Source organism: Bidens hawaiensis, unplaced genomic scaffold (assembly GCF_021521415.1).
Source record: "Bidens hawaiensis isolate Kalapana, Puna unplaced genomic scaffold, B.hawaiensis_p1.1 tig00050098_1, whole genome shotgun sequence".
NCBI lineage: Eukaryota > Viridiplantae > Streptophyta > Magnoliopsida > Asterales > Asteraceae > Bidens > Bidens hawaiensis.
This window is the reverse complement of record NW_027498990.1, coordinates 21170-92520: the sequence shown is the minus strand read 5'-3', so window position 1 is coordinate 92520 and position 71351 is coordinate 21170. Positions and strand designations below refer to the sequence as shown.

General features: G+C 38.2%; 2 protein-coding genes and 2 pseudogenes across 2 annotated transcripts; 1 reads left to right on the top strand and 3 right to left on the bottom strand.

Annotated features, from left to right (window-relative positions):
• The first annotated feature begins 27671 nt into the window (after positions 1-27671).
• Positions 27672-30694, top strand: LOC143598415 (inactive protein kinase SELMODRAFT_444075-like; annotated as a pseudogene).
• A 2418-nt stretch (positions 30695-33112) lies between these two features.
• On the bottom strand, positions 33113-33658 carry LOC143598420 (PRA1 family protein F2 pseudogene; annotated as a pseudogene).
• An 8348-nt stretch (positions 33659-42006) lies between these two features.
• On the bottom strand, positions 42007-44314 carry LOC143598419 (protein FLX-like 3). Its single transcript, XM_077076639.1, has 4 exons — positions 43777-44314; positions 43547-43692; positions 42464-42543; positions 42007-42330 (listed from the first exon to the last, which is right to left on the bottom strand). Exons 1-4 carry the CDS (start codon positions 44304-44306, stop codon positions 42247-42249), a joined length of 840 nt encoding a protein of 279 aa, XP_076932754.1. The 5' UTR covers positions 44307-44314; the 3' UTR covers positions 42007-42246.
• A 6479-nt stretch (positions 44315-50793) lies between these two features.
• On the bottom strand, positions 50794-56003 carry LOC143598418 (3-epi-6-deoxocathasterone 23-monooxygenase CYP90D1-like). Its single transcript, XM_077076638.1, has 7 exons — positions 55750-56003; positions 54912-55236; positions 52881-53282; positions 52234-52323; positions 51946-52131; positions 51701-51831; positions 50794-51099 (listed from the first exon to the last, which is right to left on the bottom strand). Exons 1-7 carry the CDS (start codon positions 56001-56003, stop codon positions 51012-51014), a joined length of 1476 nt encoding a protein of 491 aa, XP_076932753.1. The 3' UTR covers positions 50794-51011.
• Between the last annotated feature and the right edge of the window lie 15348 nt (positions 56004-71351).

Genomic DNA, 71351 nt, shown 5'->3' with positions numbered 1-71351 from the left:
GAAATTTCTTGGTGTAATGGTCACTAAGGATGGTTTCAAGGTGAACCCTGAAAAGGTGGAAGCCATCCTTGACATGCCTTCACCATCCACCATGAAAGAGGTTCAGAAGCTGAATGGTAGATTGGTGTCAATCAACAGGTTCCTAGCGAACCACGCCAGCAAATCTACTCCATTCGTTAACACTTTGAGGAATTGCTTGAAGAAGAGCCAATTCAAGTGGACGCCTGAGGCTGAGCAAGCTTTCAGTGAGATAAAAGAATGTCTCATAAAGCTGCCCGCGCTCACAGCTCCACTTCCTGGCGAAACCCTTACATTGTACTTGTCAGCTGGAGACCGCGCCATCGGCGCAGTATTATTGGTGGATCGCAAGGGGATCCAAACGCCAATATATTATGTGAGTCGGGTGCTGACAGACCCTGAGACGCGCTATTCCATCATGGAAAAGTTAGTTTTGTCACTAACACACGCGTCGCGCAAGCTTCACAGATACTTCAATGGTCATCCGATTGAAGTTCTGACAGGTTACAACATCCAGCAAGTCTTGCGACGCCCCGCGCTCTCCGGAAGGCTGACAAAGTGGGCGCTGGAATTGGGTGAACACACGATCACTTATAAGCCCCGTCCAGCAATAAAGGGTCAAGTTTTGGCGGATTTCATCACGGAAATCCCAGAGGGAAAGATTGAAGAAGCTCAGCGCGAGGTAGACCCTCCGCGAGCAAATGATGAAGAAGATGTTTGGAGGCTATTCACTGATGGAGCCTCCAACAGCGAAGGGTCCGGCGCAGGTCTCAAACTGGTGGACCCTGATAATCATGAATATACTTATGCTATTAGGTTGGACTTCAAGAGTACCAACAATGAGGCTGAGTATGAAGCCCTGCTGGCTGGTCTGCGCATTGCGCGCAAGTTTGGAGTTAAAAGGCTAGAGGCACATGTTGATTCTTACTTGGTAGCTGCACAGGTCAATGGCCTTTATGATGCCAAGGAGAACACCATGCCTCTATATCTAGAGCAGGCAAAAAAGCTCGTTGAGCAGTTTGACTTCTTCAAAATCATACACATCTCGCGCAGCGAAAACAAGTCCGCTGACGCGTTGAGTAAGATGGCATCAACTAATTTTGATCACTTTGGCAAAGATGTCAGGGTGGAAGTGATGAGCAACCCGTCAGTGCAAACGCAATCGGTCCTTGTAATTCATACAACCCCTTCATCCTGGATAACTCCAATAATGGAATTCCTGAAGGAGGGGACGTTACCGGACGATCGCGCACAGGCGAGAAAGATAAGACACAAGGCGCAGAACTATGAACTACTTGATGGTACATTATATCGACGCTCTTATCTTGGACCGCTCATGAAATGCCTGGATGCTGAAGAAGCAAGCTATGTGATTAGGGAGATTCACGAAGGAATCTGCGGCATACACGCTGGCCCGCGCATGGTGGTTGCCAAGGCAATGAGCTCGGGCTACTATTGGCCAGGCATGTACTTGGATGCGCTAAAAGAAATACAAAAATGCAAGGCATGTCAGAGCTACGCGCCAAACACCATGCGCCAAAGAACAACTTGATTCCGGTGACCTCTGCATGGCCTTTCCACAAATGGGCCATTGATATCGTGGGGCCCCTGCCGCAAGCGCAAGGGCGAGTGAAATTTTTGGTAGTGGCGATAGACTATTTCACAAAATGGGTTGAGGCCAAGCCACTAGCAAAAATCACAGCTGAGGCGATGAAGCAATTTATCTGGAGCCACATCATTTGCCGTTTTGGCCTTCCTATGGAAATTGTGAGCGACAATGGCAAACAATTCACTGACAGGAAGATATCCAGCTGGCTCAAAGAATTGCACATCAACCAAATCTTCACTTCGGTCTACCACCCTCAGGGGAATGGCCAAGTGGAGCGCGCGAATCAAAGTTTGTTAAATGGGCTGAAGAAAAGGTTGGAGGGAGAATCCCATTCTTGGGTCGAAGAGTTACCTAATGTCCTGTGGGCGCACAGGACATTAAGCAAAACTAGCAATGGCGAATCCCCATTCAGCCTAACCTATGGGACAGAGGCTATGATCCCAGCAGAAATTGGATGCCCATCCCATAGGGTACTCATGATGAGCAAGACTGATAACGAGCGCGAAAGAAGATTGGACCTTAACTTGCTTGAAGGGCGCAGAGAAGCGGCTATCATCAATGAAGCCAGATACAAGAAAAAGCTGGAAAAATATTATAATCAGCGCGTTAAAGAGTGCCACTTCAAGAAAAATGATTTTGTCCTTCGAAACAATGAAGCTAGCCGCGCAATACCCCCAGGAAAAATGTCCCCCAATTAGGAGGGACCTTATCAAATTTCAGAAGATTTGGGGAAAGGCGCGTACACTTTAAAAGATTTGAATGGAAAAAAGATACCGCGCGCGTGGAACGCGGCACAACTTAGAAAATGCTTCATGTAAAAGTTCAAATATGTAATCAAGGCTTTTAAGCCATCATGAATGATGATTCGCGCTATCTTTCAATATTTGTTCTATTACCTTTGCATACATGTTTCACACTTCCTTTATTAATTTGGAGCAATATGACAACACTATATTGACTTCAAAACGAAATAAAACGAAGTAAAACATACATGCGCGAGCCTTAGATCAAACGCGTTAACGAGTCTTAACTCTAAAACGTCAGGGCCTTAGCCCAAACCTACGAGCCTTAGCTCAAACACGTTAATGAGTCTTAACTCTAAAAACGTCAGGGCCTTAGCCCAAAACAAAGAGCCTTAGCTCAAAACACTCACAAACATCCATCTTACATCCCGCGCAGCCTGATCATAAAAATCCTTAAACACAACTAAGGCAAAGTACATGCCATATCATAGTTGTTAAGGTCTCAGGTCGAGGTTGCGCGCGGAATCATAGTGGATATCTGAGTAACACATGCTGACATGTAATGGCTAAAACTCATACTTCCATATTAAAACCGCGCGACCTCGACGCGCAAAAAAGGAATTGAGAAAAGATATCGCGCATGTCAGCATAAACAAGATACTGCGAAACCACTTACAAAATAGGACTATGGTTAAGTGAATAATTTCCTTACAACCTTGTTCTTATTTTAACGTGCAAGCATATCTTATATCTATACAAGCAAATATGAAGAGATGAATGGAAATGCGCAAGATGTGAAAAAGGGAAAACAAGTTTCATTCCATAGCATTGAAATTTACTAGTATGATGGGTTACAAATTACAAGTATAAAAAATAAAAAAAAAACTAGAAAGATGAAGGGCTTCTTAGGTCTCCACGTCGACGTCAGCCACTTCATCACCATCATCATCTCCCTCAGCATCCGGCGCGGCCCGCTCCTCATCTCCGAACTGACCATAGTCAAGTTCTTCCTCCTCAATGGAGTCTTCTATCACGACGGTGTCAGGAGCAGATTCTTTCGCCGCGCCAGAGCCGCTGGCAGGGGCAACATCCCCCGCGCCACCATCATCGCCACCAGCCCTCTCGCACTCATCGAGCAACTTCTTTAGCGCGCCGAGGTCGGGCTGGTCAGCAAGCGCAGCAATCTGCAAATCAATAGAAAAGTATTGAGTACAAAACACTTGAAAAATTAATCAAGTAAAACTCATTAAGGTCAAGGTACCTGCATAAGGATGGGGATGGGAGTATTCATATACTTCTCCCCCACCGCGGCCATGTCCGTACCCATCCGTAAACCCTTCAGCTCGACCCACCAAGCGAGCGGCAGCATTGCAGTCCATCACAAGGGCCTGAAACTCGGCGGAATATTTCATCGCCAAAGCGCAACGAGTCATGCCCTGTGACACCAGCCATTGGCGATCCTGCGCGAGGCCAGCAACAGACGTCTCGAGGGCAGGAACCTGTGAGTTTAACAACTCAACAGTTTCCTTGGTCTTTTTTAGCTCCTCTTTTTCAGACGCTGCTGCCGCCAATATTTTTTCTTTCTCCGCCTGCGCAGCATCAAGTGCTTCCTGGCTGGACGCTGCCGTCGCCAAGGCCTCATCTCTATCGGCCTGCGCGGCCGCCAACTCCTTCTTTAGGCGTGCGACCTCACTCTCCAGTGATGATTTCTCAGTGATACTCTGGACGATAGCTTGGTCACGCGCCTCAGCCTGCTGTTCCAAGACACGCACTCTCCGCGCGTACTTGGCAACTTCGGCCTCCGCCACCTGCTGCTTCTCCCGCGCAGCCTGGAGCTCATGCCCGCGCTTAATAAAGGCGGTGTTGGCACTTGCTCTATTTTCGCTGAGCTCCGCCTGGAGTTTCTCAGCTCGTGCGCGAGCATCAGAAAGGTTCCAGGCAGCCACCTTAGCCTCTTGCTGGGCTGCCACAAGAGCATCGCGTACTTTAATATAATCGCGATGAAGCTCTTGGGAGGCAGCAAAGAAAGCTGACCCAGCGAAAATGTGATCGTTGAGCAAGTCAGCGCGGGTGCGCTCCTCCTGATACCTCCTTTCAGTAGGAGGCACGGCATGAGCCCAGAAGTCCTCGCATACGCCCATGGATTGGAAGGAACTGTCTTCATTAATATTCCATCTCGGGCGGTAAACGTGGTCACCTTCCTGCAAAACACAAGAAATGTTCTAAGTCATAAAACATACTTATATGGAGGTACGCGCAGCGGAGCAACAAATTAAAACATACCTACGGGGATGAAGCAGAAAAGTCAGCGCCAGCCCCACCAGAAGTCTGCGCTGCGAAGTCTTGTGGCATCGCAGGGCTGGCGCGGTCTCCCAAGGAGTCTTCAGCTTGAGCCCCCTCATCCTCCTCATCTTCTTCAATAGGCCTCTTCTCCTGCGACCTGGAGGGCTCCAAACCAGCCTCGCGGAGAGGGCTGCGCGTAGGAGGAGGCGAGGGAGGTCTCGACGCCGCCAGTTCAGCGCGCAATACGGCTTCCTGCTCCTTTGTAATCCCAATAAGGGGAGACTCAGCACTAGCAGGAGCAAGACCAGAACCAGCGGCGCCGGCAACGGCGCCAGGAGTGTCGCCAGCAACTTGTACGCCAGCTACAACTCCTATGAACAAATCATCAAGGAAAATTGGTTTACGACTGGATCCAAAAGAAAAAATTCAGGAGACAAATGTGCAAAACATACCTTGGCGCAATTTTGTTCGCGCGTCGAACATCGCCATAAAGTTCATTCTACCCTTCTCAGAGGGTAGAACGGGGGACTTCGAAGCAGACCCCGGCGCAGCCTCAGCACCTTGTGGCGCCTGCGGCTGATCTGCAACCGTCGCCGGTCCTGCAAACATTCAGAGGAGCAAATGTTTAATAATAATTCAATCAGATGAAGATAAGCAAACTATACATGTCGCAGGCGCGGCACTGCTTCTCTCTTCAGCCGCGCGAACGGAGGAGGTGACGCCACCATACCTCAAGTGGACAGGAGGTCTGCCCACTTTTACAGGCAGGGAGGCTAAAGAACCCATGGTGGTAAACACCTGGGTTTCCTTAGGTCCCTTCGTTTGAGCATGGGGATGAGCGACAGGGGTGTCATCTTTCTTTTGTCTCTTACTGCCCCCTGCGCCTGATTTCCCCTTAGCTTTGTGCTTTAGTAGGGGCGCCTCCTCTTCTTCCTCCTCCGCAAGCTCCAGCTCGTAGTTCTCCAGCGCATCTACAATACATGTAACACAAGTGTTAGCAAAATTTGGTATTCTCAAGGAATAAACATAAGTGTGAAGGCTTACCAGGCGCGTCGCCATCAAAGTCAAATTCCAGATCCACTGGGATGAACATGTCATCGAAGCGATCTGGGAAACCAACCTCCCCAGCGCCAAGCGCGACGGAGCCACCCTCCACTTGATCATCATAAGCGGCGTGGATATAATCCTTGGTGACTGCGCAAAAACAAGTCAACTGATATCAGAAAAAGAATTATGTTCGCGCAGAAAAAGAAATAAAGCAATGAAATAAACTTACACAACCCGTCGACTTGGATAACGGGCTCAAGCGCGCTGTCGGCCCATAGCTTACTCATGCCGACCCCCACCAGCGCCTCCTCGCAAATTTTCTTCGCGGGGGATGGTTCATCGGTCAGTTTCTTAACCCAGGCGCCAGTTGGGTTCTTGAGGACACCCACATCCGCAGGCGCAGAAGAAATGGAGCGCATGGTCATACGGATGGGTATCACACCAGCCCTAATGTAGAAGAACCTCTCAGACCAGTCATGAAGGCTCTTGAATGAAACAGTGGAGCACTTAACCTTTTGACTGCGAGGAATAAAGGAGATCCAAGAATCTTGGATCTTGGGCTTGTAAAAGAATTGAAAGCGCCGAGGGGTGGCCTCCTCGCGCTGTGATTTGCACATGAACTCGAAATGAGTCATGCGCACAAGTCCAAACGGATGGACTTGGGATATATGAATCCCGAAAAACCGTAACACCGCGCCTACAAACCTCGTCATCGGAAGACGAAGGTTGCAGTGGGTGAAAAAATGGGTGTACAGCGAAATATAGCCGGGAGGCGGGTCCGCCGCCGTCTGCCCGGCCACAGGCAACATGCAGCCAAACAGGGTGGGAAAACCCTGAGAGGCGATGAGGCTGTCGAGATCGACCTGCCTCAATTTGCAGGGGATTTCATTCCACCTTTTGGTGGCCTTGGTCCTCCCTACTTCCTCCGATGTGGTCTCAACAACCCTCTTCCCCTTCCCCTTTTGCTTCAATGTCGACATTACCACAGATTTCACACGGCGTCTTCGAGAGGCAATAGAGGTGATTGAGGGGCTAGACGAGTCTGAACTATCAGACATACAACTGCAGCAGCAGATAATCGAAGTTTCGAAACGGTGAAAACACTCAATTCAGAATATGAAAGACAGAAATTCGAAAATTAGTAACAATGAAGATGAAGATAAAAAATTTCCTAAGGACCTGCTTTTATAGGCCCAGGAGAGAGAAAAAGTGGTAACTGATGGGATTTCACGCGCCCCCACTCGCAGGTGTAAGCCAACGAGGGCGCGGCACGTGTCCCAAACACTGTTGAGGGGACATAAAAACGTAACGGACCTGCCACGGAGCAGAGACGCGCCCCCACTCGCAAGTGCAAACCAATGAGAGCGCGACACGTGTCCCAGACAGCTGTGCGAGGGGACATGAAAGGCAACTGTAGCACCTCGAGCACACGAAACGTCTGACACGTTTACGGCGCACGACACCACCAACCAACCACGTGTTTGGACCCTTCATTTCAACCAAATGGATAGAACTTCGCGCAACGATGAAAACAACCAAGAAAACGACAAAACCACTTTAAAAGACCAAATCAGTAAGTCTAATATCTATCTTACCGCGCTCGCGCGAGATAAGACACACATTAGACTGGGGGGGCTTGAAGAGGTATGTACCCGCCTCAACACCGAGCAAGGCGGGTCAACCCACAAGATAAACACATTATGAAGGCACAAAGCCAAAACCTATGCGCATGGCGCATACAAAACATGCTCAGGCATCATATGCCCAGGCACACATATGCTCGCGCATCACATATGCGCGCGGCGCATATCACATGCTCGTGCGTATCACATCTGCCCAGGCACACATATGCTCGCGCATCACATATGCGCGCGGCGCACCAGCGCGCGGCGCATATCACATGCTCGTGCATATCACATATGCGCATGAAATATCTGCGCGTGAGAATAAAGAGAAGACCTCGCGCATCCTCAGGATGGGCGCATATCACACATGCACATAATCGACCTCGCCCTTATCCAAATCAGGATTAGGGCAACCTTGATTGTGCACATCAGACAACCTTCCAGAAGGCATCTTTTTAAGGAATAAGAATATGCTGATGATGACAGCTGCCAAATGAAAGGTCGACAACTCAGCATGACACATGTGCTACCACGTGATTACAACCAACGAGAAAGCGCCAGGTGTCCCAGAGGACACGTGGCGCAGTGCGATTGGAGGAGGCCAACGAGGTTGAGCCTAATCAGTGGAAACCCTAGCACTATAAATACAGCATCAACTCCACTTTGATGGGGACATTCATACTCAATCATTGACAGTTACAGACACATTGATTCACATTGAAGCATATTCAATCACACAATCATACAGAGTAACATACAGTATTCAGCTATTAAGCAATACTCTCCCAATTCCCTTACTCACACATTATTATCTTCTCCTACACATACTTATTCTCACGCCGGAGGGTTACCCCAAAGAGGACCCCTCTGTCCCTTTCTGAGGGGTAAGTAACGGCGCTGTTCATTTTGTAGGTGGAAGAACACTGATCCAGAAGAACCATCGGTGAAATAGTATAATCACACCCGAGGAAAGTAGATCTGCTACTAGTGAGTAAATCCACGTTTCTTCAACGGCATTAAGTGTTTTTTAACGAAGGACCATTGAAAAAAAAATAACTAAAAGGTTGGACTGTTGGTAGTGGTTTTTAAAGTTAGGATTATTATCGACCAATACACAAAATATGGGATTATTTATTTTCAATTTATCGTGATTTTATTAGTTAGAAAAAAAATTGAATAATTTTATTAAAACAGTATTGAAACTTAGTTAAATTAACACTTCACTCTTAAAAAAAAGAAAGAAAGAAAAGATATGTAATGATTTGTAAGTAACATGGTAAATAGCAATATTTTGGGATTGGTTTTGGGGTGGTGACTGGTGAGTAGTGACAATGACCTACCTTATTACCTTGTTTAGTGATTGGTATCAATATCAATAGAACCCAAATTAAAACATGAGTGACTCGTATACAAACAGACTGAACCCAGGCTGACCCTCATGCAGCAATTGATCATCTGGGATTGAACCCCCCCTGCCACCTGTTAGCTAGGGTTCAAGGCAAAAGAAAAAGGTGGCCTGAATCAATGATAAAAAAGAGACATCATAACTCGTGTCTTCTAGTGGTTCATATGCCATTTTCTCCTTGTCCTTCTATCTATATATATAAGGTATCTTAACTAGAAAAAATTATTGAAAGTTTTAAACAATGGGCTTAGTTTTATATATTTCAAAAGAGGCAAATATATATATAACTTCACATATCAACAAAAGTATAAAACCGTTCATTAGCTACTCGATATTCAGTGGTAGACGCACTTCATAAGCAGGGGTAGCGTAGCATCCGCTACCCGCTACCATCCGCTACCCCTCAACTTTTCGTCGACAGTGTATTTTTTTTCTTTTTGGGTCGTTTTCATATTTCGCTACCTCTGAAAACTTTTTACATTACCCCTATATGTTTAGAGGTCAACCAATTTAAAAGTTCAAATTAAATAAAGCTCAAAGCAAATAAAAACAACAAATCTTTTTTTTTTCTTTTGTTTGAACGAGAAACATTAAACATAAACAGACTCAAGCATAAACAAGCTCTACGAAATATCATATTTTAAAAGTTCAAATAAAAAAAAAGCCCAAACAAAGCTTATAGCCCAAAGCAAATAGAACCATTAACTTTTTTTTTTCCTTTTGCTTGAATGAGAAATATCAAACAAAAACTAAACATAATCATCATTTTGAGGTTGAAAATTTTAAAACAGTTTTGGTCCTTTGGATATGCAAATTGAAGACTTGGAAATAGATTTAGTGAGGTTTTAACTATTTTGTTAAAAAATATGTTTGGATTAAATCTTGAGATTCGTTTTCTATGTTTGACATATCTAAGATAGTGACATTTTCGGAAATGTATCTGAATAATTTTAGTAATGAAAAAATATGGTGTATTTCGGTGATCGTATGACCTTTTATCACACTTTAAAGAAAGATGATACATTTTTAAATTTGGGTGAATGTGTGACCTTGCTCGTGTAATGGTGGAAACCAGAAAGCACGTCATGTTTTCTTTTGTTTATCAAATATTAAAGCTAGCGTTGGTTTTACCGGTTGCAACCGCAACCGTTGAAATATGTTTTTCTAAAATGAAACTTATCAATACGGGTTTGCGTAAGTGAATGTGTGATAAGTATTTGAACAATGCTTTAATTTGTGCAGCGAAAGAGAAACGTTAGTTAAAGTAAAAAAACATGGTGTAATGGCTCAATTTCAAGCTTTAAAAAATGTATAGGAGAAATTTGCACCTCATATATCGTGCTTTCTATTTTTGTTTCGTTTACATTGTATTGAATACAGTAAAAAAAAATTTAAACGTTACCCCTGAGATTTATGTCTAGATCCATCACCGTCGATATTAACATTACTACATTAGACGAGCTTAAACAAACTTAATATTACATTAGAGCTCATTTAATACACGATTAGAATGATTAGAATCGCAATATAAACAACTTTGTCATTATCCTCTACCTATACATATGGTATAATTACAACAAATATAACTAAATAACATAACATGCAAAGTTAATTTTTTAATGTATAAAGTAGTTATATATGCATAGTAAAATACTTAATTAATAAGAAGAAACTTGAGCTTATAAAATTACTCATGAGCCGAAGACCGAACTCTAGCTCGAAACAAGCAGAATTCAAGCTCTTCGAAGTTATATGAACCAATCAAGAGTTTGGGTTCGACTCATTTGCATCATTATAAAAAAAATAAAAAATAATAATAAAAACCTAAGATAGATGTGCTTTGAAAACTAAGAGACAATGAAGTTTGTAACAAGTTGCTAGTCTCTAAAATATTTTACATGAAAAGAACCTAATAAGTAAAGGGAATAGTTTCAGCTTATGCCTTTTTAAAACTTTAGAATTAAACTATATATTATATCAAATGCACCAAAATTGCTTTTAACTTACAGATACGAATAACTGTCTAAATTTGTTTATTTAAAACTATTATTGTTATTATCATTTTAAAACTTGTAATTATGTAATAGAAAGTAACTAATAACTAAAGCAAATTTATTTAAATTTCTTTTGGTATAATGGTTGTATTGGAATTGAAATACTTGAAAATTTGGGATGTGAGACAAAATTTGTATATGGTATTTGTCATTGATTTCATAATATTATTGTTGCAACATGCATAGCCCTACCAAGTACCAACACATGAAGAAATGAGTGAATGAAAAATAAAACACAAGCAATGCCAGAAACCACCAGACCTGCAACATCCATGGACCATAAGCTTTTGTAATATTAAAATTCAAATTCAGTATGATAATTACATCATAGGATCATGAGATGTTAAAATGTATGATAAAAATTGATTTATTTATTTACTAATTTTTATTTTAATAGTGAGATATATATCAACCTTCTCTGTTTTTAGAAATAACAAATGGATCATGAGAAAATTAAAAAAATACAATAAAACAGAGAAAACTACTATTAGTCAGTTGGCTTTTAAATGTATTTTATTTCATTTCCTTATATTATAAGGTAAAAGAAAAACTATATAGTTCACAAAGTTACATATGCAACTTGTACACTACGTATATGTAGCTCGTATGAAATACAGATATATAACTTTGTAAGCTATATATTCTTTTATCTTTTTTACATTTCTAGACTTATAATTAATAGATAATTGAAAAAAATGACTGATATGCAATAGTAGTTTTTTCTGTCTTCTCGTAACTTTGTATGTGTGTGTATATGAAGTGAGGGAAAAATGGAATACATACAAAGTGTAATGTAAACAAGTATTTATCGTACGAAACATACGAAGTGAACGAAAAATGGACACGATGGCTTTTTTCGTAATTATTCCAAATAAAGTAATTATACTAAAAAGTGTAATGTAATTATTATTGTTATACTTACTTTGTTGTAGTGTAATAATAGTTACTTTATAACAAAATGAAGTATTACTTTACTTGTAAAGTGTAGCATAATTAGAAAAAATGCCACCATGTAGGTTTTTCTTTTTTTCTTTTTTTTGCAACTAGACCCTTGAGGTTTCTCATTTGCTGTCAATGTTATCCAAATCACTAACTCCGTTAGAAAAGTCTGTTAAGTTGATGGGCATTTTAGTAAACTTAGCTTAAGTACAAACGTCGAGATGGAACCGCACATAAATGATTACATTTTTAAAAACGCAAAGTAGAGAAAGAATACAAACATTCAAGTGGTCCAAAAATAAGAAGACAATAACGTGACATAACATATCCAAATGAAAGTTTGCAGAGGTTGATGGACATGAAGTAGACAATTGAGACGATGGTTGTGGGGTTTATGGCTTTCATAAGTTATGAGATCCCATTATTGTTTCATTTTATCTACTTTTGGTTTATTTACTAATTTCAATTGTACATAATATTTGACTAGTTATGCAAGTTTTAAGGAAACATAACACTTCTAACTTTTGATGTTTAAATAGCATGTATATGCTTATGATAATCTCATCATAAAACTTGTTAACATGATTCAAGTAACTATATCATACAAAAACGAAAAAAAAAAAAGCTGCTTGTGAGTCATTTGAGGTCGGCTCTTTAAAAGATATTTTATGTTATATACAAATTATGACTATAAATATATAAAAATATTTATAAATAACTAATAAGTAATAAACAACCAGAGTTTGTACTTGAAAAACACACACTGGACGAGCTTGAGTTAGAAAAACGAGTCGAGCTCGAGTTTTAAAAATCTAGTTAGAAACGAACCGAGTTCGATCTTAGGTGACAGAGGCGGGATCAAAGAGCCCCGAAATCGTATACGCGGCACGAATGAGAGTTAAGGAGGAAGATATTGTTTGAAGAAAGGTTAAATAAATAAATAAATAAAAATTCTCTTCTAAATGCTTTAATCTTTATATATATTGCATGGAAATTGAAAAAGAAGACTAAAGGGAAGGATGCACTAAAGAGTGCTCTATTTAGTTATATATTTGTCTGAGTTGACCAACATCTGATTTGAAGCTTGAGACTTCTTAACATGCCATGGCCAACCAACCAAACACACATATTAACATTAAAAATTTGAGGCCATCTATACATATGGCCTTATATTTAATCACAAATCATTTCAAACAGTCGTATGAACAAATATGGAGCATCCATTTTAACCTTTTAAGGTTTGATCATGACCGTCTATAGTCAGAACCGTCGTTCAGATATTGGTTAAACGACCATTCAAACCATTAACTTTCAAAGTTTGTTTCTTAATGGTTAGAACGTCCATCTGAATATCGTTCAAACGGTCATTCTACCTAATAATCTTCAAACTTTAACTATTTTGAATTTATGATCAAAACGGTCGTCTGAGTGCTTTATGAACGACCATTTGATGATGTGAAATCAAATAAGAATAATGTAGCTATAACATGGCCCTATAGTAGTGTAAGTTGATTGCCCACGACATGGCATCGTTGTACATTCATCTATGAAAAAAGAATCACTATTTTAGATTCTTATCTCATTTGTTGTATTATTATCAATGTTGTGTAAGGAGGTCCATAAGGCCGAGTATTCCTCGAGTATTCGTTACAAGGTACGGTGCCGAGACGAGTTTCTTTAACTCCGTCTAGTTACTAAGAATCGATCAAATGTGGTCAACCTCAGCCAGAGTCACATATAGTCGGTTAACTTGGACCTATTTTGACTTAAAAAATAAAACATAATTCGTATTTCTATAATATTAAAGAATGAATATCATTTTTTAATTACTAATTAGCAATTTATAGAATAACATAGTATTCAAAAATGAATTCTTCTTTCTTATATTGATATTCGCTTATTTTGTTATAGATATCAGTAAATTTATGATATTTAACACATATAAAATATTCAAAAACTAATTTTCTTTATATTTACTATGTCCGAGTACTTCCCGAGTACTCCGAGTACACCCAAATCCTCAGTCGGCCGCTTAAGGCCTGCCTAGCGACTTTTGCAACATTGATTATTATTATTATTAACCAGCAAAACAGTGGCGGATCTAGAAGAGAATTTCAGGGGTAACCTATTTTTTTTACCGTGCATTCACTTAATGCAGGTACATAAATAAAGTTAAACAAATACATAATAGATTTTTCCTTTCCGGCTTTGTAAAGTTTGAAGTCAAGTCATTACATCGTCATCTATTACTTTATCAAATGTTTTTCTTTCGACCACACTAACTAGACCATTGTTCGTATAATCATCACTCATTTAATTGCGTAAATCCATCTTGAAAAATTGCAATTTAGAAATACATCGTATCAAACCTTTTTTGTCTTAATTCATTCAATGTTCTGTTTAAAACTTAGCTGTTCATAATAATTCTTGACCATTTTAAGATGTTTTGAGAGACCATTTATGAGACATAAAATATCTTCTATCAAGTGCATATAAAAAACAAATTCAAGTTATTAAAAACTAGAAAGAATAGCTTTGCATTATATTTTTAAATATCTAAAAGTTAACTAAATTACTTAATTATATATGCTAGCATATGAATAAACATTCATACATAATTAAATTCACATATTTCAATAATAAAAAGTACGTAACAATAAAAAACCAAAACCAATACAAATAAAAGAAACCGGAAACCTAGAAAGAATGTCAAAAGGACTTTTGGAAATTGTATAGTGAATTCAAGATATGATATGATATATAATAAAATAAAATAATGAAAAAAATGTTTTCTTTTCATAAGTAGGTTATAGGTGGGTCAAGCCTTTATGTTTTAAAAGCCCACTTTAACCCATTTTCATATATAGAGTACGTCCTCTTCAATGTTTCAATAACAGTTTGCCGGCCACTCTATGGTCGGAAAATTTTTAAACATTTTTTTTCCTCTTTTAACTTCAAGGCTAAGGCTTTTGAGAGGTATCCTAATATTTGTTCAGGGGTAACCTATCTTTAAATTGGAGGGAAAAAACAAAAATCTAACACATCCTTAAGAAAGTTGAGGGGTAACCCGGGCAACCCCTGGCTTCCATATAGATCCGCCCTTGCAGCAAAACCAATATTCATTATCTCATGCATGTAAGGTGTTGTTTGTTTTTGAAGACAAAAACTGTCTGCAATCTGATTTCATCTGATTTCATGTCTGCAAATGAAGATGTGGTCTGAAGGTCTGCAATCTGAAAATATAATACTGTTTGTTTTATAAACTGGGTATCGTCTGCATAAGCTGAATATTAGCTACATATCATACATATCACAGTAAGTCATTTAACATCTGTAGATTAGTAAAATAGTTGGTGGTGGGCGGCGGTGGTGGCGGACGATGGGTGGTGGTTGTGATGGACAGTGATGGTGGGGGGGTGGTGGACGGTGTTGGTGGCGAATGGTGGGTGGTGGTGGCGGACGGTGGGTGGTGGTGGTGATGGACGGTGATGGTGGTGGGTTGTCGACGGTGGTGGTGGTGGCGGACGATGGTTAATAGTAGTGGACGACGGTTGTGGCCGACGGGTGGGTGGTGGTGGTGGTGATGGACGGTGGTGGTGGGTGGTGGATGGTGTTGGTGGCGGATGGTAGGTGGTGGTGGTGGTGGCGGACGGTGGGTGGCGGGTAGTGGACGATGGTTGTGGCCAACGGGTGGGTGGTGGTGGTGGTGATGGACGGTGGTGGTGGGTGGTGGATGGTGGCGGTGGTGGTGGTAGTGGACGGTGGGTGGTGGCGGTGATGGACGGTGGTGGTGGCGGACGATGGGTGGTGGTGGACGGTGGTGGTGGCGGCAACGGATGATGGGTGGTGGTGTTAGATATTGGGTGTTGGTAGGATGTTAAGAAGTGTGAAAAAGTTAAACAATAGCTTTTTTTTAAGACCATAAAAGTAGTTTGTAGATCTTATTTAAAAAAAAACAAACAATTTTCAGAAGCTTATGTCTGCACGCCCGCAGAGATAAGCCTCCTGCAAATGTTTTAAGAAAAAACAAACACCACCTTGACATTATAAAACTGTGAAGATGAAAGAAGGTGGGGGCATTAGGGCATACGGTTTGAGCGTTCGGTGAATGTGCAATTAATTTCATTAAATATGATATATACTTAACAATACAGACATCTTGGACCACCTGTCATGGCCCCTTGTTTCACGCTTTATTAAACCTTATTATATTTATTTATCCTGCAAAAAAAATCCCAAAACAATCTAAAAACGCTTTACATAACACATATTTAAAGAAATTAAAAGGGCATGTACAAAAAATTTATGATTTAAAACATATCGCTAAATGAGATGAGATGGTTTTTCAAAGAAAAAAAGTTAAAGTGGTAGATGTTATCGCGAAGATTAAAGCTAGTTTATTTTTTTGGATTAGAAATAGATCTAAATTCAAATGCATAGAATGGAAGGACTGATACGATTCCCCTCTTATATTGTTGTAATTTCTGGTTTTCCATGCGGTTCTTGATTTAAGGACTGGCATGTGGTTTGTTTTGTATAATGAAGTTTATTTTTCAAAAAAAAATTTAAAACATATATCTTCTCTAATATAATTTAATTGAAGTATTAATGTGTGTGTTAAATTTCCACTTGTGGCCTAGTAGTAGGATGTTTGGTTCTCTAGTGGAGACTCAAGTTCGATCATCACATATGCCACTTTTGATGGATTATGGCAATAAGGGGTTTGAACTATGCATTGCGAGGTTGTCAGAGAGTTAATGAGTTATGCTTTTGTGGCTGCACAACGACTGTCAAGTGACAGTCAGCGATATGTTTTTCTTGGGGAACGCCCAAGCCAAACTTCGAAGCCAGCATGAGCCTGGTTAAGACAACATAATCTAGTCGGAGTGAGGTGTTAGTGCACGGATTTGGTGTCCGCAGTTGTTCGAATAGGATAGAGGTTGTTTAGTCTTTATATTAATGTATAAAGGCACATTCGCTAAGGATGTTTAGCGAATGGGCCTCATTCGTTAAAGACTAGACATATTCGTTAATGTAAGAGCTCATTCGTTACTACCGTGTAACGAATGGAGGCTCATTCGTTAAAGTAATGCCCATTCGCTAAGGATGTTTAGCGAATGGGAGGTCATTCGCTATGGGAAGCCTCATTCGTTAGTGATGTTAACGAATGAGAAGGACTGCCTATAAATAGGCCTTCCCTAGTGAATGTGCATAGAGATCTGTGCCATATTTATCCCTTGTAACGTTATGCTGCCGGATTCTCTCCAGGCTTAATGTATTGATCTCCATTAACGTATTGAATGAACACGACTTAACGTATCGATTTGCGACTAGTTCCTAGGCTTGTAAACGTCCGTATAACGTTTCTACAATACTTGAAAGAGCTTGGGGTTAGGATCTAGAACTTATGATTACGACGATACATGATGTTTAGGTATGATTAATGTTGTTATACGTTATGAATGATGTGAGAGAATGAATTGGCAGAGTGACGAGAGAGAATTGATAAACAAACTTGAAAAACTTACATTAATGAATAATTTACAGCATATATATAGGGGGTGACCACATTCGTTAACATAACAGTTAACGAATGTGTCATTCGTTACATTAACCACACGAATGAACTATTCATTCGTTAATACATTTTTAACATATAACGAGTAGCCCTCATTCGTTATCTCATTCGTTAATCTGGGTTAACGAATGAGCTTACAGATTAGACGAATGTGTTACATTCGTTACGGGGTAACGAATGTAACATTACATTAGAGCGAATGGCCCATTTAGCCATATTTACATTAAGACCCCTAAACTTTAGATTAATTACATTAATGCCCTAATAAAGACTGAGACGTACAAAACGTGTATCAACAAACTCCCCCTCGTCTCGAGCTCTTTATCATACTTTAGCGTTGAAAAATATTTGTCTTCCAATCAACGCAGCTATGAATCTTGTATGCGTAGCAAACACGAACAACCCTCTGAAACGGCATTGCAAGATCATAATCCTTTACATTAGCGAATCTGATCTGATTTGTGAATAACGCGTCGTTGTCAGACTCAGATAGATTGACCAGCCACATCGAATCAAATACACGTAACGTCTTCGTGCGTGAACCCTGGCCATAAACAATAACCGCTTCGCCTGTACGATTATCATAATACCAATAATTAAATGAAGTGAATAGACTCTGAGGGAATATCTTCATCGGAACCCTCTTCATCGTCTTCGGCGGCTTCACTATTAAGATTAACTTCCTCCATTCCGTGCGTGCATCTATTTCGTCAATATATTTGTGTGTCGGCACCTGAGGCTGGAAGAATTTGAAACCAAAACGGGTTTCATGCAATAACTGCCTGTAGAACCAGCTAGCCCATTTATCGTCTCCACGGTTAACAAACGGACAATTAGCTAAGGTTCGTACATCCCATCGAGGCATAGATAAAATATCGTGTGGGCGTCTGAAATAATAAATACTATGCTCCCACTTCACGATATATACCTTAAGATCTGAATCGTACTGCCAGGCCACCATATCACCTTTAACGTCTTTAGCAGGCTTGTACTTCTTCATCTGGTATGCAAATTCCCGAGCTTTCTCAACTTTCACATCTTCTCGGTCATGATATCTGAAAGTCTTGATCATCTTATTCATCTTTTCAACATTATGCTCAAACATAGTATCAAAAGCACGTTTCATCTTCTTCTCTGTAGTGGACACATGACTCGATTCTGTAGCTTTTAACTTATCTTTTTCTTCCTGTAATCGATGCTCTGCTGCAATGAAATGCTCAGTTGTAAAGAACGGAATACCCGAGTCATTGTTATTATCTGTGTAAAACTCCAGATATTCTTCAGCAGTAACATATTCTATTTCCACTTCTTCAAAATCAGGTACATTCCCTTGAGGAATACCTGTATCAGTACTATCTTCCATTTCCACATTCACATTCTTACCCAATTCCTCAATCTCATCATCATTTAAATCCAGAAGCAAGGCAATTTGTTCTTTTGTTAAATAATGATCAACAAATTCACCTTCTTCGATCTCATCAGCATTCACCATACTGTAAACAATCCCATCCATTCCTACAAACAGAAGCATGTTAGCCGGAATAACGTATATTGGCTTGGCTCTCGTGTAATCTTTATATGGAACAATCTATAGATTACTATCTTCTGACCCACCACCAACTCTCGCATCAGTCTTATTACCCACCGACGGTGTGGAACTTCCGTCCGGTTGTTGATCTACGCCACCCCCTGCACCATCCTGATCGTCTTCATTATTCTTCAACTTCTTTAATTCATCTTCTTTGCATGTTAGTTGAAGAATAATGTCCTATTGTTTGTCTAACCTCTCCCCCTGAGCAGCAACTAGGGCTCGAAGTTCCTTATTATCACGCTGAGCCGATAGAAGATGCCGAAACAAATTTCGTTGTGCCAGCTCATTTGCAGCTCGATCTGCTTGCATTTGAGTGTGTTGTAAATGCAACAGATTCATCATGTGAAACCATTGAGCGTGAGGAGCCATGTGATAGAAATTAGGATGTACTGGTTGCACAGGACCTTGAGGACGACTGAATGTCATAAAAGAGTGCTTAGGCCTTGGCAACGGTGTAGGAGTAACAGATGTTGTTGACTGTGGTGAAAAGAGCTTGGGGTTAGGATCTAGAACTTATGATTACGACGATACATGATGTTTAGGTATGATTAATGTTGTTATACGTTATGAATGATGTGAGAGAATGAACTGGCAGAGTGACGAGAGAGAATTGATAAACAAACTTGAAAAACTTACATTAATGAATAATTTACAGCATATATACGGTGGGTGACCACATTCGTTAACATAACAGTTAACGAATGTGTCATTCGTTACATTAACCACACGAATGAACTCTTCATTCGTTAATACATTTTTAACATATAACGAGTAGCCCTCATTCGTTATCTCATTCGTTAATCCGGGTTAACGAATGAGCTTACAGATTAGACGAATGTGTTACATTCGTTACGGGGTAACGAATGTAACATTACATTAGAGCGAATGGCCCATTTAGCCATATTTACATTAAGACCCCTAAACTTTAGATTAATTACATTAATGCCCTAATAAAGACTGAGACGTACAAAATGTGTATCAACATGAGGCAACGTAGCTTTCCAAATTTGAAGAATGCGATTACCTAACACACAAGAAAGTTATCATTCTAAAAAAAATTGTGTATTTCTTTAAAGGTACATGTAACGCATATTCCATGTTTTGTCCTAATAGTTTGATAAAGGTTAGTGTTGTGTGGTATTTTGACTTGTAATTACACTACTAGCGTAATTACAAAAATGCCACCACATCACTTTTTTCCTTCGCTTATCACAATTTGTAAGATGAGAACCAGTTTTTACATTAAAGAAAATAAATTTTAATGTGGGGTCGATGGATTGTAGATTGTGTGGTGTAGTGGAAAAAACGAGTGATCATATATTCATCTCACAGTCTCGTGCTATTTTACGACGTTAATTTACCAATTTATTAGTAATTAGTGACTTAATGTTACATCCCTCTATTTTCCCTTTCTCGGTGCAAGAACTTCTCAAGTTCTATAGCACAAGTAATTTGTACCACCAAAATGCCAAGGTCTTACAATCGTGCTGGTGTATAGACAACAACTCAGTAAGTTTATCTAAAACGATAGACTAATATAAAATATAAAGTCTTTAGGCTATCTTTAGATCTAAAGTCATTCTCCGTCTCATAATGTGTCTCCAAAAGATAATTTGTAACACAAAATAATAAAATAAAAATAAACATTACCACCCCTTTAAATAAAATAATTTGTAAGTAACTTGCATATTATATAATTCAAGTTTCTGAAATTGTTCAAAAACCAATAATAATAATAAAAAAGAAAAACTTTTTGAAAATTGTAAGACAATAATAAAATGTTTTCGGACGTTCGAAAGGTACGTGGGACAAGATCCGACCCCTCGCCGAAACCACCACACCTGACAACCGCGACCGTGTCAGACAACCGCCGTAATAATTTATTACCGCCACTGTTAACGTCAACTTAACGGAGGTCTCACCAAATATAGAGTTAGTTGACCGTTTACGTGACGGTGAAGAGTAATGGTGATTGGTCCATGCACATTAGATTTCAAATCTTGCAAGGGGGACTACCGAGGTAGATTTTTGTAAGTTAAAGGGGTATGGTACAGTTCTACCCTTTATGAACTAGGTGTGCAAACGAGTCGAGCCCGAGCTAGACTAAGCTCGAGCTCGGTTTGTTTAACTTACACAGAGCATGAGCTTGAGCTCGGCTCGTTTCGAGCTCTATTTTCAAAGCTCAAGCTCAGCTCGTGAGTAGATTTTCAAGCTCGAGCTCGGCTCGTTTATTATATTTATCAATTATTTTTTATATAATTATAATTATTTTTATGTATTTTTTTCTATTATAATTTTATGTATAAAATAGTATATTATTTATTATTAAATACATAATAATTAATAATTATTAAATACATATATTTTAAAAATTTATATAAATGGCAGACTCGTTTAGGCTCGCGAGCCGGCTCGAGCTCAATAAGTGAAGCTCGGACTCGTTTATTAAACGAGCTTACTTTTAGGCTCGGGTTCGGTCTCGATTAAGTTCGGCTCGATAGAGCTTTTTAACGAGCCGATCTCGAGTAGCTCACGAGCATCTCGGCTCGTTTGCACCCCTTGCCTTTATCTTTCTAATAAGTGGACTAGTGGGCCGCCTTGGTTAATTATAAAGGTTGACAGGCCAACTCGTTTAACTTTTTTTTTCCTTTTTTTAGAACGGCAACTTTCTTGTATTTAGACTACCGCACTTTTCAAATTTGGAGAGCCCCGATGCCCCACTCTGGCCAGACTATGTTGTCTTAACCGGGCCCACGCTGACTTCAGAGTTTGGCTTGGGCGTTCCACCGGGAAACCATACCGCAAGTTGCCACTTGATAGTCATTGTGCTACCACAAGAGCAGAACTCTCTGGCGTAACACACGGTGGGACGAAAACCCGGGTGGGCTCAGGATTCGAACTGACAACCTTTGCACAAGGTCTAGCTCAAATCTATCATTGCCAATATCCACCCAAATATGACACAAGTGGGATTCGAACTTGAGCCTCTACTGGATAAACCAAGTCTCCTACCACTAGGCCACAAGTCTCCAACTCGTTTAACTAAACAAGCTAGATAAGTTAATCTGAACATGTTTAGTTTTATAAACATGCTAAATATGTCAACTCAGAGTATGATTATTTTCATGTCCTGACTGGGATATGTAGAAATTGCCACCCCTAGTTTTAATATAGTGTGCAAGTTTGTAGCAATTACTGTCATCGTCAATAGAGTAAAATACTATAACTTGCATAATATATTATAATTGGTGGTGATATTTTCAGCGCCGGATATGGTTGACATAATAAACTTATTAGTTTTAGTATTTTTGAACGTTGGATATGTTTTAGTTATTTGACCAACACTTATTAGTTGACAGAACATAAGGGACTAGAAAAACTATATTATGAGTTGACGCATCTCATAGTTTCAAGTTTTGCCTCAAGAAAATACATAATTTGTGTCTTTGAATAGCGATAGCCAGATAATAGTTCATCTGGTTGCTTAACCATAACATAAGCATCCATTCTCGTACTTGGCCATACCTCACCATGCAAGGAGTATGACTGATAAGACAAACTAGTTTAAGGTACTTAAAAACCATAAAACATTTTAAAACACACATAAACGAGGTGGAGCTTGTAAACCACTTTAAGCTCAAATTATTTAAGAACGAGATACAATGTATATGTATAAAAGAAAAGGTTTTCAAATACCTCGGACTATCCCTTCTTATAAAGACAAATACATAAACGAAATCACACATACGTATGCCATCAATGGGAGATAATGTGTTGCCATGGCTCAGTTGTGTATTATAATCGAGTTTTGACACATTGCTTAACATGAGTTTGGAAGGCATATGCTTACGACATCAATCTAATTGCAACGTAAGTAACTATTACAGATCTTCGGTAAGAATGGCACAAATGTGGTCCTAGCATAATTTCTATAGTGGTCCATGTCGTATATTTTCCTTGCAGGCGTTCACGTGTTTGGTTGTGCTACTTGCAGCGTAAGATAAGAAGCGTACGGAGAAACATACTTTCTCGATCTCATTAAAGAAATACATGCCAAAGGTTCTTAGCATATATCAAAATAAAACCAAACTGTTAGGTTCCAAGGCCACCCCAAAAAATCCTTGCCTTCTATGACTCTATGTGTCTCGACCCCAAATTCAAGCACGTTATTATTACTATAAAAGCTTGATTATTACTAAAACAACTCGAACCTACATGAATACACCTCCATTTGAAAACACACACACACACAACTCCATTACTTGTAGTAGTTTAAAACTTGAGTCGCTTTTAAATTCATTTTGTGATTTTAGTATCATCAAGATACTTTGAGAAATCGAAGTTTATTTGGAGATTGAATGATAAATCATGATATATTGGACCAACAAACATGTGTGAAGTACACGCTCGGTCAACGGTAATATTATTTTGATGTCAAGGAACAAATAAGATTATAAAAGGTGAAGCTCCTAAACCATAGAGGGTCAAGGCGGGCACCGCCCCTGATAGAGGTCAGGGGGGTTAGCCCCGGTGGGCTCAAGGGACAACGCATCATTGCTGGGCCAAAAGTACACATTAATTTATCTTCATAAATGACTATAAATCAGTAACAAGTTTTTAATGATCGGTAGCAACAAAGTTACTATCAATTGTGTTCCTATCAAATGATAACTTTAAAGCGGTTGTGAACATCATTAGTTATTCCTAATTGTCATGCCCTTTCACCACGACTTGTAAAATATTCAACAAAATCATTATGATGGTCGAATTCTCTATAATGACTCGTCAGGTTCGATTTAAGAACAACTATTTCAACTTCAAATTTTCAAATAGAAGAACATTTAGTTCTTTGAAATACACTTTTTTTCTTATCAAGAAAATTAATATTGATAAAATATAAATAGTTTCAAACACGTTCAAATTAGCCATATTTCACTTTCACATTTCACCACTATTCTCTCAAGCTCCTCAACGAGACAAATTAAAATGATACACAAAGCACAAACTTTTAACATCTTCCTTTATCTATGGTGTTCCTTGTCTCATTCTAAGTTTCACCTATTTTACTTTATTTTGTCTCACAAACCTACATTTTAGAAGTGAAGCAACCAACAATCTAAAAAACAATTTGAATAGCATTTATAATACATATACTTTTTATTTGTTGTTGGATTCGCGTGAAGGAAGGTCTACTCTTCGAACAACGGACATTCTTGTGTTTAGTTGGGGGGTGGGGGAGCTGCTACGTTTCTGAAAAGGGTTTAGCAGGTCATACATAGTAACTCAACGACGCCGAAGAACGATAACTTTGTTTTCAGTAGGATTGGTTTTGCTATTCAAAAAGGGGTAGCGGTTGCCCGCTTACCTGTCTCTCTATTGTAATTGGATCCTTTTATTTGTCAATAACTCATCATCATCGTACTCGGTATATCCCACAAATAGCAAAGCTATGGTACCGTAGGAATAGAGAGACTGCTTACGGTGAGACCCCCGGCTCGATAGTAGTTTTACATCAAGCCTTGGACATAAGACACATAACACTCAACCATCAGCACACCGGCCAATTAGTGCATGTACCCTTGTCTTTCGGCTATCAACTCCACCACATGATGCCTGATTAATCTTTCGTCACTTTTAACATTATTTTCACGAGATTAGTAAAATAACGTCAAAATTAATACAATTTCACTTTAGCACACCCGAGGGTTCACACATATATACACATTATATGCGTACCGCAAGCAGGGCGCTTATTTGTCAATAACTATTATTTAAAAAAATACAAAAGTTGTAGGAAATCAAATATATTTGCTAGCTCTTAACCACCTTATAAGCTGTTTGGTAGTCTCTTAAATCTTGATAATTCTATTAAGATGCCACATCTGAATCGATCACAAGTAGAATGCATGGTTCACTAAAAACACACCTCTTAGTGGTTCATGGAGTCTCTTGATGGTTAAGTTTCAAAGACATGCTGAATGATTCAGATGCTACCTTAATCAATCAGACATATTAATGATTCAACACAAGATTGCCATAATTCTACCGCAAATGAGGCAATAAAGACATACCATATAACGCGTTTAATTCATATAAATACCACACTATGCATTTAGGGGTGAACCTTAAAGGCATACATTCATTTAATTAATGAGTTCGAAGGCAGACTTCGTACTCCTTGTTTGTTAGGCTAGTAAGAGTAGACCTCCCTTGTCTGCTATAAAGCTTGTTTGGATATATGTTGTCGAGTTTAAATATAAACTTAATTATCATGTATAAAACATTCTCAAGCTTAAAATATATTTTACTAGTTAAGTTTGACCATAATGCTCGAAACGAGTCTATACTAGATTCAAACTCTATTAACTTAAACAAGTAAAATTATAAATACTCAACGTGACAATACTCTCGACTTGACACTACCCATTCACCAGATGTGTCATCCTAAACTTTACGGGTGTAAATGAAAATATTAAACTTTCGATGACAACATGTCTTAAAATAGTTAAAAAAAGGAAAATTGGATTTTAATAATCCCAACTTATTGCAGTTGGCCGATAATAATCCCAACTTTAAAAATAGTTGTCAATGGTCCTAACTTTCACACTATTTGTTTTCATTAGACCTCCGTTAAAAAAATTTAACGACGTTAAGTTTTTTTCAAATTTTATATTGATATTTTAGGGTTTTTGATCAGAATGAGAATATGAATCAACTTATGTAAAACTTAACTCGAAATGGCGCTTTAAACAGTTTAATTTTTGTTAATTAAAAGTTTAAACATCGGAATTGAAGCATCATTTAGTCATTTGGACCCACCATTTGATGGTAAGTTTTACATCATCGACTCGTATCCTCATTCCGAACAAAAGCCCTAAAATATCAGTTTGAAATTTGGAAAAAACTTAACGTCGTTAAGTTTTTTTTAACGGAGGTCCAATGAAAACAAATAGTGTGAAAGTTGGGATCAGTGACAGCTATTTTCAAAGTTGGGATTATTATCGGCCAACTGCATTAAGTTGGGATTATTAAAATCCAATTTTCCTAAAAAAAATTATTAAGTATTTTTTTCATGTTTCTCGATAAGAGTTGGTGTTACTGAAAACGAAGAACAGTGTCAGTACTGTAAAATGTATTCAAACCCGAGGGCATTTTCGTCAAACCAAATCTCCCAGCAGACGCAATAAAAACCGTGAAGATGACACAGACACATTAACTCACACTCACATCTCTCACTCACACCTTCACACATCGAATCGAAGATAATAATAATAATAACATCATCATCTCCATTTATTTTATTTTCAGTTTCCAGAATTTAAATCTCCGTTACAAACGGTACAATAACATTCATTTTTTCTTTTTAAATTTCTAGTGATTTTTGATAACTTGAAGCATCAACATGATTGATTCACAAATTTCGTTATTGCATGCTTCCGTAAATCATAATGTACTAGCACCGAATACGGGTACTCGGCTTTTCATGTTTTCCGTACATGTACCATTCAGTTTCTGTATTTTCAGTGGTACAGGTACCGAAAACATGAAAAAAACAGTACGTTATTCAGTATATAGTATTTTTAAACGGAAACCTAACCGAACTAAACCGTTCATATTTTCATATAATTTTTTATTCTGTTTGAATCACAGGTTGTGGAGTTCGGGTCAAAACGCGTGTCGAACAAATTGTGATGCTGCATGTATGAAATATATTTGAAATAATTTGTATAATTTATTGGCTCAATGAGAAGAGAAGAGAGAATGAAGAAGGTGGAGACGGGTTCGGCTGCGGCTGAGAAGATAGTTGTTGCGGTTAAGGCGGCTAAAGAGATTCCGAAGACTGCTTTGGTTTGGGCTTTGACTCATGTGGTTCAACCAGGGCATTGCATTACATTGCTTGTGGTCTTGCCTGCAGAAACTTCTGGTAAAAGTTTGAGTCTATGTGTAGGGGTTTAACTATAAAGTGAAAAAACTCCTGCAGTGTCACTGCCATGTAGGCAGGGTGGGGGGTGCTCGCTAACTTTTGACTAAAAACACGTATTGGTTTAACTGAAAACAAAATTATTATTATTATTATTATTAAAGATGTGGTCCCACCTTTTGAGCTAGTTTGTTCAAAAAGCTCGAATAAAACTAGGTTCAAAAACTTGATATTCAACAACCTGAGCTGAGTGGGCTTATTTTTGTAACGAGCCAAACTCGTCGCAAGTTCACTAACTTTTGACTAAAAATGCGTATTGGTTTAACTAAAAACAAAATTATTATTGTTGTTTTTTAATTTATAAAAATGTGATTGGTTGGATTAAAGATGTGGTCCCACCTTTTGAGCCGGCCTGTTTAAAAAGCTCGTGGCTTGCTCGATAAAAGCTCGAATAAAACTAGCTAAAAAAACTTGATTTGCAACAACCTGAGCCGAGTTGGCGCATTTTTGTAATCGAGCTAAACTCATCCCAAGCTCGTCTCGGGCCGTGGCTCGGCTTGCTTAACTTCAAAATTAAGCTTGAGCCTAGCTGAGCTGCTTCGTTTAATTTCAAGCTCGAGCTCGAACCCACCCTGGCTTGACTCATGAATAGCCCTTGAGCGGTTGCCGCCCTATGGGGCTTCTTCTTCTTGGCACCCCTCCACAACAATAGGTCTAACATAGCATGTGTAATGTGTTTTGTGTGCGCATGTATAGAGAGGGGCCGAGGGCATTCATTTCAGTACCTATAATATGTAGAGAATCGTTATAATAACCGCATAATGCATTTGTACCTACTGCTTTGAATGTTATACACATAACAATTAGGCAACCACTATGTATAAGTACATTATGTGGTTCTCAAACAATACATTTTTCGCTAATGTAGGTAAAAAAATATGGAGGTTTCCAAGATTTAATAGGGACTGCGCTAGCGGACACGGGAGATTTAATATAGGAACAAGTAATGACCACAAGGTCGAGATTACGGATTCCTGCTCGCAAATGATCCTTCAGCTGCAAGATGCTTATAATCCTAACAAGGTTTGTTCGTCTCTCAATCCAAAGCGTTACTCATTGTTCAATATTCAATTATCTAATGCAAATATCTCAGATAAATGTGAAGATAAAAATTGTTTCTGGATCACCGTGTGGAGCAGTAGCCGCAGAGGGCCAAGAAAATCCAAGCTACTTGGGTTATACTAGACAAGTGCGTCGAGCTAAATTCTTAAAGCGTTTATAAAATTTACTTTTTTTTATTTTTATTTTGTTGCTTACAAATCTTTTTGCAGGAAGCTAAAACATGAACAAAAGCAATGTATGGAAGACTTACAATGCAACATTGTAATAATGAAAAAATCGCAGCCCAAAGTCCTTCGTCTGAATTTAGTCGGTTCACCCAACACGAAACTCGAAGTTGAGCGTCCGTTACCTTCAACTAACCAACCGTCTGAAAAACAAACAAAAAATGGTCGTGGGCCCGTTGTCACTCCAACAAGTAGTCCTGAGGTGTTTACTGCAACTGAAGCCGGAACGTCTTCAGTTTCAAGTTCTGACCTGGGGACTTCACCATTTTTCGTCCCGGTAACTACCGGTTCGTTAAAAAAGGATAAATCATTAGCTGAAGAAGAGAGTCGGGATCTTATCGAGTCAAGTTCGGACTCTGAGAGTGAGCAATTGTCATCATCTTGTTCTAGCTTAAGGTTTCAACCATACATGGTGGAAATTAATAATATTATCACATCCGGTTATCAATCATCATCATCACTAGCTCAGGCTTCTACATCACAAGACATATTTAGAAGATTATCGAAAATCGATAGAGACAGTGAGCATGGAAGCCAAAGAAGTGAAGTAGAATACAATGTTAATGTTAATGTTAGAGAAGTTATATCTTTATCAAGAAATCTACCTTCGGGCCCGCCTCCGTTATGCTAGATATGTCAGCATAAGGCGCCGATATTTAGAAAACCACCAAGATGGTTCAGTTACGCTGAGCTGGAGCTCGCTACTGGAGGGTTCTGTGAAGCTAATTTCTTGGCTGAAGGTGGATACGGTTCGGTGCATAGAGGGGTGCTTCCTGATGGTCAGGCGGTTGCAGTGAAGCAGCATAAGGTAGCAAGCTCTCAAGGGGATCAAGAGTTTTGTTCAGAAGTTGAAGTGTTGAGCTGTGCTCAGCATCGGAACGTTGTTATGTTGATTGGATTTTGTATTGAAGACGGAAGGAGGCTGCTTGTCTATGAATATATATGCAACGGGTCGCTAGATTCTCATCTTTATGGTAAGTTTTAAACTATATGAAGTTGCATTATTATTTGGTAATTGTGAAACTAATCTTTATGAAAAATGCAGGGCGTCATCGAGATGCGTTAGATTGGGCAGCAAGACAAAAGATTGCAGTTGGAGCTGCCCGAGGCTTAAGATATCTGCATGAAGAATGCAGAGTAGGCTGCATTGTCTATCGAGACATGCGACCAAACAACATCCTTATCACCCATGATTTTGAACCTTTGGTACATTCTTGTTTTAAGTACATAATCATATTTAGATGATCAAGAGGCTTTACAATAATATGCATTACATTTATACACACACACACACACACATATATATATATTTATATTTCAGAACTCTAAAAAAGTTAAGAACTTCTAGGAACTCGTAACAACTAAACATTTTTTTAATTTTTTTCATAAATTAACATTGTTTGAGACTACTTTTATCATATTTTATATATAAATTTTTTTATTACATATATAAATCACAAGTTTACATATATGTAAAATTTATGTAATAACAAATTTACATCTATAAAAAAAATTTTAGATATATGTAAAAACTAATTTTCATAATTGTAATCGTAACTATATTTATAAAATGTGATAAAAGTGCACTCAAATAATATTAACATATAAAAAGTTTTATAAAAAACGTTGGTTATTAAGAGTTTCTTCAAGTTCTTAAATAATTCAAAAGTTCTGTAATGATACTCATTCTATATATATGTGTGTATATATATATATATATATATATATATATATTATTTTCTTGAAGGTTGGGGACTTTGGTCTAGCAAGGTGGCAACCCGATGGCGACACTGGAGAAGAAACACGAGTTATAGGAACGTTTGGGTTAGTCTTTAATGTGATTCTGTCTCTTCTGGTTCGATCGCACCATCTCCATAATAATATAACACGAACAATAATATTTTGTTTTGCGGTTTTAGATACCTGGCTCCTGAGTATGCACAAAGTGGTCAGATCACTGAGAAAGCTGACGTATACTCATTCGGAGTTGTTCTATTGGAGCTTGTTACAGGTCGGAAAGCAGTAGATCTTTCCCGACCTAAAGGCCAACAATGTCTCGCAGAATGGGTTAGTTGAGGCCCGTGTGCAATTACAGACGTTATTAACACATTTTATATTAATTTTTGTTTCTCAAATATTTAACAGGGACGCCCATTGTTGGAAGACGAAGCCATTGATGAGTTGATCGACCCACGGTTGGGTAACTCATATTCAGAAGAAGAGGTTTATGGCATGCTGCAAGCTGCTTCTCTATGCATTAAACGAGACCCACAGTTACGCCCTCGCATGTCACAGGTACATCTTGGTTTTAATATTATTAGTTGATCAAAGCCGAAAGTCAAAATTTGATGATGATTTTGTTGTAAGGTGTTACGGATACTTGAAGGGGACATGGTTATGGATTCGGGTAGCGATGTTGGGAACAGGAGTGGTAGGATTTACTTGGATCATCAACTGAGTCCAATGCGGGAGACATTTGACAGGTTTAGCAGCAAACTTTCACTTGACTCTACAAGGCCTTATCGACAAAGATAAAAAGGCGTACGACTTCATGTGATAATCCATGATAAGTTAGGTTTTTTTTTTTTTTTTTTTTTTTTTTGTAATTTATCTCGAATGAAGAAAAACGGCTGTCGGTCAATTCCGACCCCTTCTGAACGCATTCATTCGAAAAACTAAGGGTCACCACTATGAAAATTGGATTTGCAGCAATTCAAAGCCCAGACACTTTGGGACTGAAAGGTTGAAAGGGAACCGATATAGAGCAGGCAGGGTTTCGTTTTGGTCTTAAATTTGACCATGACCCTGGCTTAACTTTGTGACTATCAATTTAAGTTCAACTATTAATATGAAAGATTGTCGTTTTATTAAAGTAAAAGAAAAATATCTGGTTTTCGACCGGTCTAAAAAATGAATTTGATGGACACTAGAGCAAGGGTGCGGTTTGGTTTATAGTTTCATCTTCATCGTCTAAATTCGAATATTAGATACATTAACAACTCATTCTTTTATAATGTAAAGCCGAACGCCTTGCTTTTATTATACGCAGTTAAAAGTCACTTTGGATTTTCTTGGGCTGCAATCCTGCATTGTTGTATCTGCATATTGCTGATATGTAACGTGTCTCGCACTCTCGCTATATACACATACCATAGCAATCACTCACATATTCACGCACAATCGAAAGGTTATATGGACCGCATACAAATGCATTAAGGTTTTATATATACAAATCGTTGTTTAAGATGGTCTACAAAAGCTATATGATCCATTTAACTTTACTGCAACCAGCTAAGGTGAGATTATTGGGCTGCAACTAATATTTACCGGGGATAATTCTCAAAATACTCCATTTGACGAGAAAGATTTTTAAAATAGTTCATTTGATAAGAGAGATTCTCAAAATAGTCATACTTTTTTGTAGATTCCAAAAATGTCCATTCAAAACCGTCGACGAAGACAATTCTTGAACCAAATCCATCTTCGCCAATTTGAGCCAAATCTGTGTTCAGACAACTTTTAAACCAAACCGCCGGCTCCAATAATTTTTGAAACAAATTCATTGTTTTTGAAAAACGTGTTTTTTAAAATCCGACAAAGTTGAAATTTTGTTTTTCTTTTAATATTTTATAATTATAATTAATTTTATTCGTATTTAGTTTTTTCTTTTATAACTTTTAAAATATAAAGTTTTATAAAATTTCGAATACACCATTGAGACGAACTTTTAAAAATGTGCCAATATAAATTTTACTCAAAACCGATTCGAGTTAAATTTATGTCAAAACGTTCAATAAAAACTAGACCCGACTCAGTTTTGAATAAAATTTATGTTGGCACGTAGATAAAAATAAACACGTCTCAACGGTATATTTAAAATTTTATAAAACTTTATATTTTAAAAGTTGCAGAAAAACTAAACATGAGAAAATTAATTATAATAATAAAATATTAAAAACACAAATAAGTTTGTTTGAAAAAGTTTCATTGACAACGCCAAATTTTGGTTCAAAATGGTCTAGGACCCATTATTTAATTTAGTTAGCATATTTTCATTGGTTGTTGAAATCCGTTGACTCGTTTACAAATGCGTCGCCTCAGATAGATTTCGCATGAACTTTTTGGGACTATTCAACAAATGAGGATTATAAAGAGAATATTTTGAGAATCTTGCTCATCAAATGGATTATTTTAGGAATTTTCCCTGTTTGTTGTATACATTATCTACACAACATTGACAGGCTATACGGATCAATATACAAATAAATAACGTTTTATGTGAGTTGACATACGGATTGTTCTATCAAAGTCCAATTTTAGTTTGATATACAAACTGAATCTCATATACACGCAGTCGTAGATCCTATCGAAAACTCAAACAAGCAGCAAACCGTTTTCTCACTCAATAATCAACACAGTAAAAAGTAAAAATTCACAAACACAGATGACAGACCACCAAATGATCATATACAGAAGAGTAAACTGTGGTTTTTGTCCCTGTGATTTTTCCAAATCTACGGTTTTAGTCAAATAGTTTCAAATTTACGATTTTCATCACTATGGTTTCATTTCACTTGACATTAAAATCGACCATACTAACGTCGTCAAGTCTGATCGTTAAACCCATCAGTGTGCCCATCAGGTGAGGGGCAATTTTGTCCTTTTTTTTCTAAATACACCCCAGCCCCTCCCGTGAGGGGGGATTGCGAATTAGGGTTGGGGTTTATTTGTGGAGCAAAATGACAAAACTGCCCCTTAGGTGAGAGGCACGCTGATGAGTTTAACGACCAGACTTAACGGGGTTAGTGCTGTTGGGTTAATTGCAAGTGAAATGAAACCATAGGGACGAAAATCGCAAGTTTGAAACTATTGGACTAGAAACGCAGATTTAGACAAACCCCAGGAACGAAAACCGCAGTTCACTCTATACAGAAAGAATAAACACACTACCATCTACGACGAAGAAGCAACCGAATAACCACCACCCGCTTCAACATCCTCATAATCATCCACACGCCTCAACGCAGCATGCACCACAACCACCACCACCCCAACCAAAACCGCCACCACCACATTCATTATAGCATCAGTCAACAACAACAAAACAATCGTCACAACGAACAAAACAGTTAAAACCACACCGTCCTCAATAACCCGATGGAAAACAACCAACGGCTCGTCTCTAAGGAAGTACAGAAACAACCATGCAGCCATCAACACAATCAACACGATCAATGAGACCGGATGCCATAACAAACTTAGAAACAGAAGAAATAAGATAACGATTGCGTAGTTCAACTGGAAGTAGTTGATGTTTGTTTTAATACGTTGAAGTGATTCGGAGAAGGCATGAGGGAGGCTGAGGGAGTTGAGGTTGAACATTTGTTTCCATGGACGTCTAGTGTTGAGTCCGGTTTTTATGAGTTGTTTTGCGCGGGAGAGGTATTCGAGATTTTGGCCTCCGGTGGACGAGGTCGGGATCGTGCCGTACGTTGTCATTGTGGCCGGTGGTTTGAGAGGATTGTGAGGTTTTGGAGTGCAAAATGGGGCAGAAGATTGTGATGTGAAAGTGTTCAAGTTGGCATGTTATGTGATGTACCTAATTTGGATGTGTTAGTTATATTAGCTGTTATTGCTTGGACGGCTGTTTTTTATATAATAATAATAATAATAATAACAACTAGCTAACAAAATTTGCCGCAACTATGTGAGTTTGGTTTGTATCGGTTAAATTTGATACAACGTTAATAGTAAATCAAAAAAATAAATTTGTAAACGCCCAAAACGATATTAGCACAAGTATGACTTATAATTAAAGTGACACAAATTCATTTGGTATGGTTAGGTTCATCAAGGCACGACACAAAAACCATAAAATAAAATAGCAAACACCAAGTCTGCACGAATTTGATTGATACCGGTACAAAGAAAACATATAAATCAACATTTATTCGGATGGCAAATCTATGTGAATTCGACCGATATCGGTTATGCACGATATTTACACCCAAAAATATTTGACCAACTAACATATTGAACAAAAAGAAAAAATACATATTTATAAAAAAAAGCATATTAAAATCCCCAAAAAACTAACAAAATAATATAAATGAATTGTTGCATCAACATCTACTCTTAATAGCAACAGCAATAAACTATTACTATTAAATAAACTTTGCACAAAGCATGTTTAAATAAACTTTGCCACCATACAAATCTCAATTTTGACTACATTGCACCTCCAATAGTCCGATGACTTGTTTGTGAGGAGCTCGCTTGTGAAGCCGACACACAACTTAAATAATAAGCTCGAATTTTCCTTTCGTAAATTTTAGTTTTTCACTTACGATATATACATTTACATAACACGAGAATATCTCAACTTCAAAAGATAAATAACGATTGCAGAAAAAAAATATACAAGATGTCAGACTCGACCAGACAAAGCTCAACTACCCTTGGGACGAACCCATCGAAAGGAAACCTGGATGCACTAAATCCACACGACATGGGACTGGTGAACATGGATGGCAACCAATGCGGGTCACAATATGTTACAAGTGGCTCATACAATCAATTGTCACATGTGGTTGGCTTAAAACTTAATATGGGAAGAGCCAATGATGAGCTGCCAATATATATTTAAAGAGAACGTGCTTGGACGTCTATATAATTGTCCCTAGTGGCCCATCTTAAGCTAAAGCATTATTATTAACCACTATTTGATTAGGTTGACAAGGACCTAATTAATATCATTTAGACAAAAATACAAAAAGGAAACCTCATTTTATGTTTCATATTGAAAAGAACAGAAATGCAACCCCTACCGACGAATCAACGATAACCCCTACCAGTCACGTAGTATTTTACACCAGAGAATCGGTTTAAATATATATATCTGATAAAACTGAGTAATTTATTAGCTTAATTCTTTCACGCGTGCACTTAAACCATATATGCTGTAAAATATCCACCCAAATGAGCGGATCCAACGGAATATTAGTAAAATGTGGACACCTAGAGATCTTAAAAGGGTTTAAACAACCATCAATAGACGGTATTAAACTGTTACATTAGCTCCTATTTTGGTGGACATTTTTAGAAGAGAAGGTCAAACGGGTACATTGATGCAATCAAGCAAAACAGACATTTTAGGGATTTTACCAAAAAAGAAACAATGAATGAGAATGTAGAGAGAGAGAGAGAGAGAGAGAGAGAAGAGAGGTACGCCAATGTATAATTGTCAGGGCCGGTTTATAGGGTAGCCGGGCCTTAGCTGCCGCTAAGAGGCCGGAATTTCTAAAATTATATACATAATACCTATATGCATAAAGTTTTTACATTTGGAGCATTCTCAACCTATCTCCAATCTTCATCTCTATAACTACACTAAAAAAACACTACATTTCTCTATCCTGTTTAATTAAATAATATTTTTTATACTTTTATCATTACATTTTCTCTCTCCACCCTATAATTTAAAAAAAAATCACTACATTTTCCTCAAATTTACAAAAAATTACTACATTTTCTCCCTCCATCTGATCATTTACACTAACAACCACGCAAAACCCCACCCTCTAATTTACAAACTCCCCTCACAAGATTTTGAGGGATAGGGTCATGAGAATGCTCTTAGAGATGACTAATGAATCAATTTGTATGTATATAGACCTTTTTTTATAACTATAAAGCCAACTCTTTACAATAGATCATTATTTGGCCCTATTAGCGATCAGGCCCATAAAAGACTGATTAGGGTAAGCAATAAGGCTACAGTAGAGTGGTAGACAAGCGGTGAAGTTAGAACACAGATGATTTGGAGCAAAAATATTATATATAAGGAAAGTATTTTAGTACTCATCTAGGCACCCGAAATCTTGGAGACGGCCCTGATCATTGTGTTTATGGATGTCAATTTTTCCACTCCATAATCAAATATATATAAAAAAAGGGCCTTTTTTTGGTACTTGTCTAATCAATGCTTCAACCCCCTACGCGTCAAGAAACGGACAACCCTCACAATTTATAAAGTGACAAGCGTGTTGCCAGTGTCACAACGAAAAAGCGAGAAAAAAAAATGTTAGTTTGAATGATCTGATGTTATAGACTGATATTTAACTGTTAGATAAGATGTTTGATCAAGATTTTGAACCAAACTATACAGTAATATAGTATATAACTAATGTTAACAATTTGAAGATGATATCAGCATATGAAATATAGCAAATAATATATATATAAAAAACTAAATGAACTATCATGAATTCATGATAGAATACATTTTGTCACACAATAATTATTTATGTAAAAAACATTAAAAAAAGGAAAGCCAGATCACACCGAGTGTAAAATTTACCAAGGACTTCACTTTTCAAAAGAATATGATTTGAGGTCAAAATAAACAAAGCCGATTTATCTTTTTGGTTCTAACAATGTGAAACTTGGTTGACATTATGTTACATTATGAACCTAATTTCGTCATTTCGACCTGCATACTTAGTGAACGAGTCGAACAGATAACAGCAAAATTGGGTGTCATTACGGGTCAAACGGTAAAAGACCACCCTAATCACTTTATGAAAAAGATTAAAGCAAAAAAAAAAAGAAAAAAAAGAATAGCACTAAATGTTTATAGACGATTCAAAATTTATGGGCAAAAGGGGTAGTGGTTCAACCAAATCTACCTGTAGTGACCCGTAACCCAACTCACCTACATCTACTATATTCCTCAAAATAAGAAGGGACGAGGAAAACATACCGATTAATATTTACCTTTTCCAGTGCATAATCCTACTAGAAAACCTGCAAATGCCAACAAGTTGTCATTAATATTACATGAGCTGAAACCAAACCTTAACATGTTCTTTGTGCTCATTCAACAAATGCAAATAACAATTACCCTCAAGACAATATGTTCTATCAGCAGAAAAACCAGCATTAAATTCCATCGGTTGTTAGGAAAGTCAAACCTGATTGACGGTTTGATTTCGCTGCGCACGAGAAGCCATATAGAAAATTAGCAGAGGATGGTCTTTCAATCCCAACATGATTCTAGTAAGAAAACAAAAACTGTTGCAAATATAACGGCAAATAATAGAGATCGCAAGACATGCTGATCTAAAACAGGTCATATTCAATACGGGTCGAACGGGCTTGAGCTGAGTTACACCTTTCATCCTTTTTTTCTCTTTTCAAAATACGGTATAAAATTTTACTGTGTTAATTTTGATGCAAAGGCTATTATTACTATAACAATTGACATATTTGAAAATAAAAGCAAATCAGGAGATTTTATGCGTTAGAAAGACTTTTGGTGACTCTCAACCAGTTTGGCATGTTTCTTGTTAGCTTAACAATATGATTTGGCCCGTTTGAGATAAGACACTGCCCATGCTAGCCCGTTCATAAGTAAATAGATGGAAGATGCCATATCTAATAGCAAATTAGATTTTCTTTATATTATTAATATAATGCTTACAATTAAATAAATAATTTATTACAATAATAAGATACTAGACTTTTAAACGACTTAGGGATACAAGTCATAAAACACAACCAAAATTAACACATTCAAAACATCACTAGCAAATTTAAACAGTGATCAAATAGGGGTGCAGAAGAATTTATATACAGAGGAACAAATATTTAATTTTTTTTAGGGGGGGGGGCGGTATCATTTATGGTTAAAAAATGTCAAAATTCGGGATGCAGGGATCTTGATCCCGATTGAGATTGCACTTAAATAGCAAATAAGATTAAAGCAGAGGAGTGATTTGCAGTGTATATTATGATACGTGTGTGGCCAGAAGGTAGTTACATGAGTGAATCGATTGAGAATATATTACACTGGACACGAGATAGACACAAACATGATGTATGGTTTAAAAGGGAAACCAATAAGCAATAGTGGGGCAAATTGTCATCCGATATATTACTTGAAAGCAATAAACGGTCAAACATATCGATATTGCCCACAATATTTTAATGCATAAAACATTTAAATCATTATTTAATATATATAAATTAATATAAACAGACAATAAACTTTGTAATAACTTTTGGCACATTTTTCTTTTACTTCTAAAAAACCAATATTCTGGCTAACCAGTGCCAACCACGTGTTCATAACAGGTCAAACATGTAAGCAAAGTAAAATAAAATTAAAAAAACAGGTCAAAGTGTATTTTAGTTTTCTCCTACTGGTTTCTTTGGTTAATTGTAATGGCCAGGATTTAGGACCTTACCTATATTGGTACTAAGTATAGGTCATACTTGCACTTGCCAAACCATAAAGAAATGCATTTCCGGCATCTAGAACAATGTTCATCTGCAACACAACAAACAGAAAACATATATTATGAGAAAAATAGCTTGAACAAAAGTGTTAGTTAAAAGAACATAGCAACATATGATAAATGCTCCTACGTCTAATGTCTCACCAAAACTACAAATACACATGAAAATGAGAAAAATAAAAAAAATAAATAAAATATGAGCCTAATTTTGAAATTTGGCAGATTATCTATATCTCCATATCCATAACCAATAATCCATCTTAGTGAAAATGGTATTTAAAAGTGGCTAATTTATACTTGCTGGCGTCTTTCCACAGTAATTGACAAGAATAAGAACCTTCAGATGCAGTCTCCAAAACTTGTTACAGTGAATGCAGATAAAAACCATACCCAGAGCCTTAAGGTATATACATCTTCATCCATAGCAAAGTGGAGAATGATTTGCCAACAGGATTTAAAAGTTGCTTGACTTGATGCATGCATCACACAAACACCCCGGTCAACATAGTGTATTGTCCACTTTGTGTGCAAGTAATAACACAAACTCATGGTGTTCCAAACATGTAACCAAAGTTAGAGAGTTCACTCTATATCCTATCATCTCTCTTTGTATTTTGGTGATGTGATATTTGCCCCAGGAGAATACACTGTCCCAATGATAACAACTCTTAGTACAAGTATAACTTAATTAGCCGAAACCCTAATCCACCATCACCACATTGATAGAGGGACCCTATTCATAGATTATTTTGCTCACATAACTAAGTTCATGAAATTGAACAATTTAGCAAATCGACCTACTTCAATTCGATTATTTCAATGATCGATTTCAATAAAAGGCGTCTAGTATTGTTTGATCTAAAGTTGGGGTCTCCCTGGAAGTATCTCTATCCTTTGGGAAAGAGGCACGAGTTTCCTACCCCACCACCCGTCGTCAGACCCTACCAATAGCTTTGTAATGGGTGGGATTTTACTAGATATGGTTTGTCGTTGCTAGTACCGATTGATCTCTTTGGTCTTTTAGTTCTAAACCTATCCAAGACTTCTCGTTTAGTTCCGTGCTTCCATGCATGCCATCAACCATCAAAGAAACCATATCCAAAGGGCCATGCTCCATTATTGGATTGTCAGTACTATTCCCATGTGAATCCCTAGATGTACTTGTGTTCGTGTTAATGTCTTGTTCACACTCCAAATTCATAATCACGGTTGTTCGCGTTCCAAATCTGTCGTGCTCCTACCGGTTTCTATTACTACTCCATACCATATCCCTTAGAAGGTTTCCTCAAACTTGTCTCCATGTGTCACCCTTAACTGCGCCATGAAATCTCGAATACAAATTGCCCTTCTTGTTGTTCATTCATTACCTTTATGATGTGCACTCACTGTTCAAGATCTTCTTCTTGAGTGCATGCACCATGAAACTACCATGCCTATTGCTTGTCAACTATAACATATGATACTAACTCATAGTGAGTGTCATGTTCATGTCCCTGGTTTTGGGCATGGTTCTAGTTTCCAAGAATCAAAGTCCAATAGGGTTACACTTCTAGATGCAATGCAATGCATCACAAGTTAGAAGGGGGAGGCTTCTTTCGCTGGCTAAAATGAGATTGACGACCTTAAAGACTTACAATTCGAACATGATTAGCAAATGTGCTTCCAACAAGAAGATTGTTAGACATGCCAATCATAGTTAATAAGTTAGACTTAATTCAAGCTCCTAATCCAGTTTAGCTAGTTCTCTATTAGTAGCCTTCTATCTTACACCAACAGAAGCCATTGCATCCAAGACACATGCAACTCCTAAGATCTCATTCATGATTACAAAGAACTAAATCCAAAGCAATAAACCTACTATAGAACGGCCCAAGAAGCATGTTATGCTTTGTTGTCATGGAAAGAATCTCCTTTCATACCGCTCATATCCAATGCCCCATGTCATGCACAAGTGTTGACGTCGTTAAGTCTCCTCAAGGTGAACTTTTTGTCAAATTGCAGTATTGGCCTACTTGCCATCAAAAAGAAAACCTTAAACCGATTCCAGCATGTAATTCGCTTATAATCCTAAAATTTGTCTCATAACACGTGGAACCCGAAAGCATGCCCATCCTATATGCATATTTGCATCCCCACCACTTCTCTCTTTGCCAATATCAGCATATGATCTCTCTAGGTACAACACAACTAAAGAGTAGATGAACTTTCAAATTGAACAAGGTATGGAGGTGAATATTGGCTTAAATAGACATACTTCACAGTAAACTATGAGTTGAAATTTCATTTCCACATTGGAGAAGCCCCAACTCCAAGAGAGATGCAAAGCCAAAATGGACAAAGATAACGGAATTGGATAAAGAAAAACACGGTTATATTAATTCGCAAGCAAAAAAGAGAGCTATAGGTGGTTCTATAATGAAGCAAGAACCTAGTATAAACATTAATCTAAGTATATAAAGTTCAATATGTATACGTAGCTCAAGATATATTTACGAATAATCAAGAATCAATTTTACCCACGAAACTGAGACAGAGTACTTGTCTATCATAAAGTACATACCAGAACTTAGCCCCACGCAAACGCCACGTCAGCCTTCCTTCAATCTAGCCACCAGCCAATGCAAATTGAGCAGCTCGCCATGTATTAGATGGTGGCAAGGATGTTTGACTGCTGAACTATATTACAGCATTATTAATGAAGAAATAAGCAGAAGCACAAAACAAGATACACGAAACTGCAAAAGGTTTGTCTGAACTGCTGCAGACAGATCAACAGAGGTGCCAAACTCTTCATTAACAATCTTTAACAACGTGATGGAACCCGCGGATTTTCGTCTTCCTAAAGCTTTCCACATGAGAACTTGCTAATAGTTTCTTCACTGCAAACTGATGAACAGTATATTAATACTGCTGCCAATAAATGTAGATCCTTACTCTCGTTTCAACTGAGATATGCCTACCGACAGTATATAACTTATGACAGGGCTCATCAGCTATTCCTAGTATCACTAAATCTGTCAGAAATACTGAATCCATCAACTTATTAAAGAAATGTTCCTAAAACTTAAAATGTACCCAGCCACTGAATTATATGAGACATATCAGTAATAATGATCTCAGAGCACGTCATGTCATCCTAGTCCTCAGGCACACATGCATGTCATGTGCTTCTCGGTAACTGAATTTCATATTTCTAGACTAGTATCCTAATAATATATACATTATCTTCTGAACCAGTATCCTAGACGTCTACTTTTACAACCTATGATACTAAACTTTATAACTTAACATTCACTATGTTCTTCAGAACCTGTAATAAATACATGCCTTGAGTCAATAGAATCTTCAAATCATTTTCTATAACTTTAATCCTTTGATTGACAGCTTTCAGTCTTCATGTTCCAATACGGGGAAAATAGTAGATAAGATACGTAGCAACGAAGAATCATTGCTCTAGTAAAACTTACGGATGTGATCATATGAGTTAAAAGAATGTGCGGTCACAAAAAAAAAAAGAATCAAGAAGATGAAACCAAATGGTGTAAGCAAACAATAAAAGCATTTAAAATCTGGTCAATTAACACTAAGTGATAATCATGCCACACAAGAGGATCATTGTCTCCATAAGTTAAGTATAGCAACCCAATACTCCGAATGCACTTAGTAAAACAGCTTATAGCTAAAAGTTCAAATAAAGGGATTACTTGATGAAACGCAAACATAAAAGAACCATACACTTCTACCAACTCAATATGCTTTTTGCAATTGGGAACATACGCCGTCCACATATCAACGACGGGTTGCACGAGATTTCTCGGGCCCTGCCCATTGACCGGAACTTGAACCATATAATGGTCCCTTGTCAGCAGCACCCTGAGAAAAAACACACCCCAGAATTAACCCGACCTGTTTTAAGAAAATACTCATTTTGACCCCAACTCGTTACCCAACCTGCCCAATTTTCCACCTGCCTAAGTATAAGATTGAATGAAGTAGCAAGTCATACCAAGTGAACGCCGTGTCCATCGCCATAAAGAGGGGGGAAACGGTCATCTGAACTTCCATATTTCATCCCATACGACCCGCCTAAATATAAGATATTGTTGTAACATTAGCAAAAACTACTCTAAAAAGATCAGAAGAATGTTTATTTAAAACAGCGAAGCATAACCACAGTAGGCTAGTTATTTCATTAATCATCTTGATCTCACATAGTTAGTCAGTTACTATCTTAGCATTAATGTGGTGACAAACCTACAAATCAGGAGCTATTTATTTAAAAATGACACCTTATGCAACAAAAGCTATGTCCCATTAGCCATCAATCAAGCCTAATCACACTACATTGGCATCCACCTTAAATCAAAGACTTTTAAAGGATTAAGCCTCTTTCCCTTTTTCTCTTATCACATGAAAAGAATATTGAAACATATTGAAGAAAAAAAAACTTCAACATGGATCAGTTGTTTATTACAAGGTGAGATCAATGTGACACTTTAGAACCTAGAGGCACTAAAGATTGCAAATAGAAGTAACCTACATAACACAAACTATAACAGATTGAAGAATCAGTTTACTAAAGTAACTTGTTAGAGGTAGGATAGATATTAAGTTTATCTAGTTTCCATTTTAGGCCTTTATCTAAAGAAATATAAACACATCTAAATTCTGAGAATCAGATTGCAATACTAATAAGATAAATTGGAATAAATCCAAATCTATCGACTACTTATATTATATAAGATAAAAGACATATCTCAAAACAAAGTTGGAACCTCTTATCATCATATAAATCAAAGACTTTGGCACACAGGAGAACATTTTCCCTAAGAACTTATTAATGTGCTAGAATGTAGGCACAAAGACTTTATGCATTTTGTTCTTGGGCAACATCTGACTTGTGTCAAATTAGACAATATGATGTTACGGGACCAATTAAAGGAACTGATATTGTTCAACTATTCTTAAAGAACAAACTAAAAGCGAATGAATTGAGTACCAATTACAGTAAGCTACCATAGTGTCAGCAAACAAAGCATGTAAATTTAGCCAAACATAAATATAACTAAAAGTATATAATGGTAAATACCAGCACCCCATGATCCAGCGTCAGTACTTGTAAGTTCCACACGGAGCTTTTCAACTTCACGCGCCATAGAAACCAAGTTCTTCTCCATTGCTTGCCTTTGTTCCATCAACTCTATACCTCCTTTCTTCTCGTAATCAATAGAAGCTCTACAAGATACAAAATAATGTTAAGTTCATCAATTTATTTTAATTAAATGTTTAGACATTTATGCATATAGAGGATATAAAAACCTAGTATGCAAAAGCTCTTGAAGAATTCTCTCATGCTCTGCTCTCAAAGTTGGAAGTTGCTTATTATCAATTTGCAGTTTTGCAAAGTCCTTCTTGAGAATCTGAAGCTGACCAGATAAATCATGCCTAATGGTATTTAGTCTCTCAACTTCGGCGTGAAGTTGTGCAGCCTCATTTCTCAAAGGTTCAATGGCATGGAGATCAGCTTCTAGTTTCAAAACGTTATCAATAAGCTTCCTCGAATGTATTTCATTTTGTTCTTGAATATCAGCAACTGCAATATTCATTCGCCTAAGTTCCTCTTTGGAAGCAGCCAAATCTCGTTGTAGAGCAATTCTGTCTTCAACTAACCTCCTATTTTCACCCAAAAGCCTGCGAATTTCATGATGTTGGATTTCAAGTTCTTCCTCCAGCATTGCAGGATGAGGTGGCATAGGTCGAGCAATAGGGGCCCGTGACGGAGGCCCTCCTGGATGATACCCGTGCCGGTTATCATATGCCTCACGAGGATAGCGGTTCCTTCCTGCCATCTAATAACACCCTAAGAGAATAAAAAATAAGCAACCCATCATTCATCAAGCAAAACCATTATGTGGAACAAGAAACGTACAAATAGATAAAATAACTTATGACACTAATTTAGTAAGAGAATAACTAAGAGATAGCGTGTCAATAACTACAAGATTTGTACGTAATTCTTGCTAAATTTAGCTCTGTGGTGAGATGCATTAAAGACATTGTTGATCTTAGCATCCTGGGGCAGCTTACTGTTGGAAAATCAGTATTAATCGGCCACTAGTCGCTAATCAATGATCTACTAATTAACTTTTTGGTAATCGGTAACACTAATCGCTAATCAGTCCCAATCGACCTTAATCTGCCCAAATTTCAGCCAATTTCCGTCAATTCCAGTCCTGAGTAGGTCAAGGAGGGGGGTAAAACCTGTCTGCTTCAAAAGCTTACATATATAAATCTCTGTGTGTGTGTAAATATATAGCTGAAAATTACATATAAACATTGTGTGTGTGTATAACTGAAATTACATATAAAAAAGTGTGTATTAAGATTTTTTAACAGTTTCTACTATGTTACTAGATCAAAAACTTGTGTATTACACGAGTTGAATAATGAATCCATAAAAAATGCTAAATAGTTACACGACCCAATCCGTCAGTAACATAGAAAATGCTTGTATATGTATAATAAAACTGAAAAATAAATATAAAAAATTCCAATCCGATTAATCGCTAGCCGGTACGTCACCTACCGACCTTCGGTTAACGAGATCTACAACACCGAATTACAGCTACAATTCTCTATCTAGATCACTACTCGTTTAACCTAAACCGGAGTTCTACAACACCGAATTACAGCTACAATTCTCTATCTAGATCACTACTCGTTTAACCTAAACCGGAGTTCTACAACACCGAATTACAGCTACAATTCTCTATCTAGATCACTACTCGTTTAACCTAAGCCGAAGTTCTACAACACCGAATTACAGCTACAATTCTCTATCTAAATCACTACTCGTTTAACCTAAACCGGTTGAATCACAGACCAAAACATAACTCATTCATTCCAGCTATATTAATCCAGCACCAGATCATCTAACTAATCAACAAATTTATCTCCAATCATTTAATTATAACACATTCAATGCACAAACAAATGACACGAACAAACCGAATGCAAAACCCTAGGTTTAATAAAATTAACAATAATCGCGTGAAAACAACGGAACGAAACAATATAGCGAACCTAATTAACAGAACTGGATTGAATTATGCATAACGAACCTTGATTTGTGAAGGAATTGAATTACGCGATGCTGATTGATTGATTATTATGTAATTTGTTAGTTGAGTTGAAAGCTGGACGCCTAACGAATATCGGGCAAAAACGTACTGTTTGATTGCAGGTAGGTGATTTATACTAGCCCATAAAGAGGCTTGACTGGCTTTCTATTGTGGGCCGGCTAGATCCAATGAATCAACTTTAGGGTTGCGAGGAAAACGTTATAAACGAGCCGAGTTGTTCGTGAGTTATTTGAGACTGGATTGGATTGTTATAAGTTTGAATTGAGCTACGTTTTAAGAAGAGTGAGCTAAAATTGAATTCCTTTAATATATGAGGTCAGCCGGATAAAAGTTCGAATAAAACTAGCTAAAAATCTTGATTTGAAACAACCTGAGCTAAATTGGCTTATTTTTGTAGTCGAGCCAAAATCAATCATTAATCGGCTCAGGACATGGCTAGGCTCGTTGGCTTGATCTTAGGCTCGTTGAACTTCACAATTGAGCTCAAGCCTAACTGACTTGCCTCGTTTAATTTCGAGCTCGAGCTCAAAACCACCCTGGCTCGACTCGGGCTCGACTTGTGAACAGCCCTAGACTCTGGCCGAGCTTCGTATATGAAGCTTGTTTAGGCTCGCGAGTGTAGACGAACCTTTTATTATAACATAAGATAAAAGGTCGTATGTCGGTGCCACAGAATTTAGAAAGTAGGTACTTTAACCTTTTATGTAAATGCTTTGGAATTATTAATAGTTATATGATGGTGTGATGGTTGGAGTTATTTTTGATAAACCGCATACTGATGGTTTGTCCGGGTCTCTCTGAAAGCCGCCTCTTTATTCTCTGGGATAGAGGTGCGGTGTGCCTGCATTTCACTCTCCCCAGACTCTTCTTATAGCTTTGCTATTGATGGAATTCCACTTGTTACGATTGATTGATTGAGGACTATAATATTGAGTAATAAATATGACTGATATGTATAAAAAAGAAAGACCTTCTTACAACTTTGTGTTAGACGCATGTATAAAAAGATTACTTCTTCCAAATGTGGGAATTAATACGGTTTATATGTAACTTGCATAAGGTGTATGTATAAAAAATGGCTTTGATATTTGAAACTTAAGAAACAGCTTCTATATTACAATCCAAATGCCATACCCTTAGGGTGGGTGTTGTGGACGAATGCCCACTCCACCTGAGCACCTTGTTAATAAAAAAAGGGGTGTTCCAAACAGTAAGAGCACCCACAATAATCTACATGTTTTGAGGTTTGATTGATGTGGTATGAGGCAAACTAGGTGTTTATGGACTCCATACATCGTGGAGCGAAGTTTGCCTCTACAAACTTAATTCGAACCTTAAGGGTGGATCCTAAAGTCATTCCCTCTCACATACACATACACATACTCATATACATATTACATATACATATATAATTTTAATATTTTTAATAAGGTTTGTGGATGTTAGTTGCTGTGAAAGAAAATGAGGTTTTTTTAGAAAGTTTGAAATCTGATGTGACGGTTTGTAAATGTTTGTTGTTGAGAATGCTCTGAGTTGCAAAGCGAAAAAAGGGAGAGAAGCGGGGAATCCTTTTCCCCGAATTCGTTAGTGTGTTAACACCCAAGAGAGAGCTAAATGAGGTGGGGTCCACCCCAATGCACCAATCAAACATTTTTTAACTTATAGTTAACCCACAACGTAATGTTAAAGAGTTGACTAGTTAATGAATTCCTGTCTACATAGAATTGACAAAACACTTTAACTTGAGGTCTCTAATTAGCTTACAACACATAGCCTACTAAAATACTAATACACAATAATCATCTCGAGTGTTACATGTATACAAAAGGTCGGAAAATAATGAGCAACAAAAGTTTTACACTTATACAGACCTCCACCGTTTCATTTGTAAGTTTAATTCATGCATGTTGTTAGGAAAAGTAGTAATTTCCCATTTACGTACACAATTTCACCCCATGATCTGTTAGTTGCGTTAGTTTAACAAGCATGTTCACGTTTATTCTCCTACATGTAATCATGGTTTTGCATTAAGAAAAAAAATGCAGAAAATTGAATCAAAGTTTGTCTACATTATTTACCATTCTTTGAGCCTAACCAACTCAACAAGTTTTATCTAATAGGAGATTGGCCGTCTTGAATTGAATCGGTATTTATAATACACTTTACCTGTTTAATGAATCTTTATAACAAATAAAATTCCTAGGCTTTTATACACTTAGGTATAACATGATTAATAATGTATACATTACTACTTGGCACATTAAAGATTTAAATTCCTAATTATATATATATTAAAAGACAACTTCCTTATGCATTACCTGCTGTAATCTTTGCTTATTTTTTGTATATATTCTGTAGCTTTAAAAATTGTATGTACTGCACTATGTTTTGTACTTATTCAGATGGCTTACACGTCTCTCTCAACTTTACACGTATCTCTCTAAACAAAAAAGTTGTACGTACTTCTATGCCACCAGCTATTCTCTCTTTCCCTCTTGGTCTTCAACGGCGGCAAAACCATCTGCCACCATCATCGTGGAAACCCTACGTGTGCTGAAGGCGGGGTCCGGTGGTCGGTGTCGAGACGGTGTGACGAAACGACCGGAAAAGGGTGGGCGAGGTGGTTGCCCTACTGTTGCCGGGTTTCCAAACCCTAGGTGACGGTGGTTGGTAGCGGCGGTGTCCGGTGGCCCTGAAATCCCCAAATTGCAATCAGTGTGTTGATCCATCTGTTTCTAAGTGGCGGCGATGTGTTTATGAACTTACATTATGTTATCAACAAATTGTTGTAGCATATGAAATATTTTTCAACCAACTTGCGGTGCTTTGCTTTTGTGATTTGTGACGTTAGATATGATGCACATGAGGTGCTCGATGAAATGCGCCTATGTTCGTTTGGGTTTTAGAAAGGTTGTGATGATTTTCTGAGCCTAGGTACGGTGCACATAAGGTGTTTTGACAGAATGCTTTTATGATTGTGCTGATCTTTTCGGTTTTTCGGCGATGACTGACTGACTCTTGGCGTGACGACTGTGGTTCTTGGAAAGAAGCAACTACAATTGCAGCCATGAATATCGTCTGAGGCTAAATTTAGATTGTTGACTTTTGTGACCGCTTCCTGTCTTAACATCATCAATGTCAGTGACGTGGTTAAACATGGAGTTGCTCGGTCTTTTCATTTGTTCGCATTATGATGGTGAAAATGTATTTTTTTTGTGTGTGTGTATGCCATGGTCGTATTATGGCCTGGATTTGATCAATGATTTCAGTGATTTGGGGTTTTGTGTTTATGAAATTGGTCTTGCCCTTACTATTGACTGTGTTTGTAAATCAAGTTTCTAACTTGCATTTGATCTGTCATTTCATATGTTCGCATTATCATAGTGAAAATGGGTTTTTTGTTTATCTAATTATGGTGTTCAAGATCATAGAGATTACCTTTGATTATCTATTGTGGCAGAAAATTGGTGTTTCTTGAAAACCTTTGGATGATATTATTGACCCATTAAAATAACTTTGATTTGGTTTAGCATAAAATAACGATATGAGGCCATTCTACGTGGCCGATGATTTTCGTGTTTGAGATTTTTTTTATGTTCTACCTAGAAGCTGTGACGACACGCTTCAATCTGTCGACGAACTTGAACCTGTCAAAGTTAATTGGAACAAAATAGTGTTCATCTACTCTTTGGCATGGCAAACCGGATGGTAATGTGAAATGAACTATGGTTTCTCTCACATCGCAACCAATAGATTTGCAGCTAAGGTGGATTTACCTTTCTTTGTTTCCGTGTTTACTGATCGAAGCCCTATGTCCCTATGTGTTGTTTGAATGCAGGAAAAGCCTATGAGCGTACATCGATCTTTGTGGTGGCCACAAGTCTGTGTCTGCCATTTGTTTACAGGTTTCCTTCCGCTATAAAACTTGAACAAGAAGTGGGCTCATGGGTAATATATAAAAAGAAGTTGCATTAAGCATCAAATAATTGGATTTTATGTGCAACGAAGTGAGTTTCTGGTCATGAAATGTTTTGTGCAAGGTTGGGCTTCTGGTCATGAAATAATTGTTCAAAGCTACTATCATGTCAAATAAGAAACAGTTGTGTGTAAAGATTGAAAAACATGTCCCAACGTTTGGAAACTAAACAAGAGCCAAAACAAAAGTCAGCACATATAAAGAATGAAAAACATGTTTCAGCCATATAGTTTATGTGTATCTAATAAGTACCTTTAACCATTTGAAATAATAATAATCAGTTTGAGGTTTAAGTTATCATATAAATTATTTTATTTGTTTTGTATCAGCAGTTACTTCCCTCTTTGATTTTGCTCTGAACATCACCTTCATTAATCACAAGGTTTGTTTTCTTAATTTATTTTCCATACTGTTATAAACTTATAATGCTCAATAGGTAGGTTAAGTGAATGTTCATCTAAATTACAAGTCATGTTCTCATTGCTCATAGATTGAAGGCATATCAATCTTTTAGTTTAGAGCTCTATAAAATGATATAGTTTGAAATTGCTGTTGTGGATTAATAGTCAAAAGTCAAAGTGAGGCTGCTGATATCAGATCCCTTTGAAGGGTTCTTGAAATTTGAGGTTTGATATTTAAATGGTGAAGATCAAGGTTTCACCATCTCTGTTTTCTAAGGTAGCCAACACTTTTTTGTATAGAGTTGTCAACTTTTTTAGGGTCTAAATTATGATGTTTTGTTTGGTTTGTGTACAGGTTACCTTAAGGTGGCTAAACGTTAATTGATAATCAGGATCAGATTAAGCTTCTAACAATGCACGGAATAACTTAAAAGGCCACGCCACATTGATTGTTGTAGCTCATGGTAGAACTGAGGTATAGGATTTTTTTTTTGTTTTGCAAAGTTTAGACCATTTTAGAGTTTGTATGCAAGTTTTAGGCGAGACAGTTATTACTAGCCTCTTTAGAGTATATAGCATTACGAAAGATTGGGGCACATTGAACATGTCAAAATTGAGCTACAAGAAGTTATTACTAGCCTCTTTAAAGTATACATCATTAGGAAAGATTGGTACACATTGGACATTTTTAAATTGAGCTACAAGTCTTGGAGAGTTCACTCTTTGTGCTTTCGTAACATACGATTGTATTTTCTTTTTCCAACTTCACGCCCCCGCAGCAACGCGGCGGGACTAAATACTAGTTTACTTTAAAATTTAAACCAAACTATGCAAAATTAATTAACCCTAATCAAGTTTACATAAAAAGGTTCAATTCCTATTTTCTCCACTTGTGTCCTTTTTAACATGCACGTGTGTAAGTTTGATGAGACAAATATTCCATGTCCCCTCACACGTGTGGTTCTTGTTCTTCATCCAGCTTGTCTTTTGCTTTTGACAGATATAGAAGGCCCACAAAATCATAATTACTCCTCTTTAATTCTCTCTTTTGACCCAAATTGGCATCCTGTTTTTCATTCTTACTGTTGGGAAGTTGATAATGGTGTCATCCTCAGCTACCCACCTGCATTTGAACCCGACGTAAACACAAAAATTTTACATGAACCTAAACAAGACGTGAATCTGATCAAAATCATGTCATAGAATTGTACATATGAACTCACATGACACGTTTAACCCAAAAAAAATGTTAATGCTTTAAACTATGATAACTTATTTTTAAACTTGTTTAGTTTGGTATAAAAAATAGCCAAAAATTTTACACCAAGTCACCAACTCAAACACGACATGAATCCGAAAATCGTGTCTACTACACATGCACCCATATGACACGTTTAACCCAAAAAATATTGTTAATGCTTTAGAAGTCTAGATTTACATATTATTTTTTTGAAGCAATTATATTTAAACAAACAATTTATTTTTAAGCTTTTCAATTTTGGTATAATAATACCTAAATAGTTTAATTTAGTTAATAAAACACATTCTGAAAAAAATACATAAGTAAAAAATATTGGCTAAACAGGTCAACCTGCGAACCAACTGGGTTGACACAAATGCGGCCGGTTTAGCTAAACGTGTTCACAGGTTCAACCTGCAACTGACCCTAACACGTTTAGATAGTACATTCTTTTATCTTTACCCTTTGCATGTGTAACAACTACCTGAACTGAGTAACAAAATGGTGTAGGAATATGGAAGCTTCTAGTCTAGACAAATCATGCCCAGGACATAGCCTGAGTCCTCCTCCAAATGGAGTGAAGCAAGTGTTGCTACCACTGCTCATATCTCTATCCTGTTCATCACAAAAGATTCAAATTTTCATAAGGTTAATATAGTACAACTTAAACAACACAATATTGTATTATTACACCAAATGCATGTTTATAATAAACAATTAGCTAGTTACCTGCCACCTCCAAGGGTTAAATTGCAAAGGTGACTCATGGTGATTATCATCAAGATGGACTGATCTAAAATGAGTCAACACACACCACCCTTTTGGTATAAGGTATCCTTTGATCTCCACATCCTTCATAGCCTTTCTAATCACTCCCATTATTATATTTCCTAGTCTTAGAGTTTCTGTGATCACCTGTTTAGTTCATTTTAGTGTTATAAACTTATAATTATGCAATTGGTGTACGTTGTCGATTTAGGTAAACCAAAGTGCACGAGCGAGTCAAGTTTAACGTACATTTTGTGTAAACGGTAATGATAGGTAATCATCCCAACACAACGGATCTCCAAGGTCTTTTTTACGTCTTTTCAACTCCAAATTTTCCTCCTAATGATCATCATCAAACGGTGAATGGGTGGGGAAAATGATTACTAGAGTGAAACGATAGCGAAAAATAATCATTACAAGTATTAAAGATGGATTATATACTATGCAACTTTTAATGGTGCATGTCACCTTCATTACTAAGGCCATGCAACATGCACCAAAGTAGTGAATTTTGATTACACTACAACAAAGTATATGTGATCACTTTATGATTTATATTAACACTTAAAAATAGTAACTTTGTATCACACTTATAAGTTTGTTAAAGTAGCTTAACTTTATAGTTCTATGAAAATAATAAGACATGTACTTGTAAGTGTTTAAAAACATAAAAGTTTGCATCCATAAATTATGTATATCATTATAGTGAATAAAGATTGCAAAAAGTTTAACTCTTAAAAGTGCCAAGTGCTTATGTAGCTGTATTATAAAGTTTGACTTCTAGCTAATTTCAACACTAATTAAGTACATCTCTTTTTCATAATTTTAGAACACTTTTAAGTGTATAAATATACTTGAAATGGAATATTATAACATATATGCAATTGAATAAGTACCTTAAGTTGATGGAGAGCTTTGGGACAGTCGAATAAATATTTGATGGCTAAAGTTATAAGTAACGGGACAGAGTCCTCTCCAGGAATCATCAAATCAATCATATTATCAGATATTAATTCATCTGTTAGCTTTTCGCTCTTATTGTTGAGTAACACATCAGCCACGTCCATTGTATTTTGTGAAAGAGAACCACCATTTATCTTTTTATCCTGAATAATTTGAAGGACTAATTTTACCATCTTTTTCTTGGCTTCTAATGAGCGATGAAGTTGTGTTCCAGGCAATTTTATGGGTAATGACATGAGTCCCGCAATGAATTTTTGGAATTGAATCTTCAAAAACTCCATTTCTTCACCCGGATCTAAACCAATCAAAGCTTTGGCCAGTACTTGAAATGCAATCTAAGAATAATCAAGAGAATCACAAGTATAAGTCGGTATGCGTGAACTTTTAATAATACTCAATAGCTGTCTGCTATATCGTACAAACATTTACGCTTTAGTGCATGCATATATTATGAATATAACAACAGTAGAACTCGAAAAATTCTAATAGCGACATGTAAAATAGGTAGGGAACATATGATTAATTACATGGACCATATGTTGGTGATATTTGTAGACAAAATAATTAAATTATAATGATTATGTAACCAATAACTAGGGTTGTAATTGCCTTATACCATAAAAGTGTTGAGAAAAATCAAAAGTTAACATTTACTTTTGTAACTTGCTATTTGCTTAACCCCTTTTCCCCACACTTAAGACACCCAAACAAACTACTTTTTGGTTTTGTGATTTTGTTTTCTTCTTCTTACAAATGGCCAAAATAGTTAACAATCAACACCTTTCATTTACACTGTAAATGTAGAGAACTTAAATTTGAAATTTCCTTGGAAAATATAAATAATTAATTTAAGTTTTAGTTCTATATCTAATTAACAAAACATGTTTTCAGTAAAATTAATTTGAACCAATTATCTCTTAAAAAGATCACTAGTATTCTAGTAGAAAAGTAAGTATTAGAATGGGTGATTCTACAGAATCCAAAAAAAATAAATAAATAAAATAAATAAGCATGAACATCAATGGAATGAAATATCATATTATTTGTTCCAAAGCAAAAGATCACAATAATTAAACATGGTCAAATGAAGCAACTTGCTTTAGGTTTATTTTATACAAAAGTTATTGTATATATAATAAGAAAAAAAACCTGGAAGGAGTTCGGCAAGCTTTTATAATTAGGTTATGTATATTATATATAGGCATAAAGACTTAAATTGCGGGGTGATCATAATATTAGTAATAATTGTTAAAATCAAGTATTTAATGTGATGTTTTTTAAGAACTAGTGAAGTAATCATTGATTTAAATCATCATAGTAATTTGATGCAAGAAAAAACAAATAAATTTGCCAAAAACAATATATATGTAAACAATTTCTTAATTTTCAACTAGAAAATATGATAAGAGAACATCATAATACACACTTACACGTATTAATTAAAATACAATAATCAAAACATTAAATATTAAGAGAAAAATAGAGATACTTAGCAAACTATTACAAATAATCATTGATTTAAATAATCATATTTGTTGTAAGAAATTAAAAAATTAAATTAGCCAAAACAATTTATACACGCACCTTTGTTTCAGAATAAAAAGATGTTTTAAGAAACGGAAGATACACTTTTAAGGGAAAGTTAACGTACAAATTAAATTAGCATGTCAATTGTGATAATCAAGTAGTGTAATTATATGTATAAATAGTGTAATATGTAATTGCATCGTAGTGTAATTACAATATGCTATAATTACACTACACTATAATTACAATATCTATACGTTAATTTAATTTGTATTTGATCCAACCCTACACTTATAATATTAGTTAAAATACAATCAAAACATAATAAGAAGTAATAAGAGAGAAAAACAAATATGCTTGATATATAGAATATAGATATTTTTGTGAAGCTATAACCAACTTAATGTATAATATTATTAGAGAGAAAGAGAGCATACATTTTTGGTTTCATCTTGAATGTAAATAGGACGATCTTCTTTCCAAGTATCCATAGATTGCAAAAGCAGTTTTCTCATATTACAAGTAACTTGAGCTTTAAGATATGGAGACTTGAAGAAAGAACCAATAAGTCCATGAATTCTCCGGTGCAAACTTCCGTTTATCCGCAAAATTGATGACTCTCCCATCAACTCCGTCAACGATTTCGGATACGACGGCACGAAACTATTGGCATCGCTTTGTAATATTATTTTGCTCACTTCTGCATCAGTTGATACGATCGTTGGACTACCAAATAAATGTGACTTGAACACCTTCCCATACCTATCCAAAAACAAAATAAATAAATTAATAAACAAACCAAGTTTTCAAATTTAAAATGTTATATTCAAAAAGGTTTAGCAGCGCAGCTTGCTGTATGTTTCCATTCAAGCGCAAACAGTAAACACTGTATGAGAAGGTGTTATAAACCAAGTTTTCAAATTTAAACTGCTATATTCAAAAAGGTTTAGCAACGCAGCTTGCTGTATGTTTCCCTTCAAGCGCAAACAGTAAACACTGTATGAGAAGGTGTTATAAACCAAGTTTTCAAATTTAACATGCTATATTCAAAAAGGTTTAGCAACGCAGCTTGCTGTATGTTTCCCTTCAAGCGCAAACAGTAAACACTGTATGAGAAGGTGTTATAAACCAAGTTTTCAAATTTAAACTGATATTCAAAAAAGGTTTGGCAGTGCAGTTTGCTGTATGTTTCCCTTCAAGCGTAAACAGTAAGCACTGTAAACACTGCTCGTTTAAATGTAATTCTAATGGACACAGAATAATATAAATACTAACAAGAGACAGCGTTTATCCATGAACGATTGAGGACGATCGGTGTAGCCACACGCGATGAAATCTAGAGTTTCGCCGATGAAAGGCCAGCCCATGCTTCCTAAGAGAATTCTCTTACTTGGTGATGATGATTTGCATGGAGAACGACGACGTTTGTTGATAAAGACGAACGAGACGAAAGCGACCACGATCGCATAGAAGACGGTGGTGGTGGTGGTGGTGATTGAGAGGAGGAAGGAGGTGAATATGGAGTCCATGAATGGTGGTTTAGGGTGGCATGTGAGTGTACACTTGTAGTTAGTTGTGAGTGTAAGTAATAATATTGGTGGTGGTGGTGAGATGAAAATGTGGACGTACGTGTGTACACGCGTGCTTTAGATTATGAGTCATCACATAATACCTTGATAAAGTCTCATTGAACAAAAGCAAAAGCAACATCTAAGTTTTTCTTTTTTTTTTTTAGTATTTTATGATAATGATAGTATAAATGTTTGCTAGAAATTGTCATATTAGTTTTTGTATAGTGGAGGAATTGTTTATACTCAACTAGTTTTTTAACCTGACGTGTTATGTTGGGCAGGTCAAATAACGCGTCGTATGGGTCGAATCCGTTTATGTACCTTTCACGTTGTAGTTGTGCATTACTGTGGGTTCGAACCTTAAAATTAAAAGAACGACATTTGTTCGGTTGGTAAAGCCTGAGCGTTGTCAGTCTCGGGCGCTGCGACACTGAGTCGGTAAAACTTGGGCGTTGGTAAAACCTAAGTGTTGTCGGTCCCAGGCGTTGCGGCGGTGAGTTGATGCGAATTCGGTCGGTTTTGATCGGTTACGTTCGTTACAATACCGGAGGTAAACAAAACGGTCGGTAGAACCCGGACGCTGATAAAAACCTAATGTTGTCCATCCCGGGCGCTTTATCATTGAGTTAAGACATATAACCATCTGATTGTCAAATTTGAAAAAAAAAATGATGTTGACCACTTTTGTGCTGCCACCTGGTCTAATAGGGGCTTAGCGGCACCAAAATTGTTAATTATATATATATGTGTGTGTGTATAATATTAGTTTTGGGTAGGATTTTATTATGGTTAACTAATTAATCAACAAATTATTGAAAGATCATCATGTGAAACCAAACCATTATAAGAATTATAAGAAGAATGTATATAGAAAGAAAATGCTTAGTAGCCTGTTGGTTGTTACGCATTTGTGACAAACATTGAAAGACCTCAGATTTTCGCTTGTTAAAAATCATTTATTGCGCATGTCGCAAATTTCAGACTGGCTTTACAGCTCAGCCATCCGCCGATTCGGGCTTTTTTTTATTTTTTTTCAATTAATTGGCTCTTCATTAATAATCAAAAACAACCAAACGATTTACAATGAAGTGGCAGGTAAGCGGGCAACAAGCTGTGCCGCAACCCCCTTTTGGATAGCAAACCCAACCCTACTAAAAACAAAATTTTGATTCTTATGGGTCGATAAATTGCTATGCATGACTTTCTGAACTCTATTTAGAAGGTCAAAGGCAAAAGTGACCAAAAGTGTCAAAGGCAAATGGGATAAACACGGGTTTATTTGAAAATTACACTTTACGCCATTCTCTTGATTACCGCCGTCGCTAATTTGAAGCAAATTTGTCTCACATTTAGATCCTTTTTCATAACAAATGCGTTGCAAATGTGTGACAATTTATAACGCATTATAGTGTGTCATAAATTTTCGTAGCAATTTCATCAGTTTTCTTATAGAGAGTTAAAGATTTGTTAAAAAAATAAAGCTCTATAAGCGACTAAAATACTTTATAAAAGTTTTATTAACAAAACAAGGAAAACTTAGATTCATTTAGGAGAGTTCTAATAATCCATCTTTCACTTGTTTTAATTAACAACTTTAAAGACACGTACATATTTATTTACCATGATCAACTGTATTTAATGTTATCTGATTTATTTATATAAGACTATCTAATAAGCTCTACATAAGTTTCTCGATAACTAAATCTTATGATTTCTTATGATTAACAGAAAAAAAAAGACTTTATAATAAACTATATTTTACATGATTTATTTATTAATAGAATACTAATAAGCTTTACATAAGTTTCTCGATAACTAAATCTTACTAATAAGCTATGCAGATTTTCGGCACACTGTTTTGTCACAAATGCATATTAAACTGTTGTTTGCTACGTATTTGTGACAAACCTAGAAAGACCTCAAATTACCAAAAGTATTTTTATTTTCAAAGCAAGCAATTTGAATTTTCTTTTTCCAACAGACATAAAATAAATGCCAAGATTCTATCTGTGTCAAGATTCAATGTTATCACACAAACGAATAAATAAACTCTTCGGTCATGTCAATGATTTGCATTCTAGTTATTTTATTTCGTTATTTATATTAAATAAAGTTGCTAATCATAAAATAGTAAAAGTACTTCAATATGAGTTGAAGAGTATGAAGAACGCCGCATTGCCATGAACCCATGATTATGGGTTTATACTATATTATTATTTTTTGTATTTTCCTCGTTTGAGTATAGCTTTATGACTTTATTATGTTCTTATTTTTTATATGGGTCTTATTTTAAGTTTCCGGGTTTACTTTCGTTACATTTATAATTAACTTCGTTAAGTTACCGGTTTTAACTTTTTTCATTGTCAAGGGGCTTATTTGGTGTTCAACTTTGCTTTTAAGTCCGTGACCATTTGGTCCACTTTTGGATAAGACTCTATAACTCTTGGTCACGAGTTAGAATCTCACTTTCAGCACAAAAAATCTTGGTGCCATTAACGAGGATGTAATTGAGCTTTCAGACGTAGGTAAGTCAATGGATTTTACAAGTTGTCGGTTTCCTCCTGGAATAGGTTGGCGTTATCCTCGAGGGTCAAACTAACTTTGGACGGTTGAAATCTCGTTTGAGGTATGGACACACTTGGGCTTTGAAGAGGCATGCCACTAAACCCGAATTGTCATCGTCCTTCGAAGGAAAAAAAAAAACTTTGCCTTTCAATTTAGTGTGAGCTATTCAATTATTTTGATCCTAATGTTTTAACTAATCCAACTAAGTGACTTAACTAAATATAGCCACGGGTAAATTAGTCTCTCCTTTATCTTTGCTTTAACCCTTATCATCATTGTTTCCGTTGACACTTCTCTTATTGTTTTGTCGATAATAGACTTTTTCCGATCTCTGCATTTCGTTTGCTACCGTATTATGAAAGACGATTACGGTAATTAAAGTTAATGTTTCACTAAGAACCTATAATTTTGAATTTATCTAAGATGTGATTTCATAATAATATTTCTTATTGAACCATAATTTGAATATTTTTGTGAAGATTCATCATTCATAGCAAGTGCATTGATATCAAAAGTGATGCCCAAAGGCTTTACTAGGGTTTTGGATCGTCCATCATCAAGTTGCATTATATTAAACTTTCCAAAAAAGACACATCTACTTTAAGACTAGTCTAAATAGACCCAACTATAGAACGTAACATAGACGGCATTCCAAGTCAAACAACGACTTAATCATCAAAGCATAAAAGGGACAAGTTCACAAGACATAAGACAATGATTTATTGAACTTAAACAATTATGATATACTTTTATACTACAATTGAAGAGGTATGTACCCGCCTCAACACCGAGCGAGGCGGGTCAACCCACAAGATATAGACAAGAGGCTTGAAATCAAGATATTATGAAGGCACAAGGCCAAAACCTATGCGCATGGCGCATATCACATATGCTCACGCATATCACATATGCTCATGCATCACATGCTCATGCGTCACATATGCTCACGCATCACATATGCTCACGCGTATCACATGCTCACGCACCATATATGCTCACGCATATCACATCTGCGCGTGACGCATCCGCGCGTGACGCATATCACATGCTCACGCATATCACATCTGCGCGTGGCGCATCCGCGCGTGGCGCATATCACATGCTTGTGCATATCACATCTGCGCATGAAACATCTGCGCGTGAGAATAAAGAGAAGACCTCGCGCATCCTCAGGATAGGCGCATATCACACATGCACATAATCAACCTCGTCCTTATCCAAATCAGGATAAGGACAACCTTGATTGTGCACGTCAGACAACCTTCCAGAAGGTATCTTTTTAAGGAATAAGAATATGCTGATGTTGACAGCTGCCAATGAAAGGTGGACAACTCAGCAAAACCCATGTGCTACCACGTGATTGCACATGGGTCAGAGAATAATCAATGAAAAAGCACCAGGTGTCCCAAGGACACGTGGCGCAAAGCAATTGGAGGAGGCCAAAAAGGCCCTAATTGGGTCTGAGCCCAATCATTGGAAACCCTAGCACTATAAATACCACATCAACTCCACAAGGAGAGGTATGCCCTATTACACAGTATTAAGCTATATTAAGCAATACACTCCAGTTTCCTTACTCTCAGATTATTATCTTCTCCTACAAACTCTTATTCTCACACCGGAGGGTTACCCCAAAGAGGACCCCTCTGTCCCTTTCTGAGGGGTAAGTTTACGGTGCTGTTCATTTTGTAGGTGGAAGAATCCAGATTTCAGAGAACCATCGGTGAAATAGCATAATCACACCCGAGGAAAGTTGATCGTCTACCAGTGAGCCGATCCCCGTTCAGCCTAACCTATGGAACGGAGGCTATGATTCCAGCAGAAATTGGATGCCCATCCCATAGAGTGCTCATGATGAGCAAGATTGATAACGAGCGCGAAAGGAGGTTGGATCTCAACTTACTTGAAGGGCGCAGAGAGGCGGCTATCATCAGTGAAACCAAATACAAGAAAAAACTGGAAAAATATTACAATCAGCGCGTGAAAGAATGCCACTTCAAGAAGAATGATTTTGTCTTTCGAAACAATGAAGCTAGCCGCGCGATACCCCCGGGAAAGATGTCCCCCAATTGGGAGGGACCTTATCAAGTCTCGGAAGAATTGGGAAAAGGCGCATACGCTTTAAAAGATTTGAATGGAAAGAAGATCCCGCGCGCATGGAACGCGGCACAGCTTAGAAAATGTTTCATGTAAAAATTGTCAAGTTTGTAATCAAGGCTTTTTAAGCCATTATGAATAATGATACGCGCTATCTTCTCTTAATGTGGATTCTATTACCTTTTGCATACATGTTTCACACTTCCTTTTATTAATTTTGAGCAATATGACAACATTGTATTGACATCAAAACAAAAAATAAAACGAAGTAAAACATACATGCGCGAGCTTCAAGCTCAAACGCGTTAACGAGTCTTAACTCTAAAACGTCAGGGCCTTAGCCCAATAATATGAGCCTTAGCTCAGGGCCTTAGCCCAATAATGTGAGCCTTAGCTCAAATCACTCACAACATCCATCCTACATGCTGCGCAGCCTGACCATAAAAATACCTAAGCACAACTAAGGCAAAGCACATGCCAAAACATAGTTGTTAAGGTCTCAGGTCGAGGTCGCGCATGAAATTGTAATGGATATCAGAGTAACACATACTGACACGTAAAGGCTAAAAAACTCATAATTCCCTATAATAAATGTGCGATAACGTCGCGCAAAAGAGGAATAATGAAACGCCAAAGCACGTGTCAACATAGTCAGGATATTGCAAAATCACTTACAATATGACAAGGATTAAGTATAATAATTTCCTTACAACCTTGTTCTTATTTCAACGTGCAAGCATATCTTATATTCAACAAGCAAACATGCAACATAAAGAGATGAATGGGGAATACGCAAGATGCGAATAAGGGAAAAACAAAATTTCATTCCAAAGCATTGAAATTTACAAGTTTACAAGATGATGAGATACAAACTACAAATAAAAAAAACATGAAGGGCTTCTCAAGTCTCCACGTCGACGTCAGCCTCTTCATCGTCCTCATCACCGTCCTCAGCATCTAGTGCAGCCCGCTCCTCGTCATCTCCAAACTGACCATAGTCAAGATGTTCGTCCTGAATGGAGTCGCCTTCTATCACAATAGTGTCAGGAGCGGGTCCTTTGGCCACGCCAGAGCCGCTAGCAGGGGCAGCATTCCCCGCGCCATCATCGCCGCCACCAGCCCCTTCGCACTCGTCAAGTAATTTCTTTAGCGCGCCGAGATCGGGCTGGTCTGCGAGCGCGGATATCTGCAAATCATAAGGAAAAATATGAGTACAAAAAGACTAGGAAAATAAGTCAAGGTAAACTCATTAAGGTTAAAATACCTGCGCAAGGATGGGAATGGGAGTATTCAAATACTTCTCCCCCATCTCGGCCATGTCCGCGCAGACAACGTCGAGCTGATAAAGGTAGTCGGATGGGTTCTTCTTCAGCATGCTATATTCACAGCCATCTTTAAACCCTTCAGCTCGACCCACCAAGCGCGAGGCAGCGTTGCAATCCATCACAAGGGCCTGAAACTCGTCTGAGTATTTCATCGCATAAGCGCAACGAGTCATACCCTGTGAGACTAGCCATTGGCGATCCTGCGCAAGGGAAGAAACAGACGTCTCAAGAGCAGGAATCTGAGAGTTTAACAACTCAACAGTTTCCTTTGTCTGTTTCAGCTCCTCTTTGTCGGACGCTGCTGCCGCCAAGGCCTCTTCCCTTTCCGCTCGCGCAGCATCGAGTGCTTCCTGGCTAGACGCTGCCGTCGCCAAGGCTTCATCTTTCTCTGCCCGCGCGGCCGCAAGCTCCTTCTTCAGGCGCGCAACCTCACTCTCCAATGATGATTTGTCAGTTATAGACTGCACAAGAGCTTGGTCACGCGCCTCCGCGTCCAGCTCCAAGTCGCGCACTCGCCGCGCGTACTTGGCCGCGTCCACCTCGGCCGCCTGTAGCTTCTCCCGCGCAGCCTGTAGCTCATGCCCGCGCTTCACGAAAGCAGCATTGGCACTTGCTCGGTTCTCGCTGAGCTCTGCTTGGAGTTTCTCAGCTCTCTCTCGAGCATCAGAAAGATTCCAAGCAGATACTTTAGCCTCTTGCTTGGCTTCCGCAAGAGCATCACGTACCTTTACGTAATCATAGCGAAGCTCTTGGGAGGCAGCAAAGAAAGCCGACCCAGCGAACAGATGGTCATTGAGCAAGTCCACGCGAGCGCGGTCCTCCTGAAACCTCCTTTCAGCTGGAGGCACAGAATGAGCCCAGAAGTCCTCACACACACCCATGGACTGAAATGAGCTGTCCTCAGTAATATTCCATCTCGGGCGGTAAATGTGATCGGCTTCCTGCAAACACAAAGTAATGATCTAAGTCATCAAAACACTAATATGGAAGTCCGCGCAGCGGAGCAAAACGAACTTATACCTGCGGGGAGCAAGCAGAAAAGTCAGCGCCAGCCCCACGAGAAGACTGCGCCGCGAAATCTCGTGGCGCTGCAGGGCTGGCGCGGCCGCCGTCGGAGTCTTCAAGTTGAACCTCCTCATCTTCCTCTGAAACAGGCCTTTTCTCCTGCGACCTGGAAGAACCAAAACCAGTCTCGCGAGGAGGGCTGCGCGCAGGAGGAGGTGAGGGAGGTCTTGACGCCGCCAGATCGGCGCGTAAAACAGCCTCTTGCTCCTTAGTAATCCCGATGAGGGGAGATTCAGCGCTTGCAGGAGCAGGAGCAGAACCAACGGCGCTGGCACCGGCGCCAGCAGTGCCGCCAGCAGCTTGTACGCCAGCTATGACTCCTATGAAAAAATCAACAAAAAAAAATGGTTCATGACTTGATCTAAAAGAAAAAAGTCAGAAAATAAAAGCGCAATACATACCTTGGCGCAACGCCGTTCGCGAGTTAAACATCGCCATGAAGTCCGTTCTCCCCTTTTTTGAGGGTAAAACAGGGGACTTCGAAGCGACCTCCGGCGCAGCCTCGGCACCTTGTTGCGCCTGAGGTTGATCCACCAAGGTCGCCGGCTCTACAAACATTTGAGTGAGCAAAGATTCATTAATAATTCTATCAGAATCGCGCTCATAAAACCATAAAGTATAAAGTATACCTGTCGAAGAGGAAACGGCAGGCGCAACGCCGCTACCCTTTTCCGCCGCGCGAAGGGAGGAGGTAGCGGCACCATACCTCGTGTGGACAGGAGGTCTGCCCACATTTTGAGGCAGGGAAGACAAGGAAAACTTGGAGGTAAACTCCTGGGTTTTCTCAAGTCCCTTCGCCTGAGTAGGAGGATCCTGAACAACAGGGGCATCATCTTTCTTCTGTTTCTTACTGGCCCCTGCGCCAGTTTTCCCTTTAGCCTTACGCTTTAGTTGGGGCACCTCAGCCTCCTCCTCCTCCTCCTCTTCCGCGAGCTCCAGCTCGTAGTTCTCAAGCGCGTTTACAATACACGCAACAGAAAGGTTAGCCAAATCTGGTATTATAAAGGCATAAGCATAAGTACAAAGGCTTACCAGGCGCGTCGCTGTCAAAGCGAAATCCCAGATCAACAGGGATGAACATGTCATCGAAGCGATCGGGGAAGCCAACCTCCCCAGCGCCCAGCGCGACGGAGCCACCCTCCATATGCTCATCATAGGCGGCGTGGACATACTCCTTGCTGACTGCACAAAACAAGTCAAATGATATCAGCAAAACGAATTATATTCACGCAGAAGTAATGCAATGAGTTAACTTACACAAGCCGTCAACTTGGATAACGGGCTCAGTCGCGCTGTCGGCCCACCTCCTGCTCATACCAACCCCCACCAGCGCCTCCTCGCAAATGTTCTTGGCGGGGGATGGTTCGGCAGTCAACTTTTTTACCCAGGCGCCAGTTGGGTTCTTGAAGACACCCACATCCGCAGGCGCAGAAGAGATCGCGCGCATGGTCATGCGGATGGGGATCACACCAGCCCTGATATAGAAAAATTTCTCAGACCAGTCATGAAGGCTCTTGAATGAAACAGTGCAGCACTTGACCTTCTGACTGCGAGGAATAAATGATAACCAAGAATCTTGGATCTTGGGCTTATAAAAAAACTGAAAGCGCCGAGCGCTGAGATTTGCACATGAACTCAAAGTGAGTCATGCGCACGAGTCCAAACGGATGGACTTGGGATATATGAATCCCATAAAACCTAAGCAGCGCACCCACAAACCTTGTCATCGGGAGACGAAGGTTGCAGTGGGTGAAAAAATGGCAATAAAGGGATATATAGCCGGTGGGCGGGTCCGCCGCCGTTTGCCCGGCCGCCGGCAGCATGCAGCCATACTCAGGGAGAAAACCCTGAGAGGCGATAAGGCTGTCAAAATCGGACTGCCTCAGTTTACAGGGGATCTCATCCCACTTCTTCACTGCCTTGGTCTTCCCTACCTCCTCCGATGAGGCCTCAGCAGCCCTCTTCCCCTTGCCGGTCTTCTTCAACATAGACATTACTAACGATTTCACGCGGCGATTGCTGGGGGAGATTGTGTTGTCTGGGCTATCAGACATACAACAGAGTCAGGCACAAGTTGCTTCTGAAGAACGGAAATCTGGAAGATAGGCACTTAATCGGAATAGAAAGAAAGGAAAGCTCTGAATAAACAACAAAGAAGATGAAGGATAAAAAACTCAAAGGGCTTGCTTTTATAGGCCCAGGAGAGAGAAAAATTGGTACTGATCGGACTTCACGCGCCCCCACTCGCAGGTGTAAGCCAACGCGAGCGCGACACGTGTCCCTAACACTGTGTGAGGGGACACGAAAAGAAACGATACAGGTGCTGCCAGAGTTCACGCGCCACCACTCGCAGGTACGGACCAACGCGAGCGCGACACGTGTTCCTGACACTATGTGAGGGGACATGAAAGGCAACTGTAGCACCTCGAGCACACGAAAAGTCTGACACGTCTCCATCACTGACGCATGTCAGCAACAACCAACCACGTACATGGACGATTCGTTTCAACCAAAAGGATAGAATTTCGCGCAACGATGAGTAATAAGAAGAAAAAGACAAACCCTACTAAAAGAACAAACTATTAAGTCTAATATCTATCTTACCTCGCTCGCGCGAGACAAGACACACATTAGACTGGGGGGGCTTGAAGAGGTATGTACCCGCCTCAACACCGAGCGAGGCGGGTCAACCCACAAGATATAGATAAGAGGCTTGAAATCAAGATATTATGAAGGCACAAGGCCAAAACCTATGCGCATGGCGCATATCACATATGCTCATGCATCACATGCTCAGGCGTCACATATGCTCACGCATCACATATGCTCACGCGTATCACATGCTCACGCACCATATATGCTCACGCATATCACATCCGCGCGTGACGCATATCACATGCTCACGCATATCACATCTGCGCGTGGCGCATCCGCGCGTGGCGCATATCACATGCTTGTGCATATCACATCTGCGCATGAAACATCTGCGCGTGAGAATAAAGAGAAGACCTCGCGCATCCTCAGGATAGGCGCATATCACACATGCACATAATCAACCTCGTCCTTATCCAAATCAGGATAAGGACAACCTTGATTGTGCACGTCAGACAACCTTCCAGAATGTATCTTTTTAAGGAATAAGAATATGCTGATGTTGACAGCTGCCAATGAAAGGTGGACAACTCAGCAAAACCCATGTGCTACCACGTGATTGCACATGGGTCAGAGAATAATCAATGAAAAAGCACTAGGTGTCCCAAGGACACGTGGCGCAAAGCAATTGGAGGAGGCCAAAAAGGCCCTAATTGGGTCTGAGCCCAATCATTGGAAACCCTAGCACTATAAATACCACATCAACTCCACAAGGAGAGGTATGCCCTATTACACAGTATTAAGCTATATTAAGCAATACACTCCAGTTTCCTTACTCTCAGATTATTATCTTCTCCTACAAACTCTTATTCTCACACCGGAGGGTTACCCCAAAGAGGACCCCTCTGTCCCTTTCTGAGGGGTAAGTTTACGGTGCTGTTCATTTTGTAGGTGGAAGAATCCAGATTTCAGAGAACCATCGGTGAAATAGCATAATCACACCCGAGGAAAGTTGATCGTCTACCAGTGAGCCGATCCACGTTTCTTCAACAATAATATGCACACAAAGATATGAGCATCCGTCAACATCTTAAGAGACCAAAGGTGTTCTCTGTCTAGTTTTGGCATAAATGTAGACCGGCCGCTAACTGTGGTTTTGACGAACAGCAAACCAAATAGGTTAATTTCGTCGGTTAGACGACTGGGTGGTTTAGAATGATTTTTTAAATCATTAGTTTGTATTAAATGGATAAAGATGGTTCATGATAAGCATAAGCGTATCTTTAATAAGGGAAAACAATATACAAATAATATAGTTAAAACAGTTGAATCCAAGTTTCAAACTAAACTGAACTGAACTGTTATGTTGTGCCAAACCATGAATCAGAGCTTTTCAATCTCAAACCGACCCACACTTGCTTCGATTTAGGCGGTTCGATTGGTAAGAAAATCACCATATGTTGTTTTGATTCAAAGGGTTAGATAAAGTGTGAAAGTGAAAGGGTAAAAAGTGTAGGTTTGGAAATAGTGAAAGGGGTATTTTGTTTAAATATATCAAAAAGGCATATTTAGGCATGATGATGGTGGGGTTTGATACTGTGCTTTCTTTGTGACCATCACATCATAATTCTTATTTTCTTAGAATCACAAAAAATCTCAAAATAATGTAATAAAAAGGAAAAAAAAATATAAGTTGGCAAGACAATGTATTCATCATCATACACGAAGACTGATCATTCTATCATCCAACACATCTTTAATGGTTTCTGCGGTCCTTCTCTATCTCCTTTCTTCAAGATTAAAGGCACACTTCTTTTAAGAGTGGAAGGGACACTCATAGGTATTACTTATACACAGGTCAATCCCGCATTATCATCTTATTTTTATCCTTATATACTCACAAACTAGAAAATTATCGGCGGCACCTACCTACAGGTATCCTAAACATTTTGTTTTTTTTTCTTGTTTTTTATAATCTAAAATAAATAAAACAATTTAATGTAATTTAAATTATGTAATTAAAATAAAAATATATAGCATAACTGATATATTTAAATACCCACAAGTACCCTAAACATTTTGTGTTTTTTGGGTTTTTCCAAAACCCGAAACTGGATTTTTTAAATACTCATCTGTACCCGAAAAATACCCCAATAAGTGCATCATCTTAAAAAACCAAATCTATACCTGAAAAATACCCGGAAAAAACCAGAAAATATGGTTTTTTCAATACCCAGAAACAGGGTATTGAAATACCCGGTTGTTCTATACCCGACCCGAACCCGATGCATATGGTATGGTTTTTAGAGACAATACCTAGGCCCGAACCCGACCCAGGTATTGCCAATACCCGATTTTCTAATACATGGTTACACGAACCCGGTTTCATACCTGGAAGGCTGTAACCGGGTATTAGAGAAATCTGATTTGTGCACCTCTATACTAGAGTATAGAGGTGCACAAAAAACCCGAACCCGGAACCGGTTTTTTTATACCCGGTTTTTAATACCCAAACACGTACCCGACCCTACCTGTAGGGTACGAATAGGGTATGCATCTCAGTACCAAAACCCGTACCTGGAACCAGGCCCGATTTATACCCGGTAATACCCGAAAACCAAAACCGGTTCCATACCCGAAACCGGGTTTTTCCAATACCAGAAACCGGGGTTTTCAAATACCTTATCTATACCCGAAATTACCTGAAAATACCCCTAAAAATTGTAACCCCTTAAAAAAATCCAATCTACCCGAAAAAAAAACCCAAAAATAGGGTTTTTTCAATACCCGTAAATAGGGTATTTAAATACCTGGTTTTAGAATACCTGATTCGATACCCGACTCGAACCCCATGCATAGGGTATGGTTTTTAGAGAGAATACCTAGACCCGAACCTGACCCTGGTATTGCCAATCCTGATTTTCCAATACCCGGCCATACCCGAACCCAGATATTTAAAAAACCCGTTATATGCACCTCTACTAGAGTACTAGGCGAAGCTGGACCGAATGACGTGAAATTGGGTATCCATGCTAACTGGGCTAGGCCTGCTAGGCATATGGTCTTAACTAGAGGTGAAAAAAAAGTTCTGGTTTGGGACCGGATCATGACAAACCGACGTGAACCGGTTTGATAAGGAAGCCGGTTTCACTCAAACTGGTTCATGAACCGACCCAAACCGCCGGTTTTGGTACTGGCTCCTCTTCTAAACAATCAAACCGGTTTTAGGAAAACCGGTTTTAAACCAGACCGAACCGACCTGGACCCGGTCGGCCTCTCTTGCTTCTAAGCCGGTTTGGGTCAAACCGGTTTTGACCAGGTTTTGACCAAACCGGCTCGGTTTATAAACCGGTTCGGTTTGAGAAAAAAACTGGTTTTGTACACCTCTAGTCTTAACTAAGTCTTTATTCATTTTTATCGAAGCCCCTGCCCCCTTGTGGATTTTGTTTTTACGGTATCATAATCTGTTAGTACGCATAGTCCATTTTAAAGAGTAAATAAACATTGTAATTGAAAGAAAATATATACAAATAAAGAAACCACAATTTTTATCTTATAAAATCGAAATAATAAGTCGAAGTAGAACTTTTTAACCAGAACCCAAGTCCTTTTTTCCTACATTGTCACTTAGTATTTCATAGACTACAATTTTAGAGGTCAAATTATATACTTTTTTTCAAAAAAAGCCGACACTGAAATACTGAAATATTGTAGAATTGTAGAGTATGCATTTAAATTGGGCCCAACCCAACGGTTTTGGGCCTAACACATGCTATAAAAGGGATAGTTAACCTCCTTGGTAAAAAGGGACACTTCTTTCGTAACACACACACAACTTATTCTTTTATACATGAAAGCGTAAGATAACATTGTCATGGCAATCCCAATATAATGTTTTGGAGGTTGGCCTAGAAACTTCGCTCTCTAATAATTTCTAATGATTTGTTAGGGTCAGTTTGGTATTGTGTAATGGAATTGACAAGACAATGAAATAGACTTTGGAAGGGAATGACCATGATTATACCATTGCCTACTTTGGTAACTCCATGGAGTGAAATGAATCATTATTTGTGTTGTTTGGTAGCCAAGAAAAGACGAAATAATGGAATACAAATCTAGTGGTGGTGTCGGTGGTCGGTAGTGGCGTTGGTTGTTGGTGGCATTGGTGGTGGTGCCCGATGGGGGTTGGCAGCCCGTGACCAATGGTTGTAATGGCGAGAAAGGTGGTTGTGTCTGTGGCAGTGGTGCCGATGGCTAGTGGAGGTGGCTGATGGCCGGTTTTGGTGTCGGTGGCAGCGACGGTGGTGAATGGTGGTGGTGGTGGTAGTGGCCGATGGTTGTGGTGAAGGTGAGAATGAAATAGAAAAAAAAACATGTGGGGTGGTGGTTGTAACACCCCAACTCGGAACGGGTTGGCGTGTTACTATTACAGATATCAAATCAACGCCACAATCCAAAATACAAAAAAAAAATCAATGCAACCTATGTTTGAACTTCATTATTCTCTCTCATCACTGATCTCCCCGATTTCCCGAATTACCTGTTAGCAAATAAGACAGACACAAACAAGAAAATACGGCTGAGCCAAAAATTGCCCAGTAACGGAGAGAACAATAGTACAGGTAAAAGCATACATAAGACAAAACACATACTGAAATAAAACTGAAACTATTGCGGATATAAAACCACGTTTTAGACCGAACTATAATTAAATGCGAAACATAATCCGATACACGATCGGGACGTAATCTGAATATACTCAAATTTAATCAAATGCAAATACACATATCAAAACGGACCAGAAATATAGCGAAACAAAATATAATTACTAAAATACACGACGATGATGTTAAAATAAATAGGTCGTGTAATACGGAAGCACCCAGAGCCTAAACAGAGGGGTACACAGCTAGCTAGTCCATGCACCAAGGAGACGGTGTGGGTGGCGTGCACACATTGTTCCATCTCAAACAGAAGTCAGGAGTCAGGAGTCAGGAGTCGGAGCTAAGATCGATCTATACGCCTCTAAGTGGCCAAGGTACTACATGAGTACTTTCAGAGACGCCGTGAACTTTGATTACGCACTGTCACGATAAGTGCCATATCAGGAGTCAGGAGTCAGGAGTCGGAGCTAAGATCGATCTATACGCCTCTAAGTGGCCAAGGTACTACATGAGTACTTTCAGAGACGCCGTGAACTTTGATTACGCACTGTCACGATAAGTGCCATGTCGTTGACGCCCCAACGACAAGTCAGAAATGCTCGGGTAACAGAGTACTGAACTAAAGTCGTATAACTAAAATATATTATATAAAATAACTGAACTCAAAATATAACCGACGCGTAACGAAAATCCGTACTACAAAGTAACGGAATAGAGTCAATACTAAAAGTGAACAAAAACAGAAACCGTACTACAAAGTAACAAAATAAAATTTATACTATGAGTGACAGAAACCAGAATCCGTACTACGAAGTAACAAGAAACAGAATCCGTACCTTAATCCAACAAGCAAAGCGAAACTGAACGAGTCGTCTTTAATAAATACTAGATCCTTCATTTTAATTATAGTTTGAAATAAATTATAGAACTTAATGTCATTGTTTTAATAACTTTTTCCGGCGACATAGGTATTATATAAATCATCTTACTTAACTAGC

Bases quoted from the DNA above. Each gene is read 5' to 3' on its own strand.
- LOC143598419 (XM_077076639.1), bottom strand. From the start codon at position 44,306: ATGGCAGGAAGGAACCGCTATCCTCGTGAGGCATATGATAACCGGCAC. The intron at 43,693-43,776 runs GTTTTTATATCC...TGTATCTTGTAG, and splicing joins CAAGAGCTTTTGCATACTAG to AGCTTCTATTGATTACGAGA. The intron at 42,331-42,463 runs GTATGACTTGCT...GTTTTTTCTCAG, and splicing joins ATGGACACGGCGTTCACTTG to GGTGCTGCTGACAAGGGACC.
- LOC143598418 (XM_077076638.1), bottom strand. From the start codon at position 56,003: ATGGACTCCATATTCACCTCCTTCCTCCTCTCAATCACCACCACCACC. The intron at 55,237-55,749 runs GTTAGTATTTAT...GTTTTTGGATAG, and splicing joins ATGGATAAACGCTGTCTCTT to GTATGGGAAGGTGTTCAAGT. The intron at 52,324-52,880 runs GTACTTATTCAA...GATGATCATTAG, and splicing joins AAGCTCTCCATCAACTTAAG to GAGGAAAATTTGGAGTTGAA.